Source organism: Vigna umbellata, chromosome 6 (assembly GCF_029865625.1).
Source record: "Vigna umbellata cultivar VRB3 chromosome 6, Vumbellata_1.0, whole genome shotgun sequence".
In the NCBI taxonomy this organism is placed as follows: Eukaryota; Viridiplantae; Streptophyta; class Magnoliopsida; order Fabales; family Fabaceae; genus Vigna; species Vigna umbellata.
The window spans coordinates 7,663,474-7,735,562 of record NC_142170.1 but is presented as its reverse complement, the minus strand read 5'-3'; the positions used below and the strand labels follow the sequence as shown (position 1 = coordinate 7,735,562).

The following is a 72,089-nucleotide window of genomic DNA, read 5'->3' as shown; positions in this document are numbered from 1 at the left end:
CATGGCATTTACATGTTGTATTTTGTCAAAATATTCTAATATGGTTTCATTCTTTTCCATAGTCAGAAATTCGAATTGTCTACGTAAGGTTTGAAGTTTTTCCCTTCCTATTTTTGTCACCATTATATTTTTTTATCAAAATCTCCCAATCCTCCTAGGCAATAGCAACCTTCAAGATTTTGTTGAAAATCTTGGGACTGACACATTGATAAATGGTGAATCTTGCTTTACTATCCATCTTCTGTTGTGCCTCGAAATTTTTCTTCTCTTTATCTATGGATTTTGCATCAGGAACTTCAATCTAGATGGTGACTACTTCAGCTACATCTTGGAACCCGAAAATGGCTAGCATCTTGATATTCATCAAGCAACTTGTAATTACTAAAAAATACTAAAGGGGGTTGACTAGTGTTTTGGAAACTTTTTCACAAATGAGTGCTCAACAACTTTTGGTGAGAGTTAAATAGTTTACACAAGTTGTTAAACACTTGATTTATACGACACTATTTCCAATGCAACATGTTTAGAGGAAAAGTATTCTTAGGGCGTTTCGCAAGGCTTATGCAATAATTGAGAAAGACAATTCTTAAGAAAGATAACTTTTAGTGACAAGAGCACATATCAATGGTTGAGTTAATAAGTGTTTATAATGTGGGTACGTTGTCTACTAAGTTTCACCTATTGTTGATTTTCACTAGACAATCTGGGTATGTTGTCTGCTAAGTGTTTAATTCAACTGAGTCAACTAACAAGTGTTTGAATTCTCTCTAGAATATACAATCAATTAGATTATTTACAAGTCTCAGACAATTACTCTCACAAAGAGGATGTGTTTATAATACAACTCAATCTAAAAGACCTTGTGGATTTTTTTTCTCTTCTTACAAATGTAAGCTTATGACTCTATGAAGCTCGAGAGTATGTTCTTAGAATTTTTGTTCTTTCACGAGTAAGAGTATTGCTTTTCAAATATTCTTTTTGTTGTTCGTATGCCTATTTTCTTGATCTTCTCTTCAAATGATCTTCAATTTATATGCTTCATGAGAAAATATTCGTTAGATATTACTTGTTTTTAATCTTCTGATCTTCATAGCCTTTTCGTAGGTAGAAGCCATAGGTTGAAGTCAACGTGTCAAAGCATACATATTTCTTTAGTACTTTAACCAAAGTATGTTGTATGAACCTTTCAACACGACTTTTAATGGAGAGAACATTTTGTGAATATCTCTTTTATCTCTATCGTCCACTTCTAACTTGTATATGATGGAGCAGATGGATTCTTGAAATAGACAACTGCAAAGAGTAGAGTAGATATGCATGGAGACAAATATGTCATTTCACTTATAACTTTTTAAACATTATGCATTTAATGTTTTTTATTTCATGTTCAAGATAACTTTGTCAATACATGTAACTCATTTAAGAACTTTTGATAAGACACCATGTACTGATTCATAACGGGGATAAAAATATCGTTTTGAATCAACGTATCGTTTAGCCTTTACAAGGCATTTACTAACAATGCTTCGTTTATTGATCTTTGTTCAGTATAAGAGCGCATTTAGAAAAGTGTTATTCAACACTTTTTTTTGGAGCAATATCTATAGCTTTAGCGCATTTGCCAAAAACATCATTTAGCATATTATTTTGTAAGACATAGTGAGAACTCGTTTAGCATTGTTTAGCAAGATATAGCAAGAGTGCGTTTAGTAAGACTTCTATATAACATATTGACATGTTACGATGATATCGTTTGATATTGCGTCGATTGTCATAATAGCGCGTTTACAAAAGACTTTCCTTTAAACATTTAGATATCACAACGCTTTTTCGTACGACGTCTTTCATTCAACGATATTCTTTTCACAAAGATAATATTTTGTTAAATACTCATTTTGTTTATCGTTGTTTGTTAAACATAAAAACATGAAGGCGTTAGACGTTCCTGTCTTATGAACAATCTTGACTTAACACAACTTATCAATAAATATGAGTTTACCTATATCATTCCATCAAACCCTGCCATGCCTTCTAAACCAATCTTTGATATCTTAGTATCGTCTTTTCACAAAAACAAAAATAACGATGACATTATAATTTATTTAATTCCTAACAAGAAGTATTATCAAGTTTCTTATATAAATAACTCGTATTTTCAACAATGATATCAAAATCAATGGTTTGTCTTAGCATTCAACTTAGAAAAAGATAAATTTGTCTTGTTATAATAAGATTCAATAGTTAAAGTTAGTAAAAACGTATTTAAACGAATAGTTGAAATAAATATGTCTGATATATACACATTTTTACTAAGTTATTTTATATATTTCACCTCTTTGTAAGCTTTAAATATATGGGAAAAAAATGAAAAATAGTAGGTAAATATTAAGAATGGAGCAAGCTCACGAGCCTAAACTAATTAGTTCTTGACAAATTTTAGATAATAAAATATTTATAGTTGTATTTATGACTATTTTTGTTCTATGTCCAAATTATATTATATATTAAATTAAATGAAATTGATGAAATATCATCTAATTAAAATTTATATAGATTTATAAATCAAACCCATGCAATTAAATTTCTAAAAAATATTCTCTAAGCAATTAAGTCATGAATGCAATTAAAAACATTAACATTTGATTAACAAATAATTCGATTACTATATAATAAGAGATTTAAAGCATAGAAAACGTATTTTAAAATAAAATAGATAGAGACCTTTAAAAAAACCCTGAATATGACATTTTTTGAAGAAACACACTGGTTAACTAAAGTTCCAATTGAATATTCACAGTGTCTTTGTTCATTTTTCTTGAAATGCTGGAAGATGACAGAGAAACTAAATTTACTGCACATAAAGATAGTATTCGACTACTAAGATTCTAGAACACGACCAAATTTAAACCTTACTGTAAACATACCTTTCCTAAATTCCTTTTTCATTAAAAAATAAAAAGGCTAAAGATGCTTCCATGTCCAATGGTAATGTGTTTATGTTGTTCTGGATCAGAGTCTCCATCACCGTTTGCTATGAGACACTGTCTGCATGATGACAGAGAAATATAACCCCATGAGATTCATTCGAGTACCACGAACATGGGAAAGACAAAAATAATACATAATAAATCATTGTCACATCCGACAACTAAACCTATGCTAACACTGAGATGAGAAAGATTTAACCATGTAATACAAATACCAAATATGGTCTCTAACAAAGAAAAAAAAAACAAAAAATATTATTCAAGGCAATGAGTGCGTGTGTTTGGCCTAGTACATTTATCTTATTTAAAAAATATATAATGTAACTTCAAATAATATAATAATGTCTCTCACGGTTCCTTCTAAAGAATGCCTCCCACTGCTATAGTGTAAGTTTGTTAAACTAATTGAGATAAGATATTATATTATTCATGAATTTAAGTATTATTGAAGAATAAAACAAAGAATGAAAATATTTTCAATAGAAAAAATATCGAATGACTTAAATATAATAGCAAATATTAATATATACTATTATCAAAGTTGTCTATTAAAATAATAGTTATACAATTTTCAAATACAAAGCATACAGCATTATTAAAAGACTATCATTGTAAACATATTATTAAAAAAAATAGTACTAATAATACTGCTACAACAAATAATATCACTTAAACAAACAAAAAACTGTGGAAATTTAGAATAATAGTCAATCGAACTTTTCATAAATATATTTTAAAAATAGGATAATATCATTATTAAAATATAGAATAAGCTTGCCGATCCTGCCACATCATACATTCCGAATTAGTAAAAGAAAAGTGGAGGTCTTGGATGAGTAAAATATACTACATTTCATTTAAGTTTTATTTTATTTAATCTGATCTTAAATGATGCAAGTCATAGAAATTAATCTTCCTAAATTCTATTTTATTTCATATTTTTTTTTTCGTATAATGTAATATAACTTTTAAGTTTCTTTGAAGTATTTTAATTTTTTGTTTTTTTCTAAATATTTTATTTTCTTCTGATCTTATGATATAATAAAAATCTTAAAAATATTTATTTTCATTTACATATATGTGTGTGTCTCTATAAATATAAATATAAATATATATATATATATATATATATATATATATATCCCATGTTTGATAGAGCAATTTTATTCTTTAATAAATAAAAAATAATTTACTTATTTAATAAAATAGGCAATTGAACAATTTCTCTTTATTTTAAAATTAGTAAATAATTTTTTTTTTAAATAATCATCACATTATTTTTAACACTATTCTTACAAAATTACACATTTTTAAATTATATATTCTTTTAATATTTTTTAATATCATTCCTATAAAATTATATCATTTTTAAATCCTTAATTATTTTTAATGTATGGGTTCTCATTATCTAACTATTTTCTGAGACGGCAAGATTTTTAATTATTATATGGCCATCACTATATTAACAGTCAACAATCATAGCATCAATATGCAGAGGCGCTCAAATCTTGTGTTAGAGATATTTACAACAATAAATAATACTATGGCTCAAGCAGTTCACTTATAGCCCTGATTCTTAACAACAATCATAATGTTCTATTATTGTCCCATATCATCCTCATAAGATAATAAGCATAAAAAAAATGCTGAATAAACAACACCATTGATTACTTTTCAGGTAGAATTTATGACAATGGAATTCATAGATGAATGATTGGCCTTTAATTTACAACTAACTGTGTTGTTTTTTCTTTTATAATTTTAATCATTTCAGTGCTGCAGACAGCAGTTGTTACTTGTCAATCAATCATAATCTCAAGTACAACACTGCTGCGGTCCATCACACACTCAAAACTAAGAAAATGAGAAAATGCAAACGAAAATAGGCTTGCAGTTCCTTTGGCTGAAGTTCTGAGACAGATGTTCTGATACAAGAGACAGAGTTTGACCTATGAAGTGATAATAGAAAAATGTTTCCTTAAAGCAAAATTTTCTGATTTGCCTTTTATTTAAAAAACATGACCAATAGATGTGAAGTTTGATGACAGAAACACAATACTGATATGGCTGTTTTTATTGGGTGATGAAGAAGGTAAATAAGGCAGGGTGAACGCTTTTAAAAGAGTTTCGAGGCATGAATTACTGATGTATCTTACATCCCATCTGTAATTAAAAATATCATGAGCTAGAAAATGCCACAATTCCTCATCTTCAAAAATCAGATGCCAACAAAAGCCTGGGTAGAACTCAGAATGAACAAGAAAACACTTTAACATGTAAGTTTCAAAAGAAAGGTGTATCATGCTATGGCAGATACCCGTTATGAGAATCATTAATCAAATGATTCAGAGTCAATATCCGCTTTAAAACAACAAGGCCACTAAAATACTGTTACCTATAACTAAGCAGATTAATTATAATCAATCAAAATAGCATATAAATAACAACACCACAATAACTAAAAATGCATAATAACATTAAATAAAGTTATAGTATTCATAAAAGAAGAAATTAAGAAGGCAAGCAATCAAACAGTGGTTCATGTTAATTTATTTTTGTTATTTGTGAATTTTGTCTTACATGTAGTGATTGGGATGAAAGGAAAGAGGGTAACTAACCAGTTGCAGAAGAACGCTTGGAGTTGGAGCGATTCATTTTTTGCAAGTGAAGCTGAGTTTCCATGAAGAGTTTCATTCTCTGGGTTTCCAAATCCTTAGCAAACTGCATTCTCTGTTTCTCCAACTCAACCATTTGCCTCTGTTTAGCTTCTTCAACTCTCTCATAAATCTCCCCAAACCTCTCCAACGCTTCTGCAACCTCTCTGTAACCAAATTCCCAATCCCTTCCTCTTTTCTTCTTCTCTCTCTTCTCACTCCCACTGCTCCATTTAGAACCGTTCGAATTATCGCTATCAGCCTCCGCGGCCGCCGCCGCCGCTGCCGCAAAAACCGAGAAATTCCGCCGGAAGTATGAGTCGGCAACGCTCTCTGCCGCTGGCGCCGCCGGCGTCGGCCGCTTCTGAGAGCGGGATCGAGGACCGACCGGAATGAGGGCCCACGCCGGAGACTTCGCCGGAGGAGTGCTCCGCCGATCGGCGGAGCCTGACTCCGGCGGGGAGGGCTTCTTTGCCGGGAAATTGTCGCCGATGAGGAACTCGAGGCGGCGGAAGAACGGCCAGGCGGTGGCGGAATCGCCGGAATCGGAAACCCTAGCCTTCTCGATCTTGTACTTCTTCTTGAGCGTGTCGATGCGGTTCTTGCACTGCACGTCGGTGCGGCGGGCCCTGGCGCCGGCGTTGCCGTGACGTGCGTTGACGGTGTCGGCAACCTCCTGCCAGTGCCTTTGGCGGAGGTTCCCGCGGTTGAGTTCGAGGTGGCGTTCTCCCCATGCCTCGATGAGCGTGAACGTGGCTTCCTCCGACCAGCAGTCTTCCCGGCCAGGAAACGGCGACGGCCGAGACGACGGAGGGGTTGCTGTGTGAGGCGGAGCTCCGGCGATGGAGTCCATGATGCGCGTGGCGGTGGCTGGGGCCTGGTGGTTTTAGATTAACGGTGGTATTTGGTGTTACGGTGAGTTCGGTTCGTCTGAGGAACCTTTGCCTATGTGCTACGACGTTTGGCGATTAACGTGTGGGAAGCACTGTTTTTTTATGTTTTTTTTTTAATTTTGTTTTGTAGGTTAGGGAATGTTTGTGGGCCCATATCATTTTCGAAATGTTATAGGCTCCGGGTTCCGGTTTGGGCCTGAAACGGTCCAAATTAGGGTCATTTCTTCAAGGCTATTGCTTCCTGAAACCCGCCCTTTTCTTTCTGCACTCCCATAAAAGTGTAGATCCCAATTACTTCTCCTTAAAATTATAATTAAAATCCCCACACTATTTTATTTTTAATATTTTTATGATTGGGTGTTTTGGAAGATATTTTTAGATTTGGAAATACATTCCAGAATACTCAATTAAAAAAATATAAAAAATACATCTTAAGTTGAATGTTTTGGAAATTATTTTATACCTACCAGGTTAAGTATTGAATCAAGTATTTCATAATGTTTTTTCATAAAAATAGTGTTTTGGAACCTAAAAATTTACCATGGTAAAAGGTCGACGAAAGGAGAGCTTGTGGAAGACCTCTTGAATCTTTTTATCAGCTTCTTTTAACATGTGCACCTACCATTCACTTTAATGATTTGATTTTAATAAATATTGCTTTCTCGTCTTAGGTATTTCACTCCCTTAAAACCTAGAGAAAATTCAGTTTCTACCTCTCCCCATCTTCTAGGATTTAAGGAAGACATGGACAATGGACAACAACTCCTAGGATTGAATATTAAGATCATTATGAGTTGTTGATCTTCTTAGTGCTATGGATATAACTCTTTGAACTTTTGAACTAGTATTATTTTACTATTTTATTCAAGTTTTCTTTTATATATTAGTGATTCAATTTACTCTTCACATGTGATGAACTGCTCAATCATTTGTTGCATATGTAACTTAAGTTAGACAAAATCTAATTCATCCTATAGATCTAATTGAATCATGTAAGGATATTAGGTGGCAAAAATGCATCTATATGACTTAGTTGGGTAAAAAGTCCTAATTCATGATACAAAGAGTTCATTTATAAAGAGTGAAAAAATCGAACTGAGTTTGAATGTCTTTAGATCTTAGGCTACAAACATGAGTATAAGATTACATTGGTGAACTTTCAAGAATAATGGATAACCCTCGTTAATTCAGTAGTAACAAAACATAATAACAAAGTAGTAAAGTTTAATTCCCAACATGTTTTATATCTTTGATTTATTCGATCTTTAACTTTGAGTCTTGGATCGTTATCATTTTAAAATTAAATGTTTAAAATTACAAATATGACATAATAATCACTATAATTGAATCGTTACAATTGTTTGTGTGATTGCTCTTGAATCATGACATTATGAGGTAGCATTCAAATAAATGCAATGCATGTTATATGCACCAAAGTTAGTTTTTATGATATGTAATCATGTGACTCATCATTTGAGTTGTCTATTTAATAGTAGTTTGACATTTTTTTAAATCATTTAAAGAAAGTGGATATTATAGGTAAAATGACAATTAAAAGTAAGTTGTGTGAAATTGTATATCCACAAATAACATCAATGTGTGCACACAAGTGACCCATTATATTTTGCGTATGATATCATTCATTCTATGCATGATAATTCTTCTAAAAGGAAGTTAAGCTACTTAAGGGGAAAACCAAAATCCCATTAACATTAAAGTATTTCACATGTTGAATCAACTTCATATTAGTTGTCACCCTTGTATAATTGATGTGATTGAATTAAGGACTCATGATCACTTGTAAAAATGGATTTATTTAAAAAAATTAGGTTTAATAGGTTCGGAGGTCCCTATATTTGTGGGTTCGTTTCAGTTGGGTCCTCCAATTTTTAAAGTGATCAATTGGGTCCCTAATTTGGTAAATGTGATTCAATAATAGGATCTCCGTTAAATGTAGTTAACGTACGTTAACTTTGTTATGAAGTGGAAGCTGAGGCATCCAGGTGGCATCCTTCGTGGATTTTTATCATTTTTATTTTCCCTTCCATTCACACAGTTAACATCAAAGTAATGACCCTGCTGCTTTAAAATGTAGCTCTCAGAACGCCACTCCCACACCAGCAGCTGCCCCAATTTGGCGCAGCCAAATGTCAGCCAGTTCCCAAGCTCGTTAAACACAGCGGTGGTAATTTTCTCCTTTGAAATAGATAGCAAATGAATGCACACAAAATCTGGCATCTGATACAACCCAAACACACCATTAGAAAATCCAACAAACACCACATCTGATACAACCCCTATGATAATCACATGCTGTCACTTTTGACCATCCCTGCATAAACCCATCCTTCCTCAATAACTCCCACTTTCCCTTACTCAGGTAACCCTCATCACCATCCTCAACATCAATTTTCTTCCTCTTCTTCACACCATCATTCTCAACAACCTCCAAATTCCTTTCCGCGTCCCTCTCCGGCGTCCCTGGCGAGGGCGGCTCCGAACCCTCAGCCTCACCACCACTATCAGAAGTAAAACCCCAGCTAAATAAGTAACAATCCCTAGTAATCGTATAAGCCTTACAAACTCTACTAGTTTTCGAATTGACACCGAAGAACGAACCTACAACCGAATCCCTATGCCCTAGGAGCAAAAAGGGTTTTTTCTTTCCACCACTATTCAATTTCTTCAAGCACAAGATTCTCGCGGTTAAATCCTTGGACCCGACGATGAGGTACTTGGAGTCCGGGCTCCAATCGAGGGTGGTTACTTTCGCGTCGAACTCGGCGAAGGTGCGTACCAGCTCGAAGGGGAAGTACTCGCGGCGGAAGGCCGGAGAGCGCCAGATCTGGACAAGCTTTCCGGTGGCGACGGCGATGTTAACTTCATGGTTCTTGGTTGCTTCTCTTGAACATTATCTGTCACCAAAACCAGGAAATTCTTGAACACCGTAGGGTTCTTGGTTGCTTCTCTTGCCTTGGTGGTGATTCCTAGTTTCAGAACATTAATGAGAAACATTGGTTAATAATTTCTAAAAATGATAAAAATCCACGAAGGATGCCACCTGGATGCCTCAGCTTCTACTTCATAACAAAGTTAACGTACGTTAACTACATTTAACGGAGATCCTATTATTGAATCACATTTACCAAATTAGGGACCCAATTGATCACTTTAAAAATTGGAGGACCCAACTGAAACGAACCCGCAAATATAGGGACCTCCGAACCTATTAAACCAAAAAAATTAAACAATGGTGTGATGAACTTAACACAATAACCACATTAAATTAAAATTCACCATTATATTAAGTTCACTAAAAATGTCTATAAAATCAATACTTGAAAAATGTAAGTAAGCAAACTATAATACACGTGGTTGTCTAATATACATGTCTTCCATCATTTCACGAGCTAACTATAATACAGTTTTGTTCCTTATCTTGAGTACCTTTACATGTATGCCCACAATCAATCACCTTTGAAGTGTGTGGACAATGCTTATAAATATACCATTGACTCATCCAAATCACATTTGTTGGTGAATATATTAAAATAAGCACTAAATATACAAAAAAATAATAATTTCTTAACAAGTGTAACCCTTTTGTAATGCAGGTTTTAATGTTCCATCATCATAATTGTATGGTATAAGGAGTGGTCGACCAATTAAAATTTACAATAGTTTGGTTCTTCTAAGACAATGCATGCTCCTTTGCTCTTTTTATTTGAGGAGCCATCCACATTAAGATGCCATAGTTGGGTGGAGGTGTTAGGTGTAAGTGTTAACTCAACTGCGAAATCTGCCAAGTGTTCTCCCTTGACAGATTCGCGCGGTTCAGAATGAAGACCGAACTCTGAAAGCTCAACGGACCAAGAAACCATTCTCCTAGCTAAATCAGGTTTCCTGAGAACCTTAGCGGTGAGGTGATTTGTCCTGACCACCCCTTGGTGGCTCTGAAAGTATGGTCGGAGACATTGGGCCCCTGTGAGTAAGGCTAATGCCACTTTCTCTATCTGGGAATATTGTTCTTCCCTCCTTGTAATGTTTTATTGACGAAGTAAATCAATATGAAATCAAGAGTCTCTTGAATGAGGGCTGCATTGACCATGTTGTTTGACGCAACTATGTATAACTGAAAATTGTGCCCTTGTACTGGTCGTGCCATGATAGGCGGATTCGTCCCAATGCTGGATGATCCCCCTTTTCATATTCTTAAGAATACGTTTAATATGTTCGACTAGACGTAGAATAAAACGTGACAGGAATGTCAACCTGCCGACTAAGTGTTGTGTTTCCTTTAAATTGGTAGGACTCTTCATTTCCAAGACCACACAACATTTATCCAGATTAGCCTCAATTCCCCGAGAGGTTAACATGAATCCCAAAAACTTCCCAGCAGGTACATTGAAAGTGCATTTAGAAGGATTTAATCGCATACCATATCTTCGTACATGTAGAAAAACTTCCTCCAAGTCTTGGAAGTGTTGCTCCATAGACTGACTCCTGAATACCATCTCGTCGACATATACTTCCATACATTTCCCGATCTGATGATGAAATATTTTGTCCATTAAACGCTTGTAGGTGGCTTCGGCGTTTTTGAGACCTAACGACATTACCTCATAACAGAAATTGGCCTGTTAGGTTATGAAAGTTGTCTTCTCTTGATCTGGTACAAACATAGGGATTTGATTATACTCTGAGTATGCATCTAGAAAGCTTAACACTTCATGACCCGAAGCACCATCTATCAATCTATCGACACTAGGAAGGGGGTAAGAGTCCTTGGGGCATGCTTTGTTTAAATTTTTGAAGTCAACACACATCCTCCACTGGTCATTTGCTTCTCTGACCATGACTACATTTGCCAACCATGTAGTATACGTTATCTCCCTAATGAATCTTGCTTCGAGGAGCTTGGCAACCTCCGCTTGTACAACATTTCTCTTCTCTTCGTCGAACCTCTATTTCTTCTGAGCCACCGGGCGTGCTTCCTTGAATATGGCTAGCTTGTGTGTCATAATGCTCAGATGAATCCTAGGCCTGTCAGAGGCCGTCCAAGCGAACAAATTTGCAATGGCTTTCAAATTTTTTCCCAAATTTTCTTCATTAGTCTTTTCCAGCCTTCCTCCTACGAATGTCACCTATGACTCATTTTCTCCCAGCAAAAACGGCTTAATATCTCCTTGAGGTTGTATGCGGTCATCAGTGTTTGTTCATGGGTCGAGATCAATCGCAATAGTTTCCGCCCCTTACTCTTTTTAGGAGGAAGGAAAGGTATGACTTTCAAGCCAGCAACATAGCATTCTCGCATCGTTCGTTGATCCATCCTTATAGTACATATGGCTCTGAGGGAAACTTCATGGCCAAGTGAGGAGCCGAGACCACAACTCCAAAAGCATTCAAACATGGTCGTCCCAATAAGGTGTTATACAAAGTATTTGCTTCTACTAGTAAGAATCTTATTCTGATTTCTTTTACCTCCCTGCCTGTCCCGAGTCGGGTCCTTAAGTCCAAATATCATCGAGTATCGACTCTTTCTCCTGCGAACCCCACGATCTGTTCATTAAATGGGACTATTATATCTTCAGACAAATCCATTTTAAGCAATGTTTTCCAATATAAGATGTTGACCGAAATGCTTTGGTCCACCAGTACCTTACTGATACTATAACGAGTTATCTTAGCTGTGATGATAATGGGATCATCTTGATTAGGGTCAGGGGCATGAAAGTCTCAATCAATAAAGGTAATAGGTGGCAAAGATCGAGGATTCCTATCCACCATGTGAATAGTTCTCAAGCTCCTTAGGTGGTTTTTGCGAGTCGAAGATGAGGCCCTTCCTCTAGCAAAGCCTCCATAAATGGTGTTGATATGCCCGCGAACAGATCGCTCATGTTTGTGACTGTGACTGTGACTGCGACTGCACCTCCGTCTCTGTTTGTCCTTTTGATATGATCGTTCGAAACTTCTGCGCAGAGATTTTCCCCTGGGGGGCTTCTTATTTGGGCCCTTTCTTCTTTTACATATTGATGGAGATGGCGTGCTTGGATGAGCCTTTTTATTTCATCTTTGAGCGTAATGCATTCCTCTGTAGTATGACCATGGTTCTGATGAAAAGGGTAGTTTTTCCTTTCGTTTACGTTTTTAGGAGAATGTTTCTTTCGGATTGTGAGAAGTTCGGTATTAAGGGCTTCCTTGAGAACTTTCGCCCTAGGAGCGTTGATGGTGGTATAATGATTAAACTTGGGTGTCTGGAGAAAATCCCTCTAAGGAGGACCTCCATTTTTGTCGTTATTGTCGAACGATCGTTTTCCTTCCTTTTTGCTCCCCCGCAGGAGCTTCTTGCTGCTGTTTTTTCCTTGAGTGTTTTATTTCTTCGATACGGATAAAATCAGCAAATCTTTCCTAGAGTTCATCCATCGTTTTAGGCAGTCGCGCGTACAAATTTTCAGCAAATGATCATATCCTTAAGCATGAAGGCAAATTGCAGATGATGAAAGTGTGATTGATATCCTTAACCTGTTACGTAGTCCCATTATATGTTTTCGTAAAGGCCTTCAAGGTTTCCTCCTTCTCCTGTTTAATATTCACCAATTCCGCCAACGTTAGCTCCTGTACCCAGCTAGACGCGTACTGTCTTCCAAAAAGAGCTTCCATAATAGAAAAATAATCCATTGGGTTTGGTGGAAGGGTGTTGTACAATTCTAATGTCCTGAGATGTGTTGAAAGGCTTTTGGTTGCACAAAAGTCAACAAAACCTATATTCCCCACTAATGTAGTATAAGGACAACCTAGGGTATCAATCCGTGGACATGGTACTTGTTAAGCTAGAATTGTAGAATTAAAGCCTATTTACTTATTTACTAAAACTAGGTGGGGAAAAAATGAATTATTAAAAATAAAATAAACTAAATGCAAATGTATGATTAAACCTATCTAAATGATGTATGAATAAATGAAACTAATACCTAGTGTTATGAATCAGATGCAATGAAGAAAGAGTATGTAAAACCTAATGAGCAAAAACCTAAAGTTACACTACTATTCTATTATAAAAAAAATACTAAAGAAAGAACCGAAACATGGAAATGATCCTAATTCTACTAATGCAAAGCTATAATGCAAAGTTTAAAAATAAATCTCAAATGGAAACAACAATATTGAAAAAGATATAAACTGAAACAAAATTGAAACATGAAAGAAACCAAAATTAAATCCTGAAAATGAATACAAAGCATGAAACATGTACTCAATAATGCAGACTACCTATATATACGGTATAGAAAATAAAATCTGAATGCATTGAATCTGGACCTTCATATAACAGAATGAATTAAAAGGAAACAAGGAAATTCACATTCAAATTAAAGATACCTAAGATCTACTCAACAATGGTACAAAAATTGAAATGAAAACATTTTAGAATTGAATCAGAATCAAAGCATTTATTCTATAATATGAAAAACTCATCAAACTCAAAAACAATTATCAAAAGAGTGGGAACAATAATAGTGCAATTACAGAAACATAAATGGAATCAATAAGGACAAATGACAATCGAATGTAAAGTGAATCAAGACTGAAACGTAAAAACTCTTATTGAAAACTAGAAATGAGAATACAATTGATACCAGAAATCAAAGAAAATCGCACAGTCTGTCACCCAATGTGATCATCTTCGAGTTCCAGTGAAAAAAAAACAAAGTTCTACCTCTATGAAAAGTTGATAAAGTCTAAAACTAAGGGCAAGAATTTGGAAAAAGTAGCGTATGTTACCCACTACCCATATCTACCCTAAGTGTAAGTACATCGTCTGTCACCCAATGCACATACTATTCATTACAAAACTTTCCTTTTTATATGAAAAAATCCAAAACAGAAAAAGAAAAGAAAAGAAAAGAGGGAAATAGGGAAGAATCTTAAACTAACTTAGAAGCTTCTCAAGTCTTCAACAAACTCTGAACCACTTTGTTGTCTAAGTGTCAATCGCTTTGCACGTGCCTTTAACCAGCTTCTACTCCGATCAAGCTTCTCCGGTTCGATTCGCTTTCTGGGCCAACTTCCTTTTTGGGTCGTAGCGCTTCTGATCATCTTCCACATTGAGCCATGGAGCACTTCTCTACCTCTTCTTTTTGCTGGCTCAGGAACCCTTACTCTAAGTGTTGAGAAAATTGCGAGAAATCCCTAAATGATTCTATCTTTACACGAATGAAGAGTAAAACAAGAGACCCATCTTTAGCTTTGGCCTTCTACGCCCCGTTTCAATAATCAAAGGCCCAAATCTAGCGGCCTAGTATGATGCACTTTCCAACCGAATACTATTCTTCAAATTAGCACCTACGCTGCACTCTAAAACGCACAACTTCAATTTTTAGTCCCAAAACAGCGTTTCACTTATAGCCCAATCAATCTTAACACATTTCAGCTTACTGCTTGGCCCTCTTCAATTCATTTAGCACCCGTTCCCTTTCTTTATTAATACCTGCAAACATAACAAAAAAAATAAACTGGCAAAATAAAATGAAAAATAAAGCCTAAAAGAAATGAAATTTTATTTTAAATTTTCTGAATATTTTTCTAAAAGAGAAAATACCTAATTATTTATAAAATCTATTTTATTTAACTAAAAAGGGAAAATTAACACTATTTTTACAAAAAACATATTTTTTATCCTATTTATAATAATCTACCTTAATTCTAGAAAATTAAAAGCTAAACTAACCCAAAAGAAGAGTATTAACATACAAAAATAGGGAAAAATGAAGAGTTATCAAGCTGATCATCTGGATCACTTGAGCCATCATATTTATTTAATGCAAGAGGAGTTTTTTCCGGCATTGTATGATGGTCGTCGTGAAAGGAAGGAAACTGGTAGGCCGAACGACTTGCAGAGCCGTCGAGTTATGCGTTATCCCACTATTTTCTTACCTTCTTTCTCGACCGTTCAGGTTGGTGTGGTGGCATGGATGTTGATTGCGGCTTGCCTCAAGGTCGTTCTCGCGGTTACGATCCCGTTGGACTGTAGACGCAGAATGTTGAGCGAATTGTTCGGGATTAGTCGTAGCACGTTCTGCCCTTAGTGTTGAAATCTCCTCCTCGTGCTTCCGTTGCATCTCCAACAATTGTGCTTGCAGCTACGCCTGCATTTGTGCTTGCATATCTCTTATTAGCTCTTTGGTGCTTTGTTGCTCCTCCATGTTTCTCGTGGTCACCATTGGGTTTCTTCTACTTCTCTCTCGGCCCCAAGGTGAGCGCCAAAATGTTTCTATATGGATATGTGTAGGGATGAGAGACGTAGCTTTCTGATGTAGCCTTCTTGTCTTCCAATGCTTCAATCCCCTACTCCACTTGCTTTCACTCTTGACCGGGGGGAGGTACCTACAAAAGGCACTCTGATGCTTAAGTTAAGTGTAGTTTAGTGAATTGTTACAATCCAGTATTTAGAATTTAGTAAAGCATACCTGCCTTTTGGACTTAACCTTCTATTTATAAGTGATCCCGTACTTAGCACGGATCCAATAGAATAAAAACAAACTTACCTTTAGATTTGGTCAGTTACTCATAAGCTGCTTATCAATATCTTTAGTCGGATATCCTTAATTAATATCCTTTAATCATTATGGTATTATTTTATTACCTGTTGGATTATTGCCCAACTGTAATATAACTATGGACCATCATCAATAACTTATGCGTCTGTCTCACTATGGCCCATCATGAATAAGACCATTTGCTCTGACCAACCTTCCTTGACTGGAAGGATAGACCGAACGGTTGTAAATTCTGACCAGTCGGCCACTCCTTATACCATACATATGACGCTTAACTACGAAGTTACGATGAGATACGTTGCATTAGTGATGGTATGATCATAACAAACAAAATGAGTTTGACTTATAATCACCAATCGGGTAATGTTGAGTGTGCTTTCAACACTTGCTAGAAACTCTTATATTGATAGAGGAGGTCGCATGTAACCTTTTCACCTATGTAGTTGATGTTTAGGAACTCACGAAGAACTTTCCTCAATGAACTAGAGTGGTAGCTCATTTAGAACATTACTCGCCTCTCGGTTTTCGACCTAGGAGTTCATTGGGAACTTCCTAATGGACGAGGAGGGTGTTGCTCACCTCTCGGTTTTCGACCTAGGAGTTTGTTGGAAACTTCCTAGTGGACGACAGTGACAGTCCGTTGGGAATGTCCTTCACCGCTCGATTTTTTATTATACCAGCACTAATGCACCTGATCCCATCAAAACTCCCCACTTAAGCGCCATATGTATGATGGTATAAGGAGTGGTCGACCGGTCGGAATTTACAATCGTTCAGTCTATCCTTCCAGTCAACGAAGGTTGGTACAAGAAAATGGTCTTATTCATGATGGGCCGACACATAAGTTATTAGGTCGCAGTGAGACAAGCGCATAAGTTATTTATGATGGGCCATAGTTATATTATAGTTGGGCCAATAATCTAGTAGGTAATAAAATAATACGTGAATGATTAAAGAATATTAATTAAGGATATCTGACTAAAGATATTGGTAAGCAGTTTATGAGTAACTGACCAAATCTAAAGGTAAGTTTGGTTTTATTCTATTGGGTATGTGCTAAGTGCGGGATAACTTATAAATAGAAGGTTAAGTCCAAAAGGCAGGTACGATTTACTAAATTTCAAATACTGGATTGTAACAGTTCACTGAACTACGCCTAACTTGAGCCTCGAAATGTTGTAATGCCATTGTGTTTTGTTGCATCAAGGATGCATTCTGCTGCTGCATCGCCACCACAAATGATTCCATTACTCTTACCAGATTAGAAACATCAGACCGTACAGGTGAAGGAGGAGAAGATGGTCTGGATGCCATGGTTCTGTCCAAAGAGAGGAACCATTAGTCTAAAAATTAATCCCTATAATCGGAAGACACAACTAAGATCACACAACTAAAACATGATATCTTCATAACATATAGGATTCCTAGGGAAAGAACTGCTCTGATACCATTAATGTAACACCCCAATTATTGTAGCATTAAACTATAATAGAGTTCTTACATCATTGATACAATAGAACAGTTGATAGAAGGAGGAATAACAGTTTTCCTCATTATTATACAAACCCTCACTCGAATTTCAAACTAAATACAATTCACGCTTAAAACAGAGACTAAAAATATAAGTCTCATTCTTATAACTAAGCTTCCGTCATCCTCCATCTAATGCTTGCTCGACCGGCATATCACCAACTTCTGCTCCCATCCACCGGATGATCATCGCCAGACAAAATACATAACACAAAAGAACAACCACACAATAAACAAAGCAAGGGTGAGCTAATGCATCATAAAATGTTATAGTAATTTAAATTAATAACCAAATTTCCAACTTATAAGTTAAATTACTCAATAATACAATAAACATACCATAATCATCGTAAACTCACTCATCCGGATAATCGTATGAATATTGAACTCTTAGCTAGTTCTACACTTACAGTGGTACTTTACTCAGCTACATCCTTCCTACTCTGTCCCCCAAACTGGATCTTCGGATATGGATGCACTTATTCGCTAGCTCAAGTATTATATCCTACTCTGTCCCCCAAACTGGATCTTCGGATATGAATACAACCACTGAAGCTACATCCTTCCTACTCTGTCCCCCAAACTGGATCTTCGGATATGGATGCACTTACTCGCTAGCTCAAGTATTCTATCCTACTCTGCCCCCAAACTGGATCTTCGGATATGGATGCACTTACTTGCGAGCTCAAGTATTCTATCCTACTCTGTCTCCCAAACTGGATCTTCGGATATGAATACAACCACTAAAGCTACATCCTTCCTACTCTATCTCCCAAACTGGATCTTCAGATAAGGATTTCCCACTCTCCACCACATAGCTTTCTCTCTAAGTGAGATCAAGACTATTGAGAGCATAAGAATGAACCCCTAAATCGGAGTTCCTATATTCATACGTACGGTACTTGACACAAAATCAACAAGGAGTTCCTCCTTGGAACTCTATTCCACACTTTCCATTCATAAATACACATGTCAATGTATTATCATCTCTAGTCATATCTCAAGAAAATAACTCTTACATACTCAGACATTTCACATCCTCACAGAAACATCACTTATTAACACATAACTCTTTATGGTCTATTAATTCGAACCCTTAAGTAGTTCAAACAACTTGGATACCCTCACCAATGGCTCCGGAAGCGTCAAAAAACCCCCATATCGACCTAAAGAACGTCCAAAACGGACATCCAGAACTCCCAAAACGTCAAAAACATCAAAAACACTAAATTTGTCACGCATAACTCGCTCCAGCAAGTTGGCTCATTCGCTCAAGCGAATTTACCATTCCAAAATCACGAAAATTCACTTCCCGGGCTATACCGACTATTCCTTTCATCATACAAACTTTCTAGACGTCCAAAAACTCATCTCCTATCAACAACCCATATTTATCCAAATCTTATAAACATCTAAACTAAACATATAAATAAAAGGCAGCAGATAAATAGTACAATCCAAAATTTCCTATCAAAAACCTATCTCCTTTTAAATCCATAAACAGATTCAAAATCTTCGATCTATACGTATACCTTAAAAAAAAACTTCCACTGATTCAAAATACTTAATATGAACAAGATCTCTTCAAAATTATCAAAACAGAAGCATATCCCAATTCCAAACCATACATCAATTCAAAAGATACAACAGAAGCAGAATTTCATTCTAAAATCATAAAGAGAATCAAAATCCTAAACATATACCAAATTTAAGATCATACAGAAACAAAAAGAGTCAAGGTTAGCTCCCCTTACGGTTTTCTCCTTAGCTAGCCTTTCGAAAACACTTTGCGAACGTTCCCCCGACTCAAATCACAGCTCTAAAGTCCCTCTGCTCCAAAACCTTCGTACTCTAGCCTCTGGTTCAACTTAGGAACCATTCCTGCTGCCTGGGACGTCCTTAAATAGCCATAATTTGGCCAAAAACGCGTTTAAACAGTAAAACGCGTTTAAACAGTCAAAAACGCGTAAAAAACGTGTTCACTCCCTGGGACAACTTTGTCAATCCTGTTGAACCCCTTCCTGAAGTCAGAATTACGCGTATGAGTACTCGAATCGAAGCTATTCGACTCTACTTTCTAATGGAAGAAGAATCAACTCAAGATATAGTACAAAATACAATGTTGTCGACTTTGACATGGTTTAGTATTTTAATTATTACTTTTTGTTAAAATTAGATCTTGAGTTGATTCTTCTTCCATTAGAAAGTAGACTCGAATAGCTTTGATTCGAGTACTCATACACGTAATTCCGACTTCACGAAGGGGTTCAACAGGACTGACAAAGTTGTCCCAGTGAGTGAACACGTTTTTGACGCGTTTTTGACTGTTTAAACGCGTTTTACTGTTTAAACGCGTTTTTTTGCCAATTTTTGGCTATTTAAGGACGTCTAGAAAGTCTGCTGGAATGGTTCCTAAGTTGAACCAGAGGCTAGAGTACGAAGGTTTTGGAGCAAAGGGACTTTAGAGCTGTGATTTGAGTCGGGGGAACGTTCGCAAAGTGTTTTCGAAAGGCTAGCTAAGGAGAAAACCGTAAGGGGAGCTAACCTTGAGTCTTTTTGTTTCTGTATGATCTTAAATTTGGTATATGTTTAAGATTTTGATTCTCTTTATGATTTTAGAATGAAATTCTGCTTCTGTTGTATCTTTTGAATTGATGTACGATTTGGAATTGGGATATGCTTCTGTTTTGATAATTTTGAAGAGATCTTGTTCGTATTAAGTATTTTGAATCGATGGAAGTTTTTTTTAAGGTATACGTATAGATCGAAGATTTTGAATCTGTTTATGAATTTAAAAGGAGACTAAGTTTTTGATAGGAAATTTTGGATTGTACTATTTATCCGCTGCCTTTTATTTATATGTTTAGTTTAGATGTTTATAAGATTTGGATAAATATGGGTTGTTGATAGGAGATGAGTTTTTGGACGTCTAGAAAGTCTGTATGATGAAAAGAATAGTCGATATAGCCCGGGAAGTGAATTTTCGTGATTTTGGAATGGTAAATTCGCTTGAGCGAATGAGCCAACTCGCTGGAGCGAGTTATGCGTGACAAATTTAGTGTTTTTGATGTTTTTGACGTTTTGGGAGTTCTGGATGTCCGTTTTGGACGTTCTTTAGGTCGTTATGGGGGTTTTTGACCCTTCCGGAGCCATTGGTGAGGGTATCCAAGTTGTTTGAACTACTTAAGGGTTCGAATTAATAGACCATAAAGAGTTATGTGTTAATAAGTGATGTTTCTGTGAGGATGTGAAATGTCTGAGTATGTAAGAGTTATTTTCTTGAGATATGACTAAAGATGATAATATGTTGACATGTGTATTTATGAATGGAAAGTGTGGAATAGAGTTCCAAGGAGGAACTCCTTGTTGATTTTGTGTCAAGTACCGTACATATGAATATAGGAACTCCGATTTAGGGGTTCATTCTTATGCTCTCAATAGTCTTGATCTCACTTAGAGAGAAAGCTATGTGGTGGAGAGTGGGAAATCCTTACCGAAGATCTACAGTGGGGTGGACAGAGTAAGAAGGATGTAGCTTCAGTGGTGGTATTCATATCCGAAGTTCCCGCTTGGGGAATAGAGTGGGATAGAATAATTGAGCTAGCAAATAAGTGCATCCATATCCGAAGATCCAGTTTGGGGGACAGAGTAGGATAAGATGTAGCTGAGTAAAGTACCACTGTAAGTGTAGAACTAGCTAAGACTTCAATATTCATACGATTATCTGGATAAGTGAGTTTACGATGATTATGGTATGTTTATTGTATTATTGAGTAATTTAACTTGTAAGTTGGAAATTTGGTTATTAATTTAAATTACTATAACATTTTATGATGCATTAGCTCACCCTTGCTTTGTCTATTGTGTGGTTGTTCTTTTGTGTTATGTATTTTGTCTGGCGATGATCATCCGGTGGATGGGAGCAGAAGTTGGTGATATGCCAGTGGAGCAAGCATTAGATGGAGGATCAACGGAAGCTTAGTTATAAGAATGAGACTTATATTTTTAGTCTCTGTTTTAAGTGTGAATTGTATTTAGTTTGAAATTTGAGTGAGGGTTTGTATAATAATGAGGAAAACTGTTATTCCTCCTTCTATCAACTGTTTTATTGTATCAATGATGTAAGAACTCTATTATAGTTTATTGCACAACATTAGGTTTCTCCTTCGACGCACATTATGCATATCATGAGTGGGGTCCTATACTTGGGTCTGAGTGTGTAACTTTGAATTAGAGGAGTTGTGTAGCGGTGTCACTCTGGGATGGACTTCCTATTTGGTTATCATGAGAACTCTAGACAGAGTCTGTTCTCTTCATTTGTGTTTTCACACCTAGTTGATTACTCTACTGTTATGGAGATGCGGTGAAAGGAGCCATAGCTCTGGTGACCTTGATATTTAAGTATTAAGGAACCATCCTTATGAGTACATGTATGTGACCTTAGAACTTTAAGTACCCAACCTTTCATAAGACACAAAAAGGAAGATTAGTTTCAACTTTTGTTCTTCACACATGTATCATGTTATTAAAAAATAAAAACAATAAAGTATAAAAAATATTGTGTTTCAATTCATATTGAATTACTTTCATTTTGTTTGTTACCAAGCCCATGGGATCACTTCTTAAAAATGAAAGGAAGAAGAGGAATTAAGACAAAATAAATCATACTTTGATCAACAAATGAAACAATGATATTTATCATTGATTTTGAAACATTTATTTGATTCACATGAGATGGAATTGCTTAAATGTGTCCATTTTCCATGACTTTCCGTCATTCATTTTTATTTCAAAGAGTAATCATGTAGAGCAAATATCTAAGCACATAAAAAAAAAAAAGAAGGGGTAATTTTTCATAATTGAATTAATTTTTCATAATTAAAAAATAAAAAATAATAATAAAAAGTAAAAAGTATAAAATGTGTTCAAAGGTTTGGTTGCAATTGATAGGGCTATTTTAATCATGGTCAATTTGTTTCAAGAGTCCTTAGAAAATAATCACCCATTCATGTAGGGACATCTTTTCGGCCATTCATTCATTGTCCAACAATTTTGTTTTAACGCGGATACTAAATTAATAAAAATTATTTTATTAAATAAAATAAAATTAATTTATAAATAATTAAATAATAATTTTAAAAAAAATTAAATAATATATATATATATATATATATATATATTAATTTAAAATAAATAAATTAAAAAACTAAAAACTAAAACATCCGTTTTAATAAACTTTTAAAATGTATTTTAATTATTATTTAAATAATAATATATAAATTAAATTAATAATAATTATTTTATTAAATAAAATAAAATTAATTTATAAATAATTAAGTAATAATTTTAAAAAATTAAATAATATTTATATATTAATTTAAAATAAATAAATTAAAAAACTAAAATCTAAAAAGAAAAGAAAACAAACTTCAACGGATGTGGCATCCGTTTTAATAAACTTTTAAAAAGTGTTTTAATTATTATTTAAATAATAATATATAAATTAAATTAATAATAATTATTTTATTAAATAAAATAAAATAAAGGGTTAAATATGTTTTTAGTCCCTAAACTATTGGTCGTTTTTGGTTTTCGTCACTCTTTCAAAGGTACAATTTGGTCCTCATTCTTTTCGAAACGTTCGTTTTAGTCCTCGAAAACTAAACACTGTTTTAAAAATTTGGAAACGAACGTTTCGAAAAGAAAGAGGGACGAAAACCAGAAACGACAAATAGTTTAGGAACTAAAAACATATTTAACCCTAAAATAAATTTATAAATAATTAAGTAATAATTTTTAAAAAATTAAATAATATTTATATATTAATTTAAAATACAATAAAATAAAAAACTAAAAAAGGAAAAAATTCAACGAATTTCGTATGTGGCACATCCGTTGAAGAATTTTTTCTTCAATAGATGTCGACATCCGTTGAAGAGTTTTTTCTTCAACGGATGTCGACATCTGTTTAAGAAAAGAGGTGGGGGTGTAGGATATTTTAAAATATAAATGATAGTTTTGAAATTTAAAAAAAATGTGGTGGTGCAGGGAGCAATGTGAAGTGGTGTAGGGAGTAACCCTCTGTCATGAATTGTAGGGGTGTCCCAGAGGGGTGACTTAGAAACGAAAATGGACCAAGGCCTAACCCTTTTTCAGATTTTTTTAGAAACCAAAACGGGCTAAAGGCCCAAACTCTCTTTCAGGGGTTTTCTCTCTTCTGAGTGAAACAAAGGGACCAACCTGCCTTCTTCCTAGACTTGGCAGCCACAGCGTGGGGAGGCTCCTTCCTCCATGGCAGCTGCGGTGTAGCTCGCGATGAGGAAGTGATGGGCGGACATTAAAGAATACGAGGGAGGCGAGAGGAAGATGGCGACTATGGAGCAGTGGTGGCGGCGTCCTCCATGACTGGTAATTTCCGACGAAGATGGCAGTGGTGGGGAACGAGCAAGCCGGTGACACGGTGGTCTGCTACTGTTTCAGTTGCGGGAATGACGGCGGAGGTCTGGAGCAGAATGAAGCTTTATCAGAGAGGTTATTTGAACCTTGAGTTTCAACGCAAGAAGTTGTCTTTGGCTTGCAGGTTTACAAAGAAATGGTGAAAGATGGAAGCGTGATGGATGATGATGGCTCGAAGAGGAAGTCTCGGTGGTCCTACGTTGGTCGTGGAGGTGCTACAGGGTGGCTGATGAGTGAAATCTAATGAAGGAGATGAATGGGAAAATGGTTTATGAGTGAAATCTTATGAAGATGGTGGGAGTTGATTCTGTTTTGTGCTTTTTTTTTTTCTGAGGTTACGGGTTGAGTTACAAAGGGATGTTTTACTCTGATGTTCGATGTAATGAATTGATTTTTGTATTTCTTGTCTTAATAAACCTGTGGGGGCAATTATGGTTGGGGTTTAATGGTGAATGCAATAGAGCGACGAGTGAAAGCATGAAATGAATGATTGAACAGGGTATACATAACAGAATTTGATGGGTGACAGAAGAAATCAATGATAAATGTGACAAAGGAGATGGCATAGCATATAATCAACCATTAATGAATATGAAACACAACTCAAGCATATGTTACTTTCGGACAAGCTCATGGCATACCTGTTGAAGTTTTCTCTAATTCTCCTGCGTCATACTCTTTACTTTCTTTTGCTTTCTCCATAGTGTCTTTCCCCTGTTTTTCTTTTATCTGGATCTTCCTCTTCTCTCAATTAACCCTCTTTTGTCAGTAGATACGCAGAGAGAGACCAAAGTTAGTGGTCGTGACGTGTCCCCTCCTCTTTCTCACCGTTCTCTTGTTCTGCCCAGTACAGTAGAGTCATACTACATTATATAATTCTCTCTTCCCCCGTGCTACACGCAATTCATTTCTTTATTTCCATTCCTTGACAAAGGTCCGTGAAAAGAGGTCCCCATTGGTTATGGATGATGTTGGGGAAGTGGCATGTGAACATGGTGATGGAGCTACAACAGGTTTGATTGTCTTAGCAGCTATTTTTCTTTTCAAATACTAATTTTTGGAATAAAGTTTGTAATTAATGATGTGAAATTTTACAATTGAATTAAAGAGATCTACTTATTAAAATAAATAATTTAAGAGAGTTACTTCTCATACTTATTATTAGTAGTATTAGTATTATTATTTTTAACGTAATGGTCAAAATTAGTTACAAACTAAAACAATCGGATTTAAATTAAATTAAAGAGTAAAGATAAGAAATGATTCTTGAGTTAAAAGCTTCATTAACTTGATCATTCCTCATTCCAAGTATCATTGAAGTTTGTTTTGGATTAAAGAATTCATAAACACTTATAAATAATAAAATATAAAAAATGAAATATTCTTTTTTTGTCTAAACTAAAATTAACTTGTGCGTGAATTGAAATTGATCTTTTAAAAAAGTTAGTTGAAAAAATTTCTACAAATTAACTTATTTTGAAGAGAAATTTTTATTTTCATTTTTTTTAAATATTCATGAAATATTTATCCAAACACACCCTTGATATATATTGAATAATAAATATTGGAAATGATTTTAAAATATTTTTACATTTCAAAAATTAATTTTCTAAACTTGTTGAATGTATATCGAAAGTGGATTGGTCTTGGTTTTGGAGCAATTGAAATTTCGTAGTCCTTAGAACAAGTGGACCATCAATGTACGGACAGCAGCACCGTCCAACAGTCGAGTGTCCTCTCCAGGTGCTTGCTGGTAGAATTAGGCTTGTCTGAGGCTCACTGTTTGCCCTTCCTTCATTGGTCTTCATAACCTCGTGATGGAACTCTGGGGAGATCTTCACATCTCTAGAACTGGTTTGGTACGAGGAGATCAAATTCCTTTCTATTTAATGTGACTATCTCAGTTCTGCAACTTTCCATTCATGGTCGTCATCAACATCATCCACTATGGAGTATTGTTCTCAGCATCTTCCAGAAAATCCCGACAATGGTAGGAGACATTCTCCCATAATCACACAGAAGTTCACTCTACTGCGCTGGACTATACCATTCAGTTCATTAGCTCCAGTTTTCCCTGCATGTTTAGCATTTACACATTGCTTGTCTTCTTTTGCTCATTCGGTATGGTATTGAAATCCCTGTTCCATGCGTAATTTCCAGTAGTTAGTTCTGTTTTACTACTATTAGAATAAAAAAAATGGAATACTACTGACTGATCATTTCATGATTTTTTTCTCAAAAACATCTAATATATATAAGGGACGTACAACTGAGTAGATAATCATCTACTGCCCCAGCAACAGGAGACACTGAGGTCATGCATTAGGCAACAAAACCATGACTAAATTGATACTCTCAAGAAGCTTCAGCACAATAACCAAGGGAGTTAAGGGATATTAGGTTTTATTTTTAATTCAAATCTAAAGCAATTATTACGAGTTGCTTTTTTAATATATCTATCCAACCCAATTTTGGTCATTACAGGATTTTTTTCTTGTTTTTTATACTTGTCTAATATTACCAGGTGTCTACATTTAACCATATTTGTTAAACAATTATGTTTATATACATTCGAGAAAAATGATAGCAACAGATGAATATAAATATTACATAATTACCTCAAAGAATAAAAATAGTATTTAAATATAAATTTAAAATTTAAAAATATGATAATTTATTTCTATTATGATATTCTACATGGAACCAACTTAATCTAAATATTTAAATAAACTTCATAAAACTGCAGGATTATTATCCAATTGGGATCGGGAATAACTATTCTTCCCCAGACACTGTTGTTTTGAATTTCATTGTAAATAAAATACGAGAGATGGATTGATCTCATCTTTCTCATTGGCCCAGAACGAGATGCAGTTGCAGCACAGGGATAAACTATGGATTCATACTTCGCACGTTCTGCGAAAACGAACAAAATTCACAAATAGTCCACAACATCAGCCGATAATACAATGTAAAAACTCTACCCAAAGTTTTCTATGTACAAAAGATATTGCTTCAACACAAGGAGTACTCGATGTCCACCAAACGAGAAAGAATCTCCTCACAACTTGGCCGCTCATGGGATTCTGCCCAACAATCTGCAGACAAAAAAACGCGTAAAAATTAGTTAAAGCAGACGATTCTGAATTCTTCCATCAACACGTAACAAAGGAAAGTTGCAGGGACCTGAAATAAGCCTTCCTAGAGGGCCTTCTGGTATTTCCAATCTGGAAGCCTCATTTGCAACGGAATAGACCACCTAGTCCAGCAGAGAAAAATGGAAATTCTTTAAGGAAGCACATGACAGAAAAATAGAAACTATCACGCAAGATGAACATATAATGTGTTGAATATTATACCCTCTCAGGTGGTATTCCTTCCCATGGTCTGCTCAATGTGCATAGTTCCCACATTATCACCCCAAGGCTAAAGATATCACATTTTTCTGTGAATGGTTCATTTCGAATGAGCTCAGGAGCCATCCATTCCGGAGTTCCAGCCGAGGAAGAATCTCTCATAGGAGACTCTGTCATTAATCTTGAAAGCCCAAAATCACATATTTTCACAGTCCAATGCTTATTCACCAGACAATTTGCGCTTTTCAGATCACGGTGAACAACCTTCATTCGATGTATGCACATCAAACCCCTACACAAGCAAGTTATTCTCGTCAATATTGTTAGACCAGATGTAATCTTTCCAGAAATGGGGTACGTTTATACCAATGTTCATAAAACTCAAAACTGAACAGAATATTCAACCAAGGTATTCATAGGTCATATTTTAAATCATTATCAAACAGGTGGCAAAAACAGTTTTTTTAAACGTATTAAATAATAAAATTAAATATAATGATAGTAATAATTTATTAATTAAATAGTGACAAAACCACAAAAAAAAAATTATGCTCCACAATTAACAAAAATTTGACAACTATTTCTCAAGGTGAAAGTAAATTGGCAGGGGAATTTTATGGTTTATTGAAAGACAACAATGTAGTAATTAATGTGCAACACCTGTTTATAACATAAATGCCGATGAAACGGATAAGATTCTGAAGTATGAACAGAATAACCACAAACTTACTTGCATATGTCACGTAACATCCTTAGTCTTCTCCGCCAATTAAGCTTCTTCTTTTGACCACTTAAATGTATCAAGTAATACAACGATCCCAATTCCATATATTCTGTAACCATTGACAACCGTGGAGGCTTTGTGCATGCACCGAGAAACAATATAACTGCATATAATTTCATTACTAAATAAATAACAGCTGATTTCCAGGGAAAAAAGCTACATGAGATTTATTATAACCAAGTGTGTACAATATTATTGTCATTCTTTGAGTAAGAATATTTAATAAAATAATTATAAATATCAGTTGAAATAATAAAAGATAACAGTTCAGATTTAATTCCATTGATTACCGTATCAAGACAACTAAATGTTCAAGGACAACACAAAAAGTCAAACTATAGAAAAAAGTAAACAGTAAGGATGTTGGAGAATACCATTAGGATGTCGGAGTCGGCTGGAGGAAAACAAGCACCACCAGTGAGAAAAGAGTCAGAAATGTATAGATATAACAGAAAAAAAATGCTGAAAAACAGTTTCTGAATGGCAATATACCTCAGAATAGATATCTCATTGCAAAAATCTTCCATATTTTCAGCAGTTAAATCTTGCTCTAGAAAAACCTTGATTGCAACATCTGTGCCATTCCATATGCCACGGAAAACCTCTCCAAAGAAACCTGAAAAAGAATAATACAGCAATGCTCAAGCAACTACTTCTTTAGTCAAGAACTCCCTCGAAATAGTAATTTAGCAGTGACCATAAACATGTCAAAAAGACAATTTTATTTTTAAAGTTGAATAGCAAACTTCCACTCAATTGCATGACATGAATCTGCTCCAAGTAAACAAAATAACTCCTTTCTAATAACAAATCAATTTGAGATATTTCCCTCTTGTGCCTACTCAAACCTCAAATCAAATGTTTCAAGCTAAGGTTTAGTAGCCCAAGACAATCAAATGTCTGAAGCTATCATTCTTAACCAATACTCTTCTAGTTACACTACTTTTGTAAACTTGCCAGCCACAAAGAAACAAGGGGAAAATCAACAGTAGAAATGCAATCCAAGTGCTGCTAGTAGTTCTCAAGAAATAACACACCGAACATGTAAAACAAAAGGAAAACAACCACCATAGTTGTATTATCCAGAAATAGCAGAAGACAAAAGAAAAACAGCTTAAGGAGAGAAACATGTTTAGATTAATGACACTACTACTTTCACTGAAACCTAACGGCACTTCATTTTCTTCTTCTTTACTTTTTTCCTTTTACAATTTAACCTTTAAGGTGACATTTGGTTTCAGGAATGTTAAGAAATTCCTAAGAAAGTGACTTGGGAATTAAAGTTTCCCATACATAATAAATACAATGAAAATATTTCTTTTGAATAAAATATTCTTGAAAATGCTAATTTGTGGATAAGTGAGAACAAAACTTCCCATCTTCACAAGTGGGAATAAAACTCTGGTAATGACAATAAGGTTACTAATCTTTACCATGATAACTGACTGTCTACATATAATTCCAAGGAAAATTGAATGATACCCATAAATATTTATTAAAATTTCCCAGGAATCCTATTCCCAAGAATTCTATTTCTAAGACAAAACCCAACCTTTGAAATTGATGAAACTGAAATTTAATATAGGAAGAAAAGAAGTCATCCATTGATTTACGTGGGAGAAGAATATTTAGTACTGACGTTTTTTTTAGGCTCTAGGCACCAACTTTTTTACCATTGGCTGTAAGAGATTTGGACCAGATCTTTCACAAATCCAACACAGAAACATAATGGACAGGTCTGATTAAATCTACCAAAACCCAAACCAGAAATGTAGAAATCCAGCCCAAAAAATGTTGGTCTGTGATTTAGCCAGACAGATTGACTACAAAACATCCTTGCAATTAAATCACGACTCTCTTTAACATGCCCATATGAATGTTTTCAAATCATTTAGAGGGCAGATAACAACTCATGTATTATTAAATGAGAAGTAACACTTACCAATTCCTACCCGAGTTCCAACAGTCAATTCAGAGAAGTCAATATTCCATTTTTCGTATGGTAAAAGAGGTTTATTATTGAACATTTGAGATTCCAGTACTTTATTCCAAGTTGACTCCATTTCATCATTCACTCCTTCTCTCGACAGTCCAATTCTCTCCGAAGAATGACCTCTATAATCATGAGGTGAAGATGGTAATGACATTGCCTTTTGTGAGTTTCCTTGGTCATGTTGACGAGAATATAGTGCATCATGACCATCAAGATGAAAATTTGACACCTGTCAGCAGAATAAGAATCACATGTAGAGCATAGAATATATTAAACTTAACTGAATAAGCAAACCCCTCTCTCCCTCTCCTAAAAACGAGTAAAAAGACAAGATTCTCGTTTTGAACAAAAGCAAATCCAATTATTTTTTGGACCAAACCAACACATGGTGAAACTAAAACCATGAATAGAAAAATATATACATAATTCAAGAGACACTAACTTCCATACAATAATAAATTTTTAACATGCGAGGTTGGAAACCATGTGCAAACTTGCAGGGCTTATTTTTAATATCAAATTGTCTCAATATTCTACCTTATATCAGCATTATGAATTATCTACACAAATTTTTATTTCACTTTATATTTTCAGTCATAGTTCAGTTTTGGTGGTGGTTCTATTTCTGGTCATGTGTTCTATATGGACCTTGTTTTGTTATTTAGGCGTATTGAGTTTAATCTCTTCCCTTCGAAGTACATACAGAGTTCCAATTCTTATAGAAAAAGGACTATCATAAGTCTTGTGGAAGAAATTACACGTCCATTTAAATATTCGTAAATTTGAAATACATTTTTTTCACAAAAAGAATACTAATTATGACAGCATAACTAGCTCTTGTGATGTGTGATGTAATCGAACTCTAGGATCTAAATTCTTACTGTTTCACTTATCTTTTCTATCTTATTTATACCGGATCCTAATTTTCTTGGTAGATATTAATAATAACCAGGTCCACAAATACATTCAATTTGTCCATGGAAGCCCTCAGAATTCAGACCCAAATCTATCTGGCAGTGGCAAGTACTGTTCAAACCACCAATACAGGCACGGTTTTGACCCTTAAACTTCATTCTAAAGATCATTGACCCCTTTTCATCCATCATCAAGACCTTACTGATTTTATTACAGCATAAATGTCTGGTAAATTTTCATGTCTTACACATACTACATAAACTGTTTTACTGCAACAATGCACCAGTTTGGGATACCTCACATGATCTTTCCTAACAAATGGCCTTGCAAGTAAAATATTTTTGGCTACGAACCAAAATCAATAAATCAAAACTGACACACAAATATTAGAATTAGCAAAGAAGACAAGGCAGAACCAAATAGAAATGTTAGAACAGAGAAGATAATTTCTTAAGCTGAGATTTCCCAGACAAGACAACACTAAAGTAATTTAAATAACATAAGAGGATTTGAGAAACCAAATCACAAGATATATTGTTACGGTATAAGGTAGGGGGTAATAATAAGGTTTGGAAAGTATATGAGAAAGAGAAGGAAGGTAGGAGGAAAGTGAGGCTGAACGGTATTGACCGTAAAGGCCGAATGGTAGCCGAACGGTGGAAGGCGTGGAAAGGTCTAGCCGAATGGTGGAAGGTGGTGAAGAGCTGGAGCCGAACGGTAGGAAGACATGGGGAAGCAAGCCGAACGGAGGAGGGCGAGGAGCGACCAGGCCGAACGGTGGAAGGCGAGGAGCGACCACGCCGAACGGTGGAAGGCAGGGAGCGATCAGGCCAAACAATGGAAGGCAAATAGCGAGCAGGCCGAACGGTGGAAGGCAAGGAGCGAGCAGGCCGAACGGTGGACAAGGGAGAGCGACCAGACCGAACAGTGGGAAGCAACGAAGGACTTGAGCCGAACGGTTGAAGAGCTACCATCCTAACTGTCACAACTGTTAAGGATGGGCGGGAACTAATTACAGTAAAGGGGGCTATATTTGAGGAGAATATTCAGTATAAGATAATTAGAGTAAATAAATATATGTTCCAGGGAAATAAACAATATAAGATATTTATAATTAATGATATATGCTAGGGAAATATACGGGGAAATATTTACATTAAATATAGGGATATTTATATTAAATATAGATATATTCTAGGGAGATATTTAGTATGAGATGAGCGGGAAACAATTAGTATAAATAAAGCTAGAGTCTAGGGTTAAGGGTATGCTTTTGATTACTGAGTTTTGTTGACAGGTGGCTATGCGTCCTGTATGGGAGCTTATGCTCCCAAGTAATTGAAGGAGGTTATGCTTCCAATTATTGTTTACTTTTTTTATCCAAATATTACCATCAATAAAAGAGATTCATTCGTCCATTATCATTCGTTCATTGTCTTTTCTACCTACTGTGAGCGTGTTACGTACCTAAGTTTGGGCCGTAACCAGTAGGCTCACTCACACACTCGCACAGATAAGGAACACTAGAAATTTACTGAATTATTGAATAGAAAATAATGCACCAAAGATAACAACCAATAACTGGGAGCAGGATCTTCGTCAGTTACCTGAGAGCATAACCTCTCTTACAAATCTCACACATAAAAACATGTTTTAAAACCTAGACTCTAACTTTATTTATACTAATCACTCTCTCCCGAAAAGGTAAAGAATCATAGTAATTATGCCTATTTATTAAGATTATCGGGTAAGAATATCTTCACCCTTATTTACTATATTTAATTTATATTTAATAATATCCTGAGATACGCCCTTAAATTCTAATAAATTTCCCGCCCATCCTAACTGTTGTGTCATTTAGGATGCTCCTTGCTGCTCCCCACCGTTTGACCCTCTTTCCCTCTTCCTTCTACCGCTCGATTAAGTATCTCTCCCCCTTCTATCATCTGGACTGCTCATTCCCTGTAATTAACCATTCGGCAATCGTGCTCCTCGTTCCCTGTCACTAACCGTTCAGCCATCGTGCTCCCTCTTCCTTCTACCGCTCAGTTAAGTCTTTCTCCCCCTTCTATCATCTGGACCGCTCGTTCCCTGTCACTAACCGTTCGGCCATCGTGCTCCTCGTTCCCTGTCACTAACCGTTCGGCCATCATGCTCCCTCTTCCTTCTACCGCTCGGTTAAGTCTCTCTCCCCCTTCTATCATCTGGATCGCTCGTTCCCTATCGTTAATCGTTCGGCCCATATCCTCTACCGTTCGGTCCTCTTTCTCTCTTCCTTCTACCGTTCGGCCCATATCCTCTACCGTTCGGTTTCCCTCTTTTTCTCTCCTATATCTCTTTCTTTCGTATACTCGCCAGCCCCTAACAGATCGTGATTAATTACGTCTCCGACTCGGATACGTAACATATATGGAAATCAGTTAACAAAATGATGGGATTATCATGACTACGTAAACAATTGACTAGATATATAGGTTTAGAAGGTTTAAATAATAGCATATTCCACTGTTACCAAAATAATGCAGACATACATTTTTCTGAAGATTTGCATCACTACTGTTATTGTTCGTAGAGTTATCATCCCCTCGTTCTCTCAAGAGACGATTTTGCTTCAGAGTTTCATTCATAGCACGTACAGCCCTACATTGAATCGAACCTGGGTTATCACAGTATTTCAAACTACTTTCTTACCAACACACATACAAAACATTCAACATATAAAATAACAAATAACTAAGAAGTTTGGATATTTGGAAAGAAGTAGCATTAATTGTACTCAACACAAGTACATATCACAATCATGCATTATTTGATTTAGTTATTTATCTTAAAGCAGGAACCAGATTAATCAACTTTGAAGTTATATTTAAAACAAAGATTAATTGATCAAGCAATTCAGATTTAATGCTTTTATATTTTACACACAACATCTATAAAGAATGCAGAGAGATATACATAGCTCAGAGGATAAGGAACCCTCTTAAAACAGGGGAGGGGTAAGGAAAGAACAAATTAAGAAAAATAAATGAAAAAGCTAATCCAGCACCCCTTTCGCATTAGTTAAAGAAAACCATTTTTGATAAGCTTTGCTAAATCAGCACTGGCTTGCTCGTATGTAATGACAAAGATTCAACCTCTGATATCTCCCTCCCCTGTGCCTGTTAGAGTCCGCACACCTCCAATGTACTAGAACAAAGTCTGTTCCATAAAAGAGGAACTAGGCATCTACAACTAAAATTTTGCATTACATTCAAGTTGAATCCACCACACTACAGCAAAAACACCATATGCAACAGAGAAAGGCAGTGTTTGGTCCAGCCTTGAAAGTAGAAGCCCCACCGATTAGCTTCACTAGAAGCTCTATTTTTACAACTTTGTTTTTACCCCGATTCTCCTTTTAATTGCCAAACACTACCAGAAAAGGGAAGCGCAAGGGCCAAAAGCTCCCAGCATAAAGAAACTGCCACAGTTGTAAGGTCCACCCGCACAAGGCTCAACATCTGACAGAATAAGTGTACATGTTTTGTCTTTGCTATACCATTTTGCTAAGGTATATGAAAACACATAAACTAGTGTAAAATGCCAAGAGAGTTTAAAACAGTACAAAAACCAGGAGAAAAATATTATTTTGCACTGTCACTCATTAAGATATTGATCACTTGACCAAATTGGTTCTTGATTTCATTAAGGAATGAGACGAACGTATTCAAAAAGTTTGGATCCATCTTTCATTAAGTAAACCCGAACAACAATAATTTTCAATGATAGAAGTGAGAAAAAAAAAACGAAGGATGAGACCCAACTTGGATCTCAAATATCAAAATAAATTATAGAGAAAACAAAATTGGAGTTTGAAATGACTCACATTCTAAGACTTGGAGTTTGCTAAGTTCAGGAATCATCCCTTTTAATTTTCATAAATGTAGATGACTCAAGCGGTCATGCAAAAGCTTGGGAGACGGGGATGCTAAACAACACATTGACCATCTAGTGCTTAGATATTGGAGTCCCTTATATTCATGTCCTTCACCAATCAGGACCTGTATTACACTCTTGTATAATAAAAAAATTTGCACCAAAGGTTATAGAACAATTTAAAGATTTAGTAAATTAACTTAAGGATATTATATTAAAAGGGTAATTAGGGACAAAAAAACATGTTTTAGGTTCAAAGACGAAGAAAGACAGATTTGACCAACTTCTTGAATAGTGACTTTGGATCCATTGCCTAAAGTAATAGCATAAGGAATTTTACGATAAAAAATGAAAGAAAATAAGGAAGCATTATCATAAATGTTATTGGAAGCACCTGAGTTAGTTATTCATGGACTTTGACCTTCTAAGGTTTGAGAGATGCAAGCTTTAGACAAACTAGTGAAAGGTTGTGCTTGGCTGCCAGACTTCAAACTGAAATATTCTTCATATTCTTTTTTAGAAAAATGTGGTTCAACCTTACTAAAATGGAAGGTGTTTGTTGTGTTGCTAGGAAAACCATGTAAGGAGAAACATTTATTTTTGGTGCGGTCAATTCTCTAACAAAAGGAACGTTTGAGGACGTATGTATCCACTTTCAGAAAAGAAAGACAAGTTGAAGGAAAAATTCATCAACAATCAGAATTTCAACAATATACACTCCACAACCAATGCCAACTATAAGAGATGGCAAATGGTGGTGCAATAAGAGTATGAGAGAGAGAGGAGCCTCTCAACTAAAGCCAAAATGAAGAAACAAAAGTTGAAACAGGGACAAGGAGGTCCCAAGGGCCTTGTGGAGATGTTATGGTGACAAAAGGGCGGTACCGCGACGGTAGGCTAGCATGGCCGATGGTGGACAGTAGGATATTGCAGTCTTAAAATACAACTACTAACTACCTACATTCGTAACAACTACCTATATTTAATACATATTCTAATATTTGCAAAGCTTATCATGGAAACAATTCAAATACAAGCAATAAAAACGTAATAAGATCAAATCAATTTATTGGATGCACACTGCTTCAGTTTCCTTTCAAAGGTAATATGAGAATATTGCAAAACATGTTTCCATGTAGGTTGTGCTTTGTGCACTTAATCAATTAAAGCTAATTTTGAACATGTAAACTTATTAATTATGCAATTGATTACATATAGGAAATTATAGCTTTAGACAAATATTGATGAGACATCTAACAACTATGGATGAATACTAGCCAATCTAGAGAGCTACAATTTGCACAGAACACACATTAGAAAGTTCATAGAATAAAACATGCGTTAAGAAATATACTTTAAGTCTAACTCAACTTTACAAAACCGGCTTGAAAGATACCCACTATATAAACTATACATTGACCTTATCTATAGTTGATATGGGACTTCCAACACACCTCATTCACGTCGAGACATATACATCCCAAGCATGAGACTAGAAATTAATGATGGTCCAATAGCAGTCCAATAATAGGTGGAGCAATAGACTCAAGAAACAACAAACTTCGTTAGGATAGGCTTTAACTTGATTCTGATACCTTGTTAAGAAATGGATTTTAAGTCTAACTCAACCTTACAAAATCAACTTGTAAGATGAGGTTTGCACCCACTTATGTGGGACTTCCAACATGTATAAATCACATTCAATATTTGTTATCACTAAAATACTTCAAAGGGATGGTCTACTGGTTCTAGACAAGTTAGACTATATGAATCTCATCATCATCTAGCCACACCAAGGGGAAGTCCTTCAAGTTATACAAAAAGAGGGAGGCTTTCATTCGCCTAGCATAGCTAAAAGGTCAATCCTCAAGGAAGGCTTTTGAAGTAATTTATTTTTCTAAAAATTTTGGCAAGACTCCTTTATCCTCTTTGATTGAAAAAGGAATGTTTGCTCTAAGTATTAAAGTTGAATGTCTAAACTCTCATGGATTTTATTAGTAAGTCACTTCTTAGTACTTGCTCTCCAACCAGGAGTAGTAAGAACTCCAATCCTCTTTTAATGTTTATAAAACCATGTGAGGACTCTTAGGTACGAGACTCCGGTAAAATAAACCATGTGACACCTCATTCACCTCTTTTAACATCATATATTTCTAGTAACCACATTACTCTAGTCAATGGGAACTATGTCCCAAAAACTAAACTAAACTAAACATGGCAATATTTCTCTTTAGCCATCCGTCAACCATAGAGATGTCCTTTATGTTTTGAAACTTCCTAATAACCTTATTTTAGTTAAAAAAAAAAAAAACTTACTCAACCTAAACTATTTTGTTGTAACCTTTCTCTCTCATTGTCTACTTCTTGTCACAAGGAGGATGATTGAAACTATTTTGAAACAAGAAGGGTTGTATTGCATTGAAAACTTAAGAACAAAAGATATTATCAGAAGACAAACAACAACCACCTGACTCAATTCTTACACTACTTATGAGTTCTCTCAAATTTGGTTTCCCCATCATCATCTAGGACATCCGCCTTTATGTCTTGAAGTCTATGTTTCAATATTTATTTTCTAAAAGGTTTGTCACGCCATTCAAGTGTTAAGTGTGTCAATTTGCAAAGCACCATCAAGACAAGTATCAACCAAGTAAAATAAAAAGTATTCATTTTTTTATTTGGTTCATTGTGATGTTTGAGAGCATGCATAAAATTCTAGTATATCTCATACTGAATGGTTTGTCACTTCTATTTATGATTGTACCCATGTCACATGGATTTTCCTCATCAAAGAAAATTTTGAAGTTTTTACTTTTTTTGTCATGTTCTTCCATATGAAAGTCAAATAAATGTTTGCACTATGATAATGAGAGGAAATTTGTAATTCATGACATGTCTACATTCATTATATGTGTGAATACACAACAAAAAGACATTGCTGAAAGAAAAAACAAACTCTTCTCTTTCAAATGTCTGTACCTAAATCTTATTGCATAGAAGTCGTGATCAGTGCATGAATGATAAAAGAAAATGAATAACACATCAGAAGAAAATGAATAACACATCATACGTAGAAGATTTACAAGAAGCATGCCAAGACAAATGGTTCTTACTCAACAAAATATTTCTCTTTCTTCCTTATTTTGTATTTCTTGAAGTAATAATTCATAGGGTTTTATTTCTTTTGAAGTGTAAGTAGTAATTAGGTTTAGATGGGTCTTTTCAAGCCCAAATAGCTTTCCAACACTCAAGGGAAAAGTGAGCAAAACAAAAGAATACAAGCCTAAATGCCATACTCAAGAGTGAACTTCAGCCAACCAAGGAATCAACAAAAAGCACGAGAAGCAAGTGCACTAGAGGCATGAAAATAATGACCAAGGCATGGTTCCCACACCCTCTAAATCTAGCCAATTAAAGATATTCTTTGATTTTATTTTTTGAAATTTGAAAATTGAATTCTGAATTCTACTTGTATTTGCCACGACATGTGCTTTAGAAGCCACATTTGCATTTCATTCATTAAACATTGTATTTAAGTAGGCATTTTGGGTTGGTTTGGCTATAAATAGCCATCACTTCTAATTGAACCTTTACTTTGGAATTTATGAGAATTGAGATTTGAGAGAAAAGTCTTGTGAGAACTAGGAGTCTTACCTTGAATTCTTATGAGTCAAGTGACAAAACTTCATGCAGCTTATCAAGAAGATCAAGTTTCCCCCACCTTCTAGCACAGCTCTTATTCCATTCCAATAAGTCTTTCCATTCTTTTCTTTTTGTATCTTGTTTACTTTTGTGTAGTTGTATAGTTTATATCTCTATTCATTTTTGCCAACTATTTGTCTTCAATAATATTTTATGTTGTTGATTCAATCTTTGTTTATCTCTTGAAAGCAAACGTTCACACTTAAACAATCCTCTTGGACTAAATTTGCCTTAGTGGTAAGCTTCCTTGAGTTTATTTATTCATTGTTGTTTGTTATACAAACTAAATCAAAGTCCAAAACAAGTTCTAATTCACGCTAAAACATAAATTGAACCTTATGAAGTTTTCCTCATTGTTGTTGTTGGAAGTCCCACATCGACTAGAGATAAGGCCAATTTATAATATATAAGTGAGGTGCAAACCTCATCTTATAAGCCGATTTTGTAGGGTTGAGTTAGGCTTAAAAACCACTTTCTAATATGGTATCAGAGTCATGGTTAGAGCCTATCCTAGTGATATTTCTTGTTTCTTGGGCATTTCTATTCTACCCGTTATCGGGCCGCTAGCGGACCACCCAATTTCTACTATCACGCACAGGATGTGTATACCTCGGCGTGAAGGAGGTGTGTTGGAAGTCTCAGATCAATTAGAAATAGGGCCAATTTATAATATATAAGTGAGGTGCAAACCTCACCTTACAAGCCGTTTTTCTAGGATTGAGTTAGGCTTAAACCCACTTTCTAATAGTTGCTTATCTTATCAAGCAATTACCCTCTAGCCTTCAAAGTCAGGTTTTTGGATGTGTCGTGTTTGTCCATGTCCATAGTCAACTTCATGGGAAGTTAGGTCCTAGAGTTGTTAAAAGTATGTTCATTGATTATGCCTATGATAAAAAGAGACATCATAATAACCATCTCTAAGTAAAAAGTTCTTTTACCTCAATGAATGTCATTTTTCAATTACTATTACATGTGTCCCAGGGTGAGGACTCTATAGAAGTTGAGTTTTTTAGTCTCTTGAGTCATCCTTTGTCCTTTAGATACAAGAACAATCTCATCTTAATACTACTCGCAGTACTCCTAGCACATCTCTCATGGATGCTTCTAAAGCTACTCCTAACAAAGGTAACTTCGTTCCTGAATCAAGATCAATTCCCAAAATTAACGCTTAAATGGATCCTTCCATATACAATATCAAAGAAGATAGAAACAACCCAAATTGATCCACAAACAAGTTCCAATTGTCTCAACAAGGGGTAAGTGTTTATTTTTCTGACACACGATAACCTTTAGCAAATACCTTAAATGTTGTGAACCTAACATTGTTGACCTTCCTAATAATGCTTTGAGAAAAGGAGCAAAGTCTAGTACCAATCCTATTTCTTATTTTGTGTCCACTAAACACACCTTTCTATGCAAGACAAAATCACAGTTTCCTCTCTACAATTGATGCAATTAGAATCCCTACACCAATTCAAGAGGCATTGAAGGGTAACAATTGGGTTCAAGCCATGAGTGAAGAGATGAGTATATTAGTAAAGACCCATAGAATAAGGATATGATGGCACATTAGATCAGTACAAAGGAGGTTAGTAACTAAAGGCTTTACTTAGATCTACAGTGTCGATTATAAGGAAACAATAACTCCTATGACAAAGATGAATACAGTTAAAATCATTCTCTCATTGGTAGCTTATTTTGGTAGGGAGTTGGAACAATTTGATGTCAAAAATTCTTTTTTGCATGAACATCTGAAGAAAGAAGTCTACAAGAAGATTCCTCGAGACTTTAGGTCTATTAGGAAAAGGAATAGTGTGTGCAAGTTGAGAAAAACCTTGTATGGACTCATATCATCATCACCATTTGTTTGGTTTGGTAAACTTGCTTAGCTTATGATATCCATGGGTATCAATAGAGTCAAGGTTATACCCTATTGAAGTGGACAACATTATCACTTGTTCATCGAGCATTCCTTAGAACGGAAACTTATTCTACTCTTGGTCTACGTGGATGATATGATTTTTGCAGGTGATGATTAACATGAGAAACAAATCATGAAAAAAAAAGCTTGTTGCTCATATCAAGATGAAGGATCTAAGAAACTTAAAGTACTTCATTGGACAAAAGTTGCTTACAAAGAAAGGGATTTTATGTCCCAAAGAAAGTATGTTCTTGATGATCTCAAAGAAATAAGTTAATATTAATTACAAGACCATTGGAGTTCCTATAAAACAGAACCACATAACTGAGAGTGATGGAGGTAGTTCCACAATGAATAAGGGCCAATATCAGAGACTTTTGGGGAAGCTCATTTACTTAACCCACACTACACTTGACAGCTTGTGTTGTGAATATAGTCGGTCCGTTCATGCATCATCCAAGATAATGGCATTTTCAAGCTATTCAGAAAGTCCTTCAATATTCAAAGACAACACACTAGGAAGGGGATTATTGTTCAAAACATGAAAAAGTAAATATGGAAGGGGATAATTGTTCAAAAAATGAAAAATTAAATATGGAAGTGTATATTGATGCAAATTATGTAGGGTCTGTTACATATAGAAGGTTCACCTCAAGATACTGCATGTTCTTAAGTGAAAATTTTATTATTTGGAGAAGGAAAAATAAAAATGTTGTTGCAAGGTCTAGAGTAGAAGCTAAATTTCGAACTATGGCACATTGTGTGAATTGTTATGGTTGAGAATTATTTTGAATGATCTTAAAGTGAAATTTTAAGTGCCTACTCTATATGTTGTGATGATAAATTAGCTATTAGCATTGCTCACAATCAGGTTTAGCATGGTAGGACCAAACATGTAGAGATAGATCAACACTTCATTAAAGAAAAACTAGTTAGTGGCCTTCTCACTACTTCTTATGTCCCATATAGGCATCAGCTAACAAATCCTTTTTACAAAAAGTTTTCCCACAACGATTTCATAATTTCACTAGGAAGCTGGTAATGATAGATATTCAATAACCAACTTGACAGGGAGTGTTGAGTTAGGAGAAAATATTTTGTCAAATTACAAGAAGATATTGCAACCATCACAAATATAGAGATCTTTTGCAATCATTACTTTAGGGATAAAGTTCTCTATGTATATCCTAACGTACTGTCTCAGATTATTTAATTCAATAAAGATCTTTTCTCTCATCTAGCTAAATCATTTTCAAGATAAATCACACACTTCATTTACCTTGAATTGAGTAATATCAAGTACAGAAAAATGACCTAACAAAGCCAAAAATCAAGAGAACAACATCCAATAGCAAAAGATGTTATATTTGATCCACAAATAAATCACTTCCAACTTCAAAAGCCAAAGTATATTATGTTTGCCCCAACTGGACCTAGTTTTATGAACCTCAATAAATACAAATTACCAGCTGTGCAATGGGCATCTGTAATCCTTCAGGAGATTTTAAATAAAATAAAAAGGACCCTTACTTGATCAGTTTGGTTGTCATGGTAACACCATTTTCTACTTTCAACTAATGGTCCGTTAGCACAACAGAAAAGCCAAATAACTAAAGAGAAAAACAAAAATCAAACTCTCTACACCAAAACAAATGCAGAAGGTAACATGAAAGCAAAACCTTTGACAAAAAATTTAAGATAAAAAAAGTGTATCAACTAGACACCTACCAAAAACAAATGTGTTCCATGAACAGAATGATCCAGGGAAGCTATCATCTTTAACAAATCCAAGAATAGATGCGGGTATGCATATGTCTAACAGGAATGAATCATAAAGAAGAAAAAAATACTACAAAATGGAATTCCAGCTTTTCAGTCAAACATTTCAAACAGATTAAACAAAATGCCAAGGAAAACACACTTCACAATGAAGCAAGTATAAACCCAGAAGCATCTTAGAACAACAATCAACCTTACGATATCATCTCCAATCTCAGGTGTAATGCTGACGCTTCTTCTTCTTATCCTACGGGCTTCTGACGAGGAGGATGCACCATCTGACCTATAGCTAGATCTGAGAAATGGACAAACTTCTCTTATAAACCATATCTATAAGAAGAAATCATGAGATTAACAAGAACAAGGACAAATAATCAAATTTCTGCATTATTCCATACATAACTATTGCAAGAGATTAGAAAAGTAAATGCTGGCCCACACAATCTCATTTTACTTAATCCCTCTCAATTCAACAAACCTAAACAAGTAGAGGAAAGATATATTTTCATGATGGGCATCGTAAGAAAACAGTACTTCAAAAGCAACAAACCACAACAAATTATTGAGCAGAAGGGCAAATCATTTCTACAGTCCTAGTCAAATCATGCATCTAGACTGATGGTAATTAAGGTGATTAAATTTTTTTCTTATTTAGGTTTTGGCAACATTTCAAAGTTAAATGACAGACAGAATGCTAAGATAGTAAGATATTAAAGATTAAAACGCATGCCCATTGAAAGTTTTGCATAACATAACAATTCTGTGTGGAATCTAGTAAAAAGGCAAATAATTACCATACTGATGTAAGGAAAACCCTAAACAAATAAATAAATAAAGTTAGTAACAACTAATGATGCAGTATACTTACAAAAACAAGAGGGGCAATAAACTTAACAGTGCAAAAGAAGATATGTAAGGATAAAAAAGATGAGAACCTTGATGTAGCCTGATCATCAGTAAAATCTCTAAATGCTGTCCTATCACCGCTAAGCATGGACCGCCCACGTGCTCGAAATGAGGGATGTTCTGGACTGCAAAACCAGAAATATTTCAAACCCAAATAGTGAGAATACGTCAATAAAATTAGCATAAAGAATTTGAATGTTGTCTAGACACCCTTTCCACTGAATACATAATAATAACATTAAAAAATGCCACTAAATGCAAAATGAAAGGCAAACTTGGCATGTCACAAGTCCTAATAAAAAATTTTAATGAAAAATCTCCCCTAAAGTAACCAGGTAAGGGTGTATTGGACTTTAAATAAGTTACTAATAAATTCACAAGAATTTCAATGCAAGAAACAAAAAATAAGTACAGAGATATAAAGAAGCCTGTGCACAAACACCAGAAAGAACAACTTAATAATATACTAACACAAATGACAGATTACGTGGATTATATTATAGAAGCTGAATTTTAGAAAAATTAGGCATCAATAAATCAAAATGACGGTACAAAGTTCAAATATTTGAATATTGAATGATAGTACAATAACCCTACAAGTCTCATTCCGACATGTTGTACAAGACCAAAAGGAGTCGGCATATTACAAGGGATCCGAATATGAAAGACAAAAAGCAAAATGATATGCAAGAAAAGCAAATCCAATACTCCATGACATAATTAAGATGTTCTCCTATGATTGATTTAAATTTGAAAATAAAATTGGTTTCCACTTTTCACAGAACTTAGGTCTTCATTGCATTATTTTTAAATACTTCGCACCACAAAAGAACCAGCAAAGTGAAATTTCATTCAGTGTCATCACTGCAATTTTGACGTGTGTTTGCTCCAATCATCATCATGCAGTGCTACTGTATGCATATAATAGAAGACATCAACCTGTACCACATCTAAACCATTTAACCATCAATGCCTTAGTCATAAATGCATAGCTTTTGTAAGTAAAAAATACTTGATGAAGACTCTAGTGACCACATCAACCTTCAGAAGCCATGAAATTTCTAAAAGAGTAGTAAGCCCCAACCTCTAAACTGCCAATAATGATGACAATAAAATGTTTCATCACAAATAACCATGTGCAATTTATCATCACCAATTTCTCCTTATATGATTCTTTTCTTAATCTTCTTCCTATCCACCATAATACAGAGTTTTACAGTCTGAAACCAGCCAAAGGGTGCCCTGGGTAATCGGTAATTAAATGTCAGGTAAATTTACCTATACTGCTTTGAAGAATCATTGTGTAGTGTAAAAATGCAACCAGTGTCAATTCCAAAATAAAGGTAAAGATGAAAACTATGATAGAGCAATGATGAATTTCACAAAGACCACGACCATTACTTTTGTGAAAATATACATGATATTCCATATTTGGAAAGAGCGGCCAGTCTATCCTATCGGATAGGGTTCAGGATAAGTACGGCATTCCCTTCTTATCTTGAGAACAATATCAACAGCTATACGTTTTAGTATCACACTCCATGCTCTAGCCATCAAAACTCTAAACCTTCTCATACAGACAGACCAAAATAAGAGGGAGTAACCAGAGCAAAAAAAAAAAACACTTATAATGCCATTAAAGATAAGTTAACAGCTTTATCGACTTAATCGAAGAGAGAAAAGTTTTGAAGCACCATGATCAACAAAGTAAAACAAATATCATTAATAATATAGATCTTGTGTCTTGAACCTGATGTTTTGAACCTAAACCAAACTTATGTATACCCACATCATTTCAAAACAAAAACGAATAATGAATAACCTTGAACTAGCTGTCCTCTGTTCAGCAATGATCTTTCTCCGACTACGCCGACCTAATGTAGTGCCAATGTTGGGTTCACTATGAGACAAGCTGAGATAATTGACAAGACAGTTCAAACAAGAAACAGTTGGTACATAGTAGTGTGCATTATTACAGGTTCTAGTAAAATAAATTCCCTAGGAATACACCAAAAAACTAAAATATAACAAAATCCAGAGCAAGGAAAAAGTGGACCATCTGCATCCTAAGTGAAAACAACGGCACCATGAAAAACAGTTGAAAAGGAATGGAACGTGTTACCTCAAACTGGTATTTGATCTTAACATCACATTTCTCAAGGAAAGGCCCAATGCATTTGAAGATGGTTCAAATTTTCTATGGAACTGGAGGCTTTCCTCCTTCTCAACACTGAAAGAGGGGACAAACAAAAACCAATCAATTGGCAACTCCTTGTAACTGGAAGAAAATATATAAACTATATAGATGAAGCTCCAAAGGTTTTGTGCCTATAACGTCACAATTCATTTATTATTGACCCAATATTGAGAAGTTGTAAGATGTATTTGACCAATTGTTCAAGGCAAGATCAACTTTACAATTTTGGCAAATGCATAATCAAAAGGAAAAAAATAAAAGTTGACGGCTGTGACAGTTCATAATTGCAACATGTCATCCTATTTGGTCCCTTATATTTTGAATTGCAAAATGACATCCTATTTGGTCCCCAAAATTTTGAATTGCAACATGTAATCCTAGGTTGATAGTTCTCCCTTTTCCAAAAAACTTAAAGACATTTAAAATGGTTAATTATTATTTTGATGTACAGCTTTTATAAAGCTGCTTTTTGGGTGTAAATTGTCTAGGGATTAAGATTGGTAGGCTCTAGCTATTCCTTGTTTTGTACTCTTCTCATCTTTTCACATATATAACAAAATAACTCAGTTAAGAGAAACATTCACTGATTTTACTCACGCCTAAATTCAGGTTGGTATCAGAGCAATAAAATCTTGCTCTGTCCTCTTAGTTGCCTATTTGACTGCTGTCCACCAGCAATCTTAGTGTCTGGTACGCCTCAATGAAGGCAACTCAACTTAAGAAGTTGTGTGGCCTGAACCACAACCACTTGCTCTCATGCGCAAACAACCTATTGTGTGCACACACCACTCTATCGCCTATTAGAATCTTGCCAAACCAACTCCATTAAACTCGTCCACTTCTTTTGGGAACGACTCTGCCCTTGGTTCTCGGTTTCAACCAACTTGAAGTGTGGATCACACTTATAAGTAACAGTCTTTTTATCTTCTTCACGATCCTCACTATACCAACGGGTCTCTATGCCTAAAATGTCCACCACAAGTGTCATCCTTCCTTTCTTTAGTACTCCCACCATTGCAACTAGAAAACTCAATTGGAACAAATACTTGCACAGTCTGTTTTAGTGGAGAGTTGTGGTTCCTTGATCAAGGATACCATAACCATTCAGAGAAGGAAGGTTGTGCTATTCCCGTTGAAAAAGTAGAAAAAGCTTGACTTCCAACCATGTGTTGTTTTAGGATAATTAGTTGAACAAGACATTCAAGACATGTTTTTTTGGAAGAAGGCCCAAGACATTTTTGCTAATGACTCTTTGAAGCAACTCAAAGTAGTCTCCCTCAAACAGACCAACCATGATATGATCTCACATACAACAAATGTTTTGGTAGCAGTAGAAGAACTAAAGAGATTCCTTGTAACTAACTCTTTGGAGGATATCAACAAAAAACTTGATAAGCTATATGTAGCCCTTGGTTCTCGGTTTCAACCAACTTGAAGTGTGGATCACACTTATAAGTAACAGTCTTTTTATCTTCTTCACGATCCTCCCTATACCAACGGGTCTTTATGCCTGAAATGTCCACCACATGTGTCATCCTTCCTTTCTTTGGTACTCCCACCATTGCAACTAGAAAACTCAATTGGAACAAATACCTGCACATTCTGTTTTAGTGGAGTTGTGGTTCCTTGGTCAAGGATACCATAACCACTCGAAGAAGGAAGGTTGTGCTATTCCCGTTGAAAAAGTAGAAAAAGCTTGACTTCCAACCATGTGTTGTTGTATGATAGTTAGTTGAACAAGACATTCAAGACATGTTTTTTGGAAGAAGGCCCAAGACATTTTTGCTAATGACTCTTTGAAGCAACTCAAAGTAGTCTCCCTCAAACAGACCAACCATGATATGATCTCACATACAACAAATGTTTTGGTAGAAGTAGAAGAACTAAAGAGATTCCTTGTAACTAACTCTTTGGAGGATATCAACAAAAAACTTGATAAGCTATATATAGCCTTGATTTTGAGAAGTCCAAATTCAGATTTTGATCATGCAAGTGATCAACTTCTGGTTGTTCATAAGATCCCTTCAATGGACAACATAGTCACGAGACTTCTTCAACTACCTAATTTGGTTAAAGATGAAAATTCAACTAAAGTTATTGAAACTTCAACAAAGGTAGCACCTTGTGCAAGAGGAGGTCATAGCAACCAAGAATGATGTGGTAGCCAGAGTGGACATACTCAATGCACATATGCCTGTTGAATATAGTGAAAACAAGGTATAGGTTAATCTCCCTTTGTGTAAAATACACATAGGGTAATATATTTATAATGAAGAATAATACACGGAAATATGGAAATACACATAAATATGGTAAATATAAGATATTGTGACTAACAATATCTAATAATGCCCAAGAAAGTTGTTATTTCTTGCACAATTTTCAACAAAACACAGTCCATGTGTTTAAATCTGAAAAGAAGAAACCAAATTTTATAATGAAGAGTACCAAGAATATTTTAGTCTTAAATCTTCAAATTTCAAAAATAAAGTTCAATCTTTACATGTATTTCTCAATGTATGGCAGGACAAGGTCCTTAGATACTTGATTTAAGTGCCTCTTATCACATTTCTAATAATAGTTCCTAATATGAATGAAGGAGAAGGAGTGCAAGGGAAGAGTGTGAAAATTCACCAAGTTTATGAGAGGAAGAAGTGGAAACCCATCACTTGGGGGCCCACAAGCACACGTCCTTGATCTTTTAATAACATAATGGCTGGTGCGGCAGGTGTGAAATCATTTGAGTATCTTTCGTTAGAGGAGAGAGGGAATGAAGTGAGTGAGAGGAGAATAAAGTGTGAGGGGGAGGGGGAAAGAAGGAGGAACCTGGGAACTTTTGGAGGGCAGAGGGACATACATTCTCTCTGATTTTGGTTCTTTATTCTCATTTGTATGAACTCAGAATTACTGAGTATAGAAAACATTACTTTTTTTCCTTGTTTCTTGTGTTTCAATATGAGGATACATAACAGCTCCTCATTCAAATTTATCTCTGCTTTGAAAACTCCTTGCCTTGTTATTGTAGCCAATGGATTCAATGTTGCATATCAAGGAATTGTTCAACTTACTTTATCTCCTATGATTAATAATTTTGTCTTGTACATTCCTCGTTGTCCTTATAGCTTAAACTCTCTAAGCCAATTGACTTGCTGTTTAAATTATTTTATCCTTTGATTCTAATTCCTTTGTCATACAAGAAGGTACAAGTTGTCTGATTGGAAAAAGACATGAATCAAAAAGTCTTTACTATCTAAAATCAAAAAATCTTGCCACAATACTTTGTTTCTTGCTCTTCCAAGAAATCAAGTTACCTCTAGTGGAAAATCAAACACAGAGACATCGATTGTTGATAGGGTTTTAAAAGTATATGAGAGGAGGAAAAGAAATGAATTAGGGGGTTAGGCAGTTAGGGGATGTATGTGCTGTTAGCAATTGGTTAGTTGGTTGGGTTGCCTTTATAAGAAGGCAAAGGGGCCTTCTAACAGGGTTAGCTTTTGTTAATTCCTTTTGTGCAGACAGGACCTTGTATCCTGTGGAGGGAAAGTGTTCCCTTGATAGTTTTAGACGTATACAGTGTATTCTTGATTACCAGAATAATATACAGTCGTTTTCCAGTTTTTGTGTGTGTGGGGCTGAGTTTCGCATGAGATTGATTTCTTCACTAAAGAAATCTATATTGTTGCTACTACATTTCTTAGCTATAGTTATCAGCTTGCAAACATTCTAATCAAGTCTAGAATTCAATTTATATGTTCCAAGCTTAGTAAGTACAATTTATATGTTCCAAGCTTAGTAAGTACAATTTATATGTTCCAAGCTTAGTAAGTACAATTTATATGTTCCAAGCTTAGTAAGTACAATTTATATGTTCCAACGTGAGAGGAAGTGTTAAAATCGTAAATCATTATTTTGTTCTACAGCTTTTATAAAGCTGCTTTTTTGGTGTACCTAATTTAGGGATCAAGTGTCATAGGCTGTAGATTCCTTGTTCTTTAGTCTTCTCATCTTTTCATACACTCATTGATTTTACTCATCCCTAAATCAAGTAAGACAATACTCTTTTTAGTTATAGAATTTGCTGACTTGGAGATAACATGCAATAATAATACTACATAAGGGAAAAAGTGTTGCAACAATATTGCAGCAATATATAACTACAGCGTAATATTGTTGTAACTAAAATTAGGGGGAACATAATCATATTTAAAGGGACAAAAGTGCAATCAAGCCCAAGCTATAATAACAGTTCTTAAGCTTGATAGGATCTAACCTCTCTGAAACCCCAAATAAAGGGCTGTTCGGTTCTAATGGTGAATCACAAGAATCATTTTCTGCTGAATCACTCTCTCCTGCACCAGAAATGTGAGTCATAAAAACTGCCTTGGTCGATCGTGGTAACAATTGGCCTGGAAAACGCATAAGATCAACCAGCATTTCCACAGAATTTAATACAACTATCAGAGACATATGCTTGTACGAGTCTTGACATTCAGTAACTCCATCATTTGGCAAACCCTGATAAAGAAAATGGTAGTACAAGATATATCTTTATAAAATAGGATATAACAAAGAACGAAATGAAAACAAAAGCAAACCAAACCCTTATCCCAATAGGCAAGAACATGGTGGCAAAACTAATATACAACATTGAGTTTCCATTGTTAATTTTTCCGCTAAATGCATTGTAAATTTGTGTGTATCTTTGAAATAAGTAAACTGGCAATCAAGTGCAGACAGTGTACATAACAGCCATTGAGCCCACCAACAGAACTTACCAGCACAAGCCTACTTTCAAGACCAACAGTATCAGCTAATACTTTAAATAAGATAGCTCGAGGACGGCAAGAACCATGCTTTATTTGCCCCAGCATCTGGACTCCTCGATTCTCTAACATGTGAGATGTTTCATCTAGCACAGCTTTTGCTGGACTTTCAACATTGGGACGCTTATAAAAATCAGAAACCTGTTTAGAAATAGAGGTCAAAATAAGCATACAAAATTTTTCATTGTGCTTAGAAAAATAAATTAAATAACAGTAAGAAAAAAATGCTCCCTTACATAATCGATCTAATCCCTGTAATACCCATCAATAGCCTTGTAAATAACAATTGTAGTGAAATTATTTCTACCAAACAAAGTTGTAACGGTCATGACTAATATCCGGAAAAAAATTAACACAGCCCAGCCAAATTGAGTTTAAAATAAATATGTTTCTTGAAAAGTTAATACCATTCGATGTTGGAAATTTCTATTTTCTAAATTGTTTGGGAATATAATCATATGCATTATTTGAAACAATATGAATCAAAATTGTAAAGCACATTTATATAGAAGGAAAAAAATCAATTCCAAGTTACAATAATGACATTAAAGCAACAATAATATGCTAGGATATTATTATGCACAATAAAAGGGTGACACGATAAGATGTGACCAAATACATACCAATCCAGCTATCTTCTTAATTATGGCAGCCGGATTTGAGTTTAATCCTTTAACTAATGCCACAATCAATTGCTTCAACATGGATAACTTTTTATCTTTCTCTGAATCCACGAGAATGACATCAGTCTTAAAACCCTCTCCACTCAAAGCATTAAGCTCGTCCAAGGAAGGAATATTATCAAAAAGTTCCTTTAGTCTTGTTTCCTGCATGTTATAAAAAATAGTGACAAAAACCATTTTAGTCACACACCAAGAACCAGGGTACCATCAACAAACTCAAAGAACAATGTCATGATCCATAATGAGAAGAGGTTATTGAAACACGTAAAAGCTCTATCACTAAGTAAAAATTATCTGGTACAGCTAAGCAGGATCAGCTCCCTGCAAGAAATTTCATCTACTTGGGTCCACGTTCTGAAGACTTAAAGAATAACACTTGCAAATAAAATAACGTATATTTATTGTCACCAATGTCAAATTCCAGATTGTACTGAATTCCCCTTTCCATGCAAAACTAAATATATGGTGCTCCGAAATATTTCCGCTCGTCATTAATGATAGTATAAAAAAACAATTTTGCAGTTTACACAAGCTAAAGAGACACCGTTGGTTCTCTGAAAGCACCACATGTAAATGTTCAGTTAAACAATAATATGCAGATTGTGTCAAGCACCACCTACATCTGTATAATGCAACACACAATCCTTAACAAGTAGCAGCAGCAGATTGTTAATGCTATTCCTACAATCTATATAGCCTGAGCACTTGTACGAAAAATAAATTAACAGTTCTGCACGACCCTCTCTCTCTCTCTCTCAACACACAAACCTTCATTCAATTTTGGATTAAAAAAATTGGTATATAAAATCAATATTCAAACCTGCACCCTATCTAATAGGCTAAGCTTTCAAGAGAGATCCTTGACCAGAAATTTTAAGAGATTAGAAACTAGAAAGAAGAGTGCAGGCAATTGTTAGACTTAACACGAGAAGAGTCTCACCCAAAATACTAGTCCGTTAGATGGGAGAGTCTCAATGCTTAAATACCACATCAAGTAGTTTATTCTACTCAATGTAGAACTCCTAATACGGTTACCCCCTTTAGGGAATAAATCAAAATTGGGATGCAGCTTTTGGAGTATGCAACAAAAAAAACGCAACTCTAAATAGACATCTGCCGCCCTAAGAAGTAACATAGAAATCAATCCTCACCGGAACAACAGAGTAAAAACCATTTGGTATGGGTTCTGAAAGCATCCCAGTGCGCCAGAGAGTTTGTGATGCTTTCTGAGAAGACAAAACATCTTTGACAACATGTCCAGGAGATTCTTTATTACTCAGTGCCTCATCATGAGAATCCAAAGAAACAGATCCAAAATTTTCAACAAAATCTGAAGGCCACCACGACACATTAGATGGCCCTTGCTCTGTCGGCCCTGCATCTTCTCGTGTCTCCTCCATGTTCTTATATATTTGGAATGAAAAACCATGTCGCCACAATCATTAACCCATAAGAGAGATAGGCTAAAGGTAGTTCTGATTATACAAAATCATTGATATAAATATTTTAGTGACCCAATTGCTTCACGCGGGAGATCATGTAACCTGCAGGAACCAAATAACAAGGATATGGCATATTAAAAAAATAAATATCTGATAATAGAAAGGAACGAATTTTCAAAATCATTACACATGAAACTGAAGCATTACAACCATGAGCCAAAAAACAAATCTTTGCAAAAAAAAAAAAGATAGAAAAATTGTTAGCATTGACCAAACTCCACCACTCATAAATCCCGTGACAGTAATTACATGATTCCCAAATGAACCGTAGAAGTTAAACTTTCAGAACTGATATTATCACTGGTGAGCTTAGGACGCCAGGAAGTAATGATTATCTAAAGTCCAAATAATTCAAAATACAAGAGTAAGCCTATTTGTGCAAGTTACAACTATTCCAACAAATCATCAGTCATGTGAGACCCATAAACATCATATATTGGACCTGTAATAATGTAACCTATATCGACTCTCCAAAGGAAACAAAAAATGCATCATGCATGACTAGAAGTTGACATACTAAGATCTCCTGACCATTTCCGATTCAGCACTTTCCCGTTATTAAAAAATTAATACAAAGTATTTAACACTACACATTTCCCTAAATTATTGAAGCAGATAATGACAAAAACACGTGAGAAATATCAAATATCTAGATTAAAGTGCAAACATATCTTATATCTTAAATATTGGATATGTAGACAAAGTATACTGCGCTACTGCAGAATATTCATATAACCAAACCATTCTTGTGAAAGACAAATACCATCCATTCACAACTGTATAATGTGCTGACGACAGAAATGCCCACTTCCATATATTCATTACTTACAAATGTAACTCCAAATGCTATTGCATCAACACTGAAATTGTAATATCAACTAGTTTTAAATATTCTTACTGTTTACTAATTCATAATATCCTCAGCTAGCGTGGTGAAGCTTTTTGATGTTGTGTTGTTGTTCAATAGCTCATAATAAAATTGGTCTTTATACGAAATGATAAAGGTTAATCATCAAGATCAGCCCCACTGAAGCAAGAAAGAATCTTTCACTTCGTCGATAAAGATCAGGACATATACATAAGACATGTCATTAATACCACTGCCACTTTCACAATCGGTTACCGTAACCATTCATTGCACATCCAAAGGAAAACTCCTAGCACAAAACCAAATAAAGTCGCAAAAGTATTTCTAATTACCCTATAATTTGCATACTAAAGAATCTCTCCGATTCTTGCTTCTTTCAAGACTTTTTATTTCAAACGTACTATTAGTTTCCAGCTAAACTGATCATCTCAACTCGATGACAAGTCTATTCTCCTTCCGTAATAAACTTTGTTTTCACTTTTCCATTTATTCTTGTCCCTTTCTATGTTTTCTACATTTGTTTTAAACAAACAAAGGGAGAGGTCAGGAATATTTTGTATTGTTTTAAATCATTTTCCTGTATTAGTTTATTTATGTATTTCCATATTTTGACAAGTAGTACAGAGAAAAAAAAAATAACAATAAGTCAATAACAATACAGTATGCCGCAAAGGCAGAAAACGAAAAGACATCCACAAACTGCCTAATATAGAGTATTACTCTCATAAATCCCGAAGAAAAACCACAACAGCACTAATAGTCTGCACGTAAAAAACACTATAACCTCGCTAAAGGAATGCGTGCACAGTTCAATTCAAATTTCAACCCTAACAGGGCAAAATAGTTCAGCGAAATCATCGATTCCAATTCAAATTTTCAAAAACAAATAGTTCCGCAATACCAACGCACATTAGATCACACAGAGAACCTACTTACATCATGCACAGACTCAACTCCATTCACAGTAAATCAAAAAAATGAAATAAGTAAACGCCTTAAACAAATCCATACGAAACCACCAATGCCAGAGCCAGAACAATGCCTAATGCCTGAAGTGAGAATGCAAGGCCATCGGAAACAAGAATCAAACACAAACGGATTGAATTCGGTTGCAAGAACGCGAATAAAAGCAGGAAGAAAATTATGAGCGACATAAAAGGAAAGGTGAATTCACCGGCAGCAGATCCAAGCATTCAGTCTGAATCTGGATTGGCATCCAATAGCATTTGAATCTGATTCAGCCGTTAATAGCGCGGAATCGTCTTAACGCATACAAACCAAAGCCGAGAGAGAGATAGAGAAGAAAGTGAGAGAGACTAAGAAATGAGAGACAGAGAGAGAGATTTGAGTTTTGGATTGATGGAAGAAGAAAGCGATGATTTGCTTTTTGTTTCAGAGCTGCCAAGGAGAGAGTGAGACAGGAAAGAGAGAGAGGAGAAGGGAAGGGAGAGGGAGGGGGTAAGTCACGTGCAGTGCGAGAGGGATCTGGGGACCTCTCCCCGACAGCCAGCTAGCAAAAGGGTTGGCTCACCAACATCCACAACTTCTTACGCGTCAAAGCTATTATGCTATTCCCCTCTAGCCCTCTATTCTACCTATAGCTTTTCCCTCCTCAATCAAATATTTTCTCATTCAGTATTCATTATTCTTGGTTTATTGCTATTCAACCACAATCATCACTTTCATTCACCTTCTTCATTTTTATTATCTATTTTTATATTTACATTAATAAATATACATACTAAATTATTAATTAATTCCATTATTGATAAGTTCACTCAATTTTCTTCAAATGAAAAAAATCGTGATTGGATTGAGGGTTGTATTAAAAATAGATTAATCAATCTCTTTAACAAAAGTTACGCATAAGAAGAATTGATAAATATTAATGTTAACTACAAAACAAATTACCATTATAAAAATTACATTAATGTTAATCATACACTTTTCTATTCAACATTGTTATTAATACTATTATAAAAAAACTTATGAAATCAAAGACCAAGTAATAAATGAGAATGACACTTGTTGAAATTTTATATTTTTTAGTAATTTATCCAAAAAAATAATAGTGAGTAATAATATAGAGTTTATGTTCAAGAGATTTATTTTACATCAACCGTCCATTTGCATAATTTTTATTCTGATTCAATTAATAATTTTAAATTTGAGTTTTAAATATATAATCTCTTTAAATATTTGTCAGTTCTGATATTCCAAACCAATTAAAGTATAAGTCACAAGAAACATGTGATACCGTGGTATAAAAGACAATTGCAACTCCATGATATTCTCCTTTATAATTATTTATAAAATTTAATTTCTGTAGAATTTTTAAATAACTACTAATGAAAAGATCCAAAATGATAAATGTTGATATTGAACAATTAGTTACTTTTTAACTTTGATAATTAATTATCTTAAATGGTTCCTAGTATAAAAGCAGTTAGAATACTTGACTTGAACCTATTGAAAGAGATGTTTATTTTTATATTAAAAAATAAAAACATTCTTACTATAAAAAATAAATAATTTCTCAATGATATGGTTTTGTTTCTTTTGTCTAAATGAATAAATAACTAAACAAACCACCAAAGACTAATAGTCTTTTGGTACTACTATAGTAGGTGAAATCTTGGTGGACCCTAAGGTCAATGGACTCCAACCAATTCAAACCTTGATCAAGTTGCACACACGTGGGCACTTAACATATGAACAAGTTATTGGTCATCATATCTGACTTTTTTTTATTAATCGATGTCTTGATATATTAGTTAAATACATTTTATTCAGATTTATGATGGAACCATATCAATAATACTTTTAATGCATATTTGCCAACTAGTTATTAATAATATATAAAAAATATTATGTTTGAGGTTTTTTTTTCTCTTGTCACAGTTTGGTTCTTAACGTGTTTTCTTAGTTAGTTAACTGTGTTTTCTTAATTATAGTGAGTTCTTACATTTCTTATCTCTTAGTTTTATTTTGTGTGTTCTTATTTTGTATTTAAAAATTTGACACAATCTTGAATAAACTGTGATCTAAAATATGTAATTTAACATTTGTAAACCATTATAAATAAAATGTGTGTCTTTAAAAAATTTAATAAAATAGCATATTGTTTTTTTTTTCATTTTTTATTAAAGATATTAATTTAACTTATGATCACCCATTAATTCGAATTTATAGTTAAAGTTATCATTGGATTTGATTTCATTATAAAATTTTAAGGCTTAATACCTCTTTTAGTTTCTTGAAAGAGAGAAAATGTTCAAAGTAGTTCTACCTTTTTAAAAATGTTGGAAACGGTCCCAAGTTGTGAAAAACGGGTCAAGTTAATCTTTTTTACTTACGACGTCCAAAATCTAACGGTGCAGGTGTCCCCCTAGACCAAACATAATGAGTTGTTCAGTTGTTGTCATTGTGTGGCACTATAAGGTTAAATGAAGTGTAAAATTTAAATTTTAAGAAAAATGTTTTGATAGAGGGTTAAAAGAAAAGGGTTTGCTTACTCTGCGTTGAAGAAGATGCAGATGTTGATGGCTTGATGAAGATCGGCGATGAAAGGTTTGCTTGCAGGTTCAAAGAGTTTGATGAGCTGATGGCGAATCTTGGTTGGGTGATTTTCGCGAGAGGGTTGGGCGTTTTTTTTATTCGCAATGAACTCACAATAAGGGTTCCTAATTTGGGGTTTCTTGTCCTGCGATTAGTGTTCATCTAGAATTTGGTTTTCGCAGGTTCTCGATGGCTATGGGATAAGACTCGATCTGGGTTTCTTTAGGTCTTTGCAGTTTCTTTCAAGTTTCAAAGGAGGAGATTGATGGAGGAGCTCGTGTTTTGGTTACCATGGATAATATTGCGATTGGGTTTTGTGGTGAAGGAGATGCGCGATTTGCTCGTAGATTTGGGATTACAGGTTTCACTACGGTTGAATCACAAGGAAGGAGATGGAAATTGGCCATGGTGGCTGGCCGTGATTGCTCGCGGTTGTTGATAGAGTTCACGTGATTGTTTCTAAGTTTTTTCAAAAGTATGGCAGAGAAGACGATGGTGGTTTTTTGGTTTCATTGTGGTGGCACATGGAGGAGGAAAATGTGATATGGCTATTAGGAAGAAGTTTGTAGCCTTAGCGGTGGTCTAAGGTGATGACGACGACGGTTTGTGGCTCTAACGTTTTAGGAGGTGGAAGATGAAGTTGACGTGGCAAGCAATTTTTTTTTCAAAATTCAAAATTGACACGTCATATTACCTCAGTGTGCCACGTATGAGAAAAAGTGGACAATTCATTAAGTTTTGGCTAAGGAGGCAGCTGCAGCATTAGATTGTTTACGCCGTAAGCAAAAAGGATTAACTTGACCCGTTTTTTCACAACTTGGGACCGTTTCCAACTTTTTTAGAAAGGTATAACCATTTGAACGTTCTCCCTCTTTCGAGTGACCAAAAGAGGTATTAAGCCAAATTGTAAATAACTCTAAAATATATATTCATCTTAAATCGAAAGTCGAGTCAAGTTAACTCATGTCAAAGGTCAAATCAAGTCATTTTGGAAGGTTAAGATGAGTCAATTCAATGTATTTTGGAACAAAACATGCATACTAAATTTAATTTTCATTTTGGATTCCGATAAAATTGAATATAAATACTAGAACGTGACAGTTATGGCTCTTTAAGTCAATTAGTCTTAGATCTTGCATAGATACAAGACTCTTTACATTTGAAGAGTATCATTGTGGTACCTTACTTCTTTTAAGACATCAACAAAAAATAGTTCTCTCTTTTTTGGACGAAGTGTTGTGATCATATAAGTTTGCTTATCAACTTTTTGTGCTAACTTCACTCATATATTCATTTCAGTCATATTTAAACGAGCATTGACATCATCCTTCATCTTGCTTTTTATATTTAGAAGTGTTTCAATTAAGCTATCACGCACATTCTTTTTAACATGAATAACATCTATACAATGTTGCACATTTAACTTGCACCAATATGGAAGATAGAAAACTATTGACCTCTTCTTCCATATCTTAGTCACAGTTGCCTTTCTTTTATTTTATTTTTTGAAAATCAACATGCAGATCTTTCACCTTCTCATAAATTTGGACACTAGTGAATGGAATTGGAGCTCTGTCGTGCTCTTGGTGTCCATTAAAAGCCTTTTTCAATCCACGATAAGGGTATAATTGATTTAAAAATCTATGATGTCGAAGATAGTTTGTTTTCCTCCTATGTTTTAATTTCTTATATGATGTTTTTTCCTAACAAACCAGACATGCTCTATGGAATTTCACACTATAACTTGACAAGTTCCCATAGGTAGGAAAGTCGTTGATAATACAAAATAACTTTGCATGCATCTGGAAAGATTCATTGGCAAAACCATCAAAGACCTCAACATTGTCATTCCATAACAACTTCAAGTCATTAATCAATGAACTAAGATAAACATCTATGTCATTCCCTAGTTGTCGTGGACTAGAAATCATCATTGATAACATCATATACTTTCTCTTAATACAAAAACTTGAAGGAAATTTATAAATCACTAACAAAACAACCTATGAATTATGATTGATACTTGAATTTCTATAAGGATACATCCATTTGTACCTAGTGTAATCCTCAAATTCCTTTATTCATTTGCCAATGTGGGAAATTTGTTATCGATGTTCTTCCATTGCACAAAATTTGTAGGATGACGAAGTATTCCATCACATTTTCGCTCATTAGCATGTTATCTAAGATTTTTAGTGTCAGTTGGTTTGTAAACATAAGTTTAAACCTTAGAATTATTGATAGATACCAAATTGCCTTCAAAGGAGGGTTGGGTTTTGCAACCTCGTTAATATTCTCCTTATCATCATCTTTGACCTTATAACATGACAAATTACACTTGGGACAACTTCTTAAGTCTGCAAACTATTTTCTATATAAAATACAATCAATAGGACATGCATAAATCTTTTGATATTCATACTCATCGGATAAAGTATCTTCTTTGCCTCATACATTCGATTAGGTAGTGTATTACTTTCAGGAAGCATTTCCTTCAACAAATGAAGAAATTCTGTAAAGCTTTTATCACTCCACCCCTTCGATGTCTTCAAATTTATCAACCTTACTGATAATGGTGTGAAGTTAGTTGAGTTAGGATATAACGGGGTCTCTACATTGGTAGACATATTTTCATACACCACTTCAACAAAGGATTGTACTCCAAAATCACGGACCATATCCTATAATCATTCGTCCATTGTCTAATCAACAAGTTCATGTGTTTCAAACACACTAGGCAGGTCTAACAATTCACCATGTCACATTCCAATTCTTCAGAAATCCATCGCACAAAAGATAATCTCTAATTTCGTCAATATTCAATCTTCTCTCATTCAAACAATTCACTTAAGGACACTTTATCTTTACTCTATTTTCTACACTACCAACATTGCGTTGAGTAAACCATATAAACTCGTCAACCCCTCTCTTGTAATCATCATTTATACGTGGTAAATTAATCCAACTTTAATCCATATCTATGTTCAATAGATATGTGATTGAAATTAGTTTTTTGTCCATGCCAACAAATGCTCAATGAAATAATGTAACAAATAAAAAATAGTAACAATATCTGTCGAGGTCAGACATCCTCATGCTCAATATCAACAAGTTTGAATAATATATATCACAAGTAGTATAACAAAGTTTCTCCGAACATAATATACATCAACACAATAAAATACAGTTTAAATATATACAAACACAGTTTCACACATTTTATCAAAACACAATTCAACACCAACACATTTAAATATATTTATTCAAAAATTTAAATTTATAAAATATAGAAAAATTTAATCTCTAACCTAGAATTGAGAAGACTCGCAGTAGACCAACCAAGAAAATATTACCCACTAGTAAAGAACACAATAGGAGACCCATCAACACACGACCCCAAACCCACCACAAGACAAGAAAACTTGTGTCAACCCAAAAGATTAAAGAAAGATGGCAGAAAAACGACGAAATGCTTTTAAATGCTAAAGGTGGAGTTGAAGACGCATGTAGTGATAATGGTGAAGAGAAAGAGAACGATGACACCTTAGAGGTTCGAAGAGGTCGACAGTGACTTAGTAGGGCAAAGAGGGGCAACCATGTTTAATTGTTGCGACGAGGAGCGGTGATGAACTGAGTGAAGAACGTAAATGTGAAGTTCAACAGCAGCCAAACGCTCCAAAAACAACCTTAAAAAATGACAAATGGTGGTGGTTTTTTGTGCTTTGACGGATACAATGGGAGAAGAAGAACTGTTTGTGGACGTGGGAAGTGAAAATGTGAAACATTTTTAGTCCTCGTAAGCCTTTCAACGACAGTTTAACTATCATCATTTTGATGTCTTAGTTATATAATGACGATTAATAAAAAATCATTTTTTATGATGAGTAAGAGAAAAATCGTTGTCAGATGTCTTTTGAGTGCATTTAACGAGGCTTGATCCATCGCAAAAAGAAGTTACGTTATTTATGAGTATGTCATCGCATTTTGATTTTACTAAACTAGCCCAAGAAATGTCATTATTCAACGTCATGGTATGCGTTTTTTGCACTAGTTATATCATACAATAATCATTAGTGGTATGTCACTTGAGTGACTTGTCTTCACTAAACAAAAAAAAAGTTGTCATTCAAGTTATGAAACGAGCACTTCAGCAACCTCTCACATCTTAAGTGAAATAACGTTGATTGAATGATACTAACTTCAATGGAGAGAGAATTTATGTCTCTTTTGCTTAAGATTTTTTTATTAATTGAACAATCAATCCCAAAGAAAAAAATCAACACTAACTCTTACACACTCAAGCATTACTTTTATGTTTGAGTGTAACTTGGTGTATAATTCTACAATTTCCAAAACTCTTATGCTGGAGTGCAACTTAGATGTATAATTCTACAATTTCTAAGACATTATATAAGGAGATAAAATTTAATTAAAGTAAAAACATATATTTTAAAATTATCTACAAAGTTTTCATCCTTTATTTACTCTAAAATCATGTCTTTAATACACATAAACCAGGACTTATACTTTCCAAATGTAATTATGAAATTCAAATTTGGCAATTTATTTTTTGAACTATGCTATGTTGTTACTTGTTATTCTTATTTATTCTAGACCTAATTGTCACTTCAAAAATTGTTATATAATTTTCTAAAAATATTGAAATTGTGAACTAAAAGGGCAGAAAATTCTTCATTTTGGCAGTATCACGAAAATTATACTATTATTTCCAATGGAGTGTTGTTGGTATTTAAAAACCCGATTTTGGGTTGCAGAGAGCTGCGGATACAAAACTTGAGTCCGTCCACACAAAATTCACTAATAACAATCATCGTCTTACACAAGAAAATAAAACATAAAATATCCAGTTAGATAAAGCATAGTATCAAATGAGTAGAAAAAAGAGCAAATCATAACAACTAGTCATTTAAAAACAAATTAAAAAAATGAAAATATGTTAAAATTAAAAAATTAAATGAAAACAACGTTAAACTAAATACATAGTTATAGTTTTCTGAAGAGATACACTTCTGGTGGAACAGGAACAGAAAAAGTCTTTGATTAGGACTAATTATAGTTGAATATAACCTATCAACTTGTTCTAAACGGACTGTTGGATTGAATTGAATGAAACTAAAACATGCATCGGGAGAAGTTTGTCCAGTCAATTGTTTTCTTTTCCAAAACCCATTATTATAGTTTTCTGTGGAAATTTTAATGTTTTAGCTTTACCGTTGTCTAGTCGTAACTTTTGAAAGGGAATAAATTCCAAAGCATGTGTGGAAAAGAATGACCATCTTTGTTGAGTGACACATACTATTTAACTTTTGATTATTTTTTATTTTTTGCCCTTTTTAAATTTTGAATATGTAGCATTTGACTTGGGACTTATATTGATACAAAGGGTCATGGAAGCACTTTAGTACGTAATAATTGGAGTGCTAAGCATAGGTGGGAATGGAAATTGGTTTGTTGTGCTAATGCTTTGGGCAACAAACTGCCGCAAATAATAAGTATATCCATTTGTGGTGTGAGGTTGTCAAAGCCATTTTACACATGCAAAGTTCGATGTGAATAAAGTTCTTCCACACTTCTCCTTTTTGGAAAAGTTGAAGCAGCAATACTCAAAACTGCCCAAATACAATGTTTCTTTTCCGGCTGTACCTAATCAGAGTAATGCTTATCAATACTTGAATTTTAGTTTCATCAAGGTACTTTTGGTTCTCTTATAATATATGCATGTATAGTAACAAGTTGAGAGAAATGATATAAAGAAATCACATCGGTTTATGTTATTTACTATTTAAACAATATTTAAAAAATATTAAATTGAACAAAATTAACAAAAAATTAAAATTTGATTAAAAAAATTAAAACTACATTTCTCAAGAAATAAAATAAGACCCAAAAAAACCCTTCTTTACCACTTTAGGAGATGAGGTGAAATAATTCAACCAAAATGAAAACCAAATTAATATTTAAGTCTTATATTAATATTAACATATGAATATTGAAATCAGGTATCTAATCGATTCTTACCACTATTCTTAATCTTATATATAATATATGAATACAAAGGTTGGAATCGGTTAGACAACTAATTCCCTTCTACTATTTCTTTTAACTTTCACCCTCACTTAGGTTGAAGTGTCAAAATCATGTGGCCTGATAACGGGTTAAACAATATGTCCAACAAATAATAAATATCGTTAGAATAGACTCTAACCTAGTTCTGATATTATATTAAGAAGTGAATTTTAAACCTAATTTAATCCTATAAAATCGGCTTATAAGGTGAGGTTTGCACATCCACTTATATATTTTAAATTTGTGTTATCTCTAGTCGATGTGAGACTTTCAACATTTTCTAATAATAAATCTTTTAAATCAAACACACCCTTAACTCACAAGGAAACATTAAATTAATGTGATTGTTTTATTTGAGTTGACGGAAGATCTTCATCTATACTATATCAGGGCATTTTATCATTTTCAATCAACAGCTTAACATTTTAATACTATTAAAATATTATAATTTGTAAAACTGTAAAAATAAATAATTTTTTAATAAATTTATACTATTATTTTTATGTTAAGAAAATAAACATACATTACTTTTGGATGGAGAGAGATTTCACTATTGTATATTGTAACAACCCAAAATATATAGTAAAAATTATATAAATAGTAGTCAACACCATAATATGATAGAACAGTTTAAAGACTTGCAGATAAGGAGTTAATCTTACAGTCATCCAAAATGGCTATAAAATTTAAAACTTTATCTATAGAAGAGTATTTCAAAAAGATAACAGGCAACTAAAAGATAAAATCTAAATACTAGACAACAGCGTCATCGCCCTCCAGTGCTTGCTCTAGAGGAACCTCATCCACCTCTGCTCACATCCAAATGGATGATCATTGCAAAAGGAAAACATCACACGTAAAACATACAAACACAAGAGTAAGGGTGAGCTAGGTAAACAAAGATCATATAATTATAATAACATAAGACACTTAGAGCTCAATCAAACACATCATACTGATCACACATCCTAACATGTTAACTTCTAAACTTGACTCGTCCGGACTTAGAATAATGGCTGAGCTATGGCGGGTTATGCACTCATGGTGGCCTCATACTGATCAAAGTCATTGTCAAAGGGTTTCACCCTACCACCCTCACGAGGTTAGTCTGTTCCGGGCCTTGAGGCATACTGGAAGCCCTCAAAATTAAGACCTCCTGCTACTCCTCACCACATGGTTCAATCCTCTCTACTTGAGAATGAAAGACCATTGGAGTTTCAGGAAAACCCCCAAGACTGAGCTTCATGCAATTACTCTAAACAACCTGGAATCTCACCAAGAGATTCTATACTGATCTTGCAATCATCCCCTTGAATCACATACTTTTACTTGTAATTTCAATCATAATTATACATATTTATATACTACCATACACCTTAAACACACTTCACCAGATATATCAACATTTAATAGAATTTCACCCCATCAAATAGCAAAAGAGAGAAATCTAGTCACCATCATTCGCTCTGCACACCCAATTCGCAAGGCGAAACCAGGAGTCACTCGCATAACGATTTGTCTCGCTATGCGAATTAACTCGCAGAGGTACCAGACCTCAACCTCTCGCATAACGGACCTAGGTCGCTATGCGAGAACCCCAGACAGAGACCAACCCTCCCAAACCACTCGCTATGCTGACCTTTTCGCTATTCGAATAAAATTTGAATTAACCCCAGACCACTAGCAGGCGCATAGCGCCTTGATTCGCCATGCGAATCACTAGACAAAGAGCAACACACTCCAACCATTCCCACAACGCCCAATTCGCTATTCGAATAAACTAAACAGAGAGCAACCTCTCACGTCATCCGCACAACACACCAACTCGTTGTGCAAATGCCCTTGGCAGAGAGCACCTCGCCATAGTGACTCGTTATGCGAAACTATTCGCACAACGAGTCTGCATAATCTGTAGAACGAAATTTTGTAGATTTATGCAACTCAACCACAACATACCAATTCTAACTATTTTTCCTAACTTCTAACACTCCTAAATTGTATTATATACCTAATTATACTTGTCTAAGTGATTCTAAACATGCCTACCACCAATCTAAAGAGATTATGACCTAATTCCCATTATACAACACTCAATTTCACCACTTAAAGATCCAAATCAAATTCTATCACTTTGCACATGTTTATGACCATTTAAAAGACTCCTACAAGTCACAAATGACTTACCTATAATGCCTAAATAGACCAAAAGAGCCACTGACCTCTAATTCCCAATTTTCACCATCTCACTTCCTCTAGAATGCCCTAAAACACTTCCAATTCCCTAACTTTCTATCCATCAGCTACTATCACATAATACAATCTTATAATATAACAATTACAGATGCACAATTCATCCCAATCAGCTCACAAACCACATTTATCATATGTAGATTAATCATTCAAAATATACATGATTCAACTTACACAATTACCATATTTCAGCTCAAACAACAACTACGTACATAACTCAATACATACACCTATCAAACTATCAATTCAAATAGAAATCTAACTCCCTTTACCTCAGAGATTCACAGTCCAGTTCACCGGATCACCTCTACAGTACCTTGTACCGCAAGGAAACTCAACAGGACCCTACAAATCACCAATTGGTGATCAAGAACAGCTCTTAGAGCTAGAATTGGACAGAGAATGAACAAGAGAACACACAAAACACATGCAACCAGCAAAGATTGCATGGTCTAGGTTCAAGACAGCGGAGAAAAGAGAAGAACAGCTTACCCGCTAGAATCGAGAAATTGATCGGTCAGTCTCGAAGCCTTCAACGCCGTGAACGTCTGGGCACCTCCTGATCGTCAATCCGACAGCTCAGTAAGAAGGAATTCTAGAGAGAAGGCAGAGAACGAGTAGAGAACGAAGGTTTTAAAGAGATGAAGTGATTTAGATAATGAACTGAGCTTTAGTAAGTTATCTCTATATTATACGATTATTTTAAAACTAAAAAGCTCGTCTCATTATTTTAATCCACTTATCTACTCTATAACTCTATTTTCCAGGTCCTTACATATATTTTATAAAATAATAAATTGTTTTTAATTAAGTAAAGGATAAAATTAATATAATTAGTTATACAAAACATTTTTTTATATATAATAGTATAAATAATCTCATCAAATTATAAAAAACAAAATTTATACAATATTTCTAGAAGTTTTAGTTAAAATAAAATTAGTTAAACCTAGATAAGTAAGATATTTTTATTACTTTTACAATAATTTCAAATAACTTTTATAAGAAAAGGTACTAATACTTTTCATAAAAAAAAACTATATACATACAATATATGTAATCCCCAAACCTTAGCCATTTTTTTAATATATATATATATATATATATATATATATATATATATATATATATATATATATATATATATATATATATATATATATATATATATATATATATATATATATATATAAACTTTCATCACCATTCAAATTGTAAAGTTGTAACACGTGATCACTCATTTTTTTTTCTACACTCGCTAATATATAGGAAAAACTTTCTTTAGTATGTTATTTTTGATTTTTTATGTCTTAGACGTAATTATGAGAGATGTAAAAATTTATGTCTCTTACTTTTATAACATGTAAATTTTTGTTTTTGTTGCAATGACAACATACTTCTTTTTATACACAAATTTATAGTTCAAAAAGAATTTCTGGTTAGAAGTAACTGAATTATTGAACGTAAAGTTTAGATTTTGACAAACTGTGTTGAGATAAGAGAAGTTATTCGAATTATAATAATTATATGTTTTTGTTATAAGTTGGTCCATGAATTATCTATTAATAAACTTTTGAGTTTGATGTGTTAATGGTAGTACCAAGGGAAGTTATTATAATTATAAATAATTACATATTTTGTTTTATGTTGATGTATGAATTATCTATTTATAAACTTTTGAGTTTGATGTGTTAATGGTATTAGTAAGGAAATTATAATAATTACATGTTTTGTTTTAAGTTGAACCATGAATTATCTATTAGTAAACTTTTAAGTTTGATATGTTAATAGTAGTAGTAAGGGAAGCCAGTCTAATGACAATAATTGTCTAGTTTTTTAGCTTATAAATGAAACTTCGATGGCATAATTTTTGAATTGTTTTATTGAGTTCATTCTTTGTTATTGAATTGTTATCTTAAGTTGGTGCATGGTTATTGGATTGTTTTGTTGAGTTGTTATGTTTAGTTGTTTTAGTTAAACCTCAATTTTTAGTTTGTTAATTGTTAGATAAAATTAAAATTTTGATATATAGTTCCTAACACGTATTTCTTTACTCTGATCGTTGAGATCCTTAACTTGAGGTTTATATCTAGATAAATTAGTTTCGTAGTTTTGAGAGAGTGAAATACCACCTTTTTTTTTATTTTCGAGTTATTTCTATAAAACTTCAATTACTACTTTATTAATCATTAAATCGAGTTATTTACTTTAACTGTTATTAATTTCAATTAGATATTTATGGTTAGAGAAATGAGTTTCAAAGTTTTGATAGAAAGTTGAGCGTGATCAAGTTTTGATAGAAAGTAAATATAAATGTATACTAGGGAAAGAATGCTACTTTGATATGAGGTGATGATAAGTAGTGTATTGAGAGGGATTCTGTATAAATATTATCTTGACTCTGGTAGATTCTTACTCATGTAGAGTAAGATATTTAGTTGTGAGAGTTAAAAGAGGTATATTTAAGCTTACCTTGTCATATAGAAGGAGGGAGTTGCCCTACCTTGATGTGTCACATCCGTTAGGTGTTAACTGATGTAAATCTATAGCTATAACTCTTGAGAGGCAAGAGATAAAGATGATAGATGAGCAAGGTCTCTAAGTCACTCATTACACTGATCTTTCGACATTATAGTCAAATGTTTGTGTCATGTTTATGTCGCGAGGGTTGTATATTGTGATGATTGATGTCGTGGGGCCTATGATATATGATAAACATTTGATTTTTGTTATTGACTATTGATTGAGTTGTGAAGGCTATGCATGATTATTGAGATGTGAGGGTTGTGTTGTGATGATATTTTCAATTGTTGAGTGGGATAACATGCATTATGATTGATTGTGTAAGATATGCTTGTATGAATTATAGTTTGAATTATGATAATGATTGTTATAATTATATTAACTTATCTTTTCATTTTGTAGATATAGTTTTCACTTGCAATGATTGTATATCTATATCAATATATGGAAGTAGAGGATAATGCAGATAATATTAAAGATCGACAACGAAATTGTGAGTTTATAAATAAGAATAGGCACATGTATATATTTATATTTCTCTCACTGATATTAAATATATATATATATATATATATATATATATATATAATTTAAAAAAGTTTACTTACAGTTTAAAAAAATTGTGAATATTTAGTATTTAGATTTACAGTTATGTATTACTGATTATAATTTTAGTATCAATTTAGATTGGTAGATTTATTTGGATAGTTACACAATACATATTTTTATACTATTATTTCGTATACTAAATATATTTAAATTTTATAATAATTATCTTAAAAGTTAGTAATACTAATTAATGATAATTTAGAATCAGATGAAACTGAAACAATTTTACAGTGATAATATTTGATCATTAAATTTTATCATAAATGTTACTTTATGTTTAAAACATATTTTCTCCATATATTTATTCCTTGATACACTATTTTCTGCCGGATAAAAATTATTGAAATATATATATATATATTGGGGTCATAATTTTTTTTATGTTTTTGTAGTTTTCAATAGATTTTAGAATAATTGTTCGACAGTATGTTTAAAAGCGTGTCAAAAAAATCGTTGTTAACATTTATGTATTTTTATTTCTAAGTTGAAGGAGGCATTTAGGTTATTTTCTGGGTTCTGATTTTGAAAAATTATGAAAATTAAAAACACGACAATATAGAAGTTTTGAATTCCCATAACCAAATAACCGGAAAAATTGAAAAAAGAAGACGTGTTAGGTAATAACCTTAGTTGCATAAATATCACAATCACGTTTTTGAAAAAGAAATTTGGGTACTTCGTTTACTTTTTATACATGAATATTTTTTATTAATGATAATTTTATTTAAAGTATTATTAGTTGTTAAATGTGAACATGTTTTTGGTGAGTCTTAAAATCGTAATTCAAACCTGTTCAACCAACGTCGGTTGTCACTTCTAATTATAACAAAAGTGTGATATAAGTCATATATTAATTAATTAATCAATTAATTAGTCCCTTCCGATTTTGACAAAGTGTTATACAAGTCATTCTAATAAATTAATTAAATTTTATGACTTGGCTATCAAGTCAAATTCGCAAACCAACTCAAACAGAAACTTGAATAATTCATATTTCATTTTCCACGTTATTGTACTTTGCTTAGACCAACACCAAATGGATATATAAGTTTTTTTTGTTTATTTTAGATATAAGATTTTAACTATTAAAATAGTGAGAATCAATATGAAACCGATCTAATAAAATGCAAAACGAGGCTTAACGTTGAAATAAGGCAAAAAAGTATTCCATTCAAAAGTCATATGCGCATGTCGCACGATGAAAACATTTCTATTTTGCCTTTCCAAGCTTATTATTATGGTGATAAACTTTTAGACTAAGTTTGTCGGTGTTCATACATTGATTGTTGAACATATTCGGATGAACAAATGTCAAATGTGAAATGATGAGAAAGTAAATTTTAAACTATTGAGGTAGGTTGGAAATTTCTTACACAAGTTTGCAAATTGATAAATGATAAATGAATCAAATACAGGTAGAGAGAGAAAATTTAAGTATTCAACATAATATCTTAGGAATAGAGTTTTACTTTCGTTTTTTTGGAAGAACATTCCGAGCTGGCAACTTTTTTTTTAGGAGAATTAAATTTTAATTAACTGAATAATTAACAATTTCTAATTAGTTGAGTCAAAGTTGAATGTGAATATTTTTTATATTAGCATACACTAAAACGATCCATTTAATAGGGTTATATTAGTCAACAAACATATACAGTTATAAAATACCCATTTAATATTACATACAAGACAATTTTAAATTATATACAATAAAATATTAGAAATATTAAGACATTTTTATCATATTTTTTAATGTCAAATCGGTCATAAAAATAGACAGTACAAATATTAGGATGATATTATTTTAAAAGTATAATATGATATACATGTGAACAACACATACATGTCATATTCTCTTACTAGAATATATATTAAATTAATAGTTGAATGACTTTCATACAAAATAATACAATAATATCAATATTGGAAATTTTACATGGATTATATATAAAACCAAATAATGTATAGGTAGGGGTAAACTTCTTATAAGCAAGGTTAAATTAGGTTTAAATCCACGTTATAATAATATTGAACTTTATTTAAGTGAAGCAATGTAATTTATTACATTTTATGTTTTTTCAAAGTTTTATATTTGATATTTCTCAGTTATATTAACATTTAACTAAAAAAATATATGCATATATAATTTTTTATATTCGGATAGTTCATGTACTATTTTATATAATAATCTCATGCACACATTTTTTTCTTTATTTTTTTTAATACTAGATATTATAATCTACACAATTATATCCGTTCCAATGTTCAATTATGTTTACTTGATTGTTATCCCTACATCCAAGTGATGCTATTTATTATATATCCCAACATATTATAGAATCACCATTTTATTAATGTTTGAACAATCACTTTGTCATTTTAATATTAACACATACATACATGGTTTCATATATTTTTCAACTCTTGTGTATGATCATCTCTATACAATAAGAGATAGAATTTATAATGAAATAAATAACAAAATGTATTTAGTCTATTCATAAATTTTCAATGCTATTTTTATATTTAAGTTTTTCTTTTACTAAAATCTCACATCAATTTAAGATAATTTTTTTAATATATAATAAAATCTTATTTTATAAACTAATTTCAACAAAGTTAAATTAGTTTTAAATTTCAATTTTTAATATAATATGAGAGTCATCTAAAATATATCTTAATGAAATTTATTGTTTATTAAACTTATTGTATAATTTAGGTTTAAACCCTCCCTTGGTCCTCATTTTTGTATGAAAATCTCAGTTCGGTTTTCATTTTTTCATTTGTCTCAATTGGGTCACATTTTTTGTAAAAATGAATACATTTTACCCTAAACGTTAACTGGTCTCAGACAATGTTAAATTAAGACCACGTAGTGCAGAGAAAATGTGCTGATGTGTGATGTGACATTATTCATTGGAGTGTTTTGATTAAATAAATAATGATGATGTGACATTATTTACTTCTTTTTATTTAATATTTTTAAAACCAAGTTTTACTTATTTTTTATTTACTTTATAGAAGACTTTTTTTTAAGTTTCACCACCTACAGTGGGTTAGAACACAATTATTCTTCAGAATTAAATTATTTTATTTTTAATTATTTATTTTATTTATTTGATAATTTTTATTTAGGGTTTAATTTTCAAGTTTTACATAATATTTTAATATTATCTTTTTTCTTTAAATATAAATACATAAATATTAATTTTTATAAAAAACTATTTAAAATAATTTTTTATTGTAATAATTAGATATATAATTTTATTACTTTGAAAAGTTAAAAATATAATATATATGTTGAATTTATTTAAATTTAAAAATAAAATAATTTAAAAAAATATAAAAAACATATTTTAGTTTAAAAAGAAATATTTTCTCTCAAATAGTCATCTAAAAAATATTAAATAAGTTATTATTTTTATATAATAATTTGATATAATATAAACAATTTTGTATATTAATATTCAATTAAAATACACATAATTTTATAAAAATTTTAAAATTAAAAAACTAAATTTATAATAATTTAGTTCAAAATAATGACTAGTGAATATGATTAAATTGGATTATTAATTAAATTAATATATTTTTTAATATATTATTAATTAAATTGGATTATTAATATATTATTAATTAAATTAATA

At 33.6% G+C, this 72,089-nt stretch overlaps 2 protein-coding genes and 1 long non-coding RNA gene across 3 annotated transcripts; all 3 read right to left on the bottom strand.

Annotated features, from left to right (window-relative positions):
- Positions 1 to 2,767: 2,767 nt before the first annotated feature.
- LOC124836699 (sequence-specific DNA binding transcription factor) lies at positions 2,768 to 6,645 on the bottom strand. Its single transcript, XM_047311875.2, has 2 exons — positions 5,606 to 6,645; positions 2,768 to 3,045 (listed from the first exon to the last, which is right to left on the bottom strand). Exons 1-2 carry the CDS (start codon positions 6,492 to 6,494, stop codon positions 3,032 to 3,034), a joined length of 903 nt encoding a protein of 300 aa, XP_047167831.1. The 5' UTR covers positions 6,495 to 6,645; the 3' UTR covers positions 2,768 to 3,031.
- Positions 6,646 to 17,491: 10,846 nt separating this feature from the next.
- LOC148196706 (uncharacterized) lies at positions 17,492 to 25,095 on the bottom strand. The gene is made up of 2 exons (XR_015780333.1): positions 24,716 to 25,095; positions 17,492 to 17,783 (listed from the first exon to the last, which is right to left on the bottom strand). It is a non-coding gene; the product is annotated as an uncharacterized LOC148196706 (long non-coding RNA).
- A 1,593-nt stretch (positions 25,096 to 26,688) lies between these two features.
- Positions 26,689 to 54,958, bottom strand: LOC124839195 (serine/threonine-protein kinase EDR1-like). Its single transcript, XM_088093005.1, has 17 exons — positions 54,593 to 54,958; positions 52,200 to 52,592; positions 50,989 to 51,192; positions 50,318 to 50,506; positions 49,813 to 50,057; positions 45,468 to 45,575; positions 45,168 to 45,257; positions 43,375 to 43,470; positions 42,633 to 42,734; positions 33,654 to 33,762; positions 30,157 to 30,436; positions 28,707 to 28,830; positions 28,589 to 28,608; positions 28,161 to 28,317; positions 27,434 to 27,722; positions 27,261 to 27,333; positions 26,689 to 27,172 (listed from the first exon to the last, which is right to left on the bottom strand). The coding sequence occupies exons 2-17, from the start codon at positions 52,446 to 52,448 to the stop codon at positions 27,090 to 27,092; spliced, it is 2,418 nt and encodes an 805-aa protein (XP_087949131.1). The 5' UTR covers positions 52,449 to 52,592; positions 54,593 to 54,958; the 3' UTR covers positions 26,689 to 27,089.
- Between the last annotated feature and the right edge of the window lie 17,131 nt (positions 54,959 to 72,089).

Excerpts from the sequence above, each read along its gene's own strand:
- LOC124839195 (XM_088093005.1), bottom strand. The coding sequence starts at position 52,448 with ATGGAGGAGACACGAGAAGATGCAGGGCCGACAGAGCAAGGGCCATCT. Across the intron at positions 33,763-42,632 it reads ATTGGAGATGATATCGTAAG|GGCTGTACGTGCTATGAATG; the intron begins GTTGATTGTTGT and ends GATTCAATGTAG. Across the intron at positions 27,723-28,160 it reads ATGTTACGTGACATATGCAA|GGGTTTGATGTGCATACATC; the intron begins GTAAGTTTGTGG and ends TTGCTTGTGTAG.
- LOC124836699 (XM_047311875.2), bottom strand. The coding sequence starts at position 6,494 with ATGGACTCCATCGCCGGAGCTCCGCCTCACACAGCAACCCCTCCGTCG.